At 48.2% G+C, this 69,145-nt stretch overlaps 3 protein-coding genes across 7 annotated transcripts; 2 read left to right on the top strand and 1 right to left on the bottom strand.

The window, feature by feature from the left end:
- The first annotated feature begins 17,837 nt into the window (after positions 1–17,837).
- Positions 17,838–41,136, top strand: IRF6 (interferon regulatory factor 6). Of its 2 annotated transcripts, none has more exons than XM_062210284.1 (9): positions 17,838–17,866; positions 22,598–22,679; positions 23,212–23,388; positions 28,658–28,862; positions 29,884–30,012; positions 32,918–33,076; positions 34,140–34,532; positions 36,636–36,754; positions 37,417–41,136. In XM_062210284.1, exons 3-9 carry the CDS (start codon positions 23,215–23,217, stop codon positions 37,639–37,641), a joined length of 1,404 nt encoding a protein of 467 aa, XP_062066268.1. In that variant the 5' UTR covers positions 17,838–17,866; positions 22,598–22,679; positions 23,212–23,214; the 3' UTR covers positions 37,642–41,136. The 2 variants fall into 2 exon arrangements, with proteins under 2 accessions (XP_062066268.1, XP_062066269.1); XM_062210285.1 differs by lacking the exon at positions 17,838–17,866 and adding an exon at positions 17,994–18,029.
- A 1,297-nt stretch (positions 41,137–42,433) lies between these two features.
- Positions 42,434–47,328, top strand: C14H1orf74 (chromosome 14 C1orf74 homolog). Of its 4 annotated transcripts, none has more exons than XM_062210281.1 (2): positions 42,434–42,714; positions 43,379–47,328. In XM_062210281.1, exon 2 carries the CDS (start codon positions 43,461–43,463, stop codon positions 44,244–44,246), a length of 786 nt encoding a protein of 261 aa, XP_062066265.1. In that variant the 5' UTR covers positions 42,434–42,714; positions 43,379–43,460; the 3' UTR covers positions 44,247–47,328. The 4 variants fall into 4 exon arrangements, with proteins under 4 accessions (XP_062066265.1, XP_062066262.1, XP_062066264.1 ...); XM_062210278.1 differs by having other exon boundaries at positions 42,884–47,328; XM_062210280.1 differs by having other exon boundaries at positions 42,434–42,751.
- Positions 44,848–68,064, bottom strand: TRAF3IP3 (TRAF3 interacting protein 3). Its single transcript, XM_062210283.1, has 16 exons — positions 68,006–68,064; positions 64,128–64,532; positions 62,003–62,150; positions 61,797–61,860; positions 61,526–61,550; positions 60,907–60,936; positions 60,717–60,812; positions 53,045–53,116; positions 51,735–51,875; positions 51,495–51,632; positions 50,200–50,335; positions 49,540–49,602; positions 48,284–48,343; positions 46,389–46,525; positions 45,524–45,637; positions 44,848–44,940 (listed from the first exon to the last, which is right to left on the bottom strand). The coding sequence occupies exons 2-16, from the start codon at positions 64,470–64,472 to the stop codon at positions 44,848–44,850; spliced, it is 1,662 nt and encodes a 553-aa protein (XP_062066267.1). The 5' UTR covers positions 64,473–64,532; positions 68,006–68,064.
- Positions 68,065–69,145: the final 1,081 nt, after the last annotated feature.

The following is a 69,145-nucleotide window of genomic DNA, read 5'->3' as shown; positions in this document are numbered from 1 at the left end:
TTACAACTTGATGGGCTCATGTGGGTAACTTGGAAGTCTTGCTCCCCATAGCTATTAACACCTGTGTTTTCCCTTTTTCTCTGTGGGATCAGAAGCCCTGCATCCATCTGCCCAAGATGATTCAATTCACATGCCAAGCTTGAGATTCCCATCAGATATCCAAGTGGAAAGGTGCAGGAGGTTGTCAGACAGGCACGCACATCTGGAGTTCAAGGGAAAGTTCCAGGATGCTCATGCACATCTGGGAGTGGTCAGCACTTGAATGGGACTGAATGAGACCATGCACAGAGAAGCCCAAGAATGGAGCCCTATGCCCTGCAAATGTGAGAAGCTTGGGAGATGAGGAAGAAACAGGAAGGTGATTAAGAAGGAGTAGCCATTGGAGCAGGAGGGAGGCTGGGGTTATCTCCTATTCACTGACTGATCCTCCTCAGGAAAGGGGTTAACACGGAGAATACTGGATTCAGGTGAATCCTAATTCAGACCTCAGCCTCACTTCATGTGTGCTGCAGAGCGTAGTACGGGACCTGGTGCTTGTTGGCCCAGTGCCATTGATTATGCACCTTTGGGCATACATTGAGTGCCAATGGAATTTATGTGAAAGCAAAGTCCCTGGCCTCAGGGAGCTCACAGTCCAGACAGAGAGAGCAGTCATAGAAGCTGATGATTTTTCCCCAACGTGGGGATACCATAAATTCCTTAATGAAATTATGAGCCATGCGCTGAGAGAGCAGAGAGGAGGGAGTGATTAATCCAGCCTGGGGTGGCCTGACTTATGTGGTGTGATGCACTTTCCCCTGATTCATCTTTTACGTGTAGTCTTGCCCAAGGGAATTGTGGCCCTTCTCTGAGTGTCATTAATCAACCTATGTGATGATTTATGAGATTTTTTTTCTTTTGAAGGAAACAGGGAAAAAAATCTTTAGGATACAGATTGTGATCTTACCTTTAAAAAATTTAAGAGTTGCAGTCTTGGATAAAATGGGGTCTGTAATTCCTTATTAGCCCAGATCAATGTTCTGCCATTTTGGATAGTTATCAAATCACTTCCCACGGTAGCCCTGACATGCCAGCCTTAACTGCCGAGCCACCTGCACCTGATATAGAAGTCGGCAAAGATTTAGGCTTTTTCTTTGGGTGGTGATTTGCCTCTGCTTTAGGAGATAGCTTTTCTCCTTCACATGGTAAAGCCCACGCCCCCCAAACATCAGCTTTTCTTCTGTTTGCTTTAACGGCCATGCATTTTTCATGAACAAGGTTTTCTATCTTTTTTTGTGTGTGCTGCCATATTTTTTCTCCTTGTTTATTCTCCATGCATTCATTCTGGTCAGAATTTAAAAATTTCTAAATAAAACATATACTGAAAAGTGTCCTTCTATGAGTTTATTTTTTTTATTTATTTTTTGACAGGCAGAGTGGACAGTGAGAGAAAGAGACAGAGAGAAAGATCTTCCTTTTCCATTGGTTCACCCTCCAGTGGCCGCTGCGGCCAGTGTGCTGCAGCCAGCGCACCGTGCTGATCCGAAGCCAGGAGCCAGGTGCTTCTCCTGGTCTCCCATGGGGTGCAGGGCCCAAGAACTTGGGCCATCCTCCACTGCACTCCCGGGCCACAGCAGAGAGCTGGCCTGGAAGAGGAGCAACCGGGACAGAATCCGGCACCCCAACCGGGACTAGAACCCGGTGTAACGGCAGCACAGGTGGAGGATTAGCCTATTGAGCCGCGGCACCAGCCTCCATGAGTTTATTATAAATGCTTGCATTGGAGATCACACAAAGGCAGACTGCAAAACTGTATCTCAGTGTGTTGCGCACACTGGAGTGCTACCTTTATTCTGTAAACTTATAGCTCCTCTAGAGTGGTCTGAAGGCATTCCTAGGGATTTTGGAGCCAAATAAATGGATACTTTTGTTCTCCAGTCTAAAAGTGGATGTAACCAAAGTTCCTTTGATGGGTAAAGTTGGATGATAGTGAATATATTTGGGACAGGGCAGGTTTTAGAAAAGAGAAATGAGGGCAATGTGGGTAAGAGTTAAGCATTGTCAACTGGGATCCAGGAAAAAAAATTTTTTTCAATAACACAGGAATATACCCAGGAACCTAAAGACCTTGAAAAATCATTAAAACATACGAAATCCAAAGAATTGTATACTCCTGATTTAAAAGACACTAGCTTTTTCTCTAAGAAAAGATGGTTAAAGTTTATTGGCAATGTGGAGTATGTTAATTTGAAGAGTAATTGTTCTTTTTTAAAGAATTATTTATTTATTTGAAGGTTCAAGTGACAGGGGAAGAGGAAAGAGAGAACGCCAAATTACTTCAACAGCTGGCTGAGCCAGCCATCAGTGGCAGGGGTCCAAGTACTTGGGCCAACCTCTGCTGTTTTCCCAGGTACATTAGCAGGGAGCTGGATTGGAAACAGAGCAGCAGGAACTTGATTCAGTGCTCCAGTATGGGATGCCAGCTTGCAAGCTGTGGCTTAACCCACCACACCACAAGGTCAGCCCTGAAGAATAATCACTCTTAAGAGTTGCCCTGTGGTTTAACCTTTAATTAAAGAGGACTGAGTTTCTTAAAATCAAGAGAAATCCCAATGACACTAAGCTTCTATGGGATTATCCAGAAGCCCATTCTTCCCTGCTCTGGCCAAGTCTGTCAAAGATGCCCACCCTCATCTTGAGCATTCACTGCTGAGCTCTGCGTGTGCTCCAGGGGTGGGAACAGAACTCCTCCTCCACTCTTCCTTCTGCGGCTGCCCCTAGCTCGTCATACTCAGCCTCAGGCCTGCCATGCTAGCGCTAGCACCCAATAGTGCAGCTCTTGGGGTGCATACTCTTCAGTCCACGCCTGCACAGCCATTTCCCCAGGTCTTCCATAGTGTCCAGGTGGTTGGGTTGGTAGGAGGCTTCAGCCTCACCTCATTCCCAGAGCCTATTCTCCCCTCTGATGGGCTCTTGGCTCCAGGTCACCAGTCCAAAGTCTCCTTCTGTTGCCAGGACACCATTCCAGAGGCCTCATTGTAATGCCATCAACATCAGGGCACTCCTAGTTCATCTGACGTGTTCTAGGGGTCTGAATCTCCAAGAGGCTAGTTCAGTAATGCTCAGTCTGTGCTAGGACTGCTGGTGTTTATCGCCCTTTGCCTTGTAAGCTCTAGGAAGTTAAACTGAATGAAATAGCAGAGGAGTTGGCTCTGCTGCTCCCAGGTGACTGCGTGTGTGTGGATTCAAGTCTGCTTGTGCGTAGGTAATTTTCTTAGAGAATCTAGGAAAGGACCAACATAAAGAACATTGGGGCCAGTGCTGTGGCACAGAGAGTAAAACCTCCACCTGTGAAGCTAGCATCCCATATGGGCACCAGTTCGTGTCCCGGCTGTTCCACTTCTGGTTCAGCTCTCTGCTAATGGCCTGGGAAAAGCAGCAGAAGATGGTCCAAGTCCCTGTGCCCCTGATACCCACATGGGAGACCCAGAAGAAGCTCCTGGCTTTGGCCTGGCCCAGCCCAAATCATTGTAGTTATTTGGGGGAGTGAACCAGCATATGGAAGATCTCTCTCTCTCTCTCTGTTTCTCCTTCTCTCTGTAACTCTGCCTTTCAAATAAGTAAAATCTTTAAAAACCGAGAGAATATTAAAGATATATTGTGATTGGCGGGGAAATTTTATAAATTCATGCTTGTATCAGAGTCTACAGTCTAAAATTCTTTATAAAAATGTTATTTTATTTAGTTGAAAGGCACACTGACAGAGAGGGAGAGAGAAAGAGTGAGAGAGAGAGAGATCGGCCAGGGCTGGACCAGGCCAAAGCCAGGAGACTGGAATTCCATCTGGGTCTCCCACAAGTATAGCAGGGGCCCAGGTACTAGAGTACATCTTCCACGGCTTTCCCAGGCTCATTAACAGGGATTTGTATGGGAAACAGAGCAGTTCTGGTTTGAACTGGTGCTCTGATATGGGATGCTGGCAACATAAGTAGTGGTTTAACCCACTATACCACAACACTGGCCCCAGTCTAAGCTTCTTGAGCTTTCTTTTTTTAATTTTTTAATTTTTATTATTTTTTTTTTAACAGGCAGAGTTAGACAGTGAGAGAGAGAGACAGACAGAGAGAAAGGTCTTCCTTTGCCGTTGGTTCACACACCCCCCCCCAAGTGGCCGCTACAGCTGGCGTGTTGCAGCCAGCATGCTGCACTGATCCAAAGCCAGGAGCCAGGTGCTTCCTCCTGGTCTCCCATGTGGGTGCAGGGCCCAAGCACTTGGGCCATCCTCCACTGCACTCCTGGGCCACAGAAGAGAGCTGGACTGGAAGAGGGGCAACCGGGACAGAATCCGGCGCCCCGACCGGGACTAGAACCTGGGGTGCTGACGCTGCAGGTGGAGGATTAGCCTAGTGAGCCACGGCGCTGGCCTCTTGAGCTTTCTGGCCAGTGTGGGGAGAGGTTTCCCACTGCCAACAGTAGCTGCATAGCACATTTCTGCAAGTTTGATTGTCCTGTAACAGGCCAAATGCTGATCCCGTTGTGGGGAAGCTAGGAACCCCTTGAACTTGCCTACTGAGAGTCCTGAGAATCCAGAGAGAGACAGAGATACTTTCTGGCCAATCATGAATTGATTAATTTGGCCCATCCTAATTGTACTGAGCATCTCTACCATGCTAGGCCCTTAGGGAATGAAACACCATGGTTCTTCCCAAGGCAGAGTTTATCACCTCCTTGTGGAAAAGCAGAAGGATGCACTTCAGGAAATAATTAAGACAACAGACTCTGTACAGGGCCGCTGGGCATGACCTTTAGCTCACTTGGTTACTGCGGGTGGCCAGATCCTGGTTACTGCAGGTGGCCAAATAAATACCTCTGTGTTCTCCTGCCTGGTCATTTTGCATAGTCCTAGCCTAACTCTCAGAATCCAGAAAGAGTTTGCTCCCAGTGATCCGGTTATTTAGGCTGAGAAGTGAGACCGCAGCAGTGAGTTTCCCTTGCATTTGGATCCAGAGCTAGTGTTGAAATGGTAGCTTCACATTCAGGCAAGGAAAGCCAAGATACTGTGGCAAAAAAATGGCCTACATTAAAGATCTCTGTGAGTGAGATCCCAGTGGAAAGAAGAGGCCATCAAAGAAGGAGGTATCTTTCTCTGAAGGGAGGAGAGAACTTCCACTTTGATTATGGCCTGGTCTAGATAATGTCAGAGTTTGTGGACTCAAGAGGCTTCCATAGCCTTGGTAGCTCATGACAAGAGCCTTGGGTGATCACTGCCAATTGTTAAATCAACAACAGGAGTCATTGTGCACTTGCTCCCCCTGTAGAACCTCTGTCCTTAAGGTGTTTTACTATGAGAATCAGTGGTAAAACTAGTCTTCAAACAGTACTTTATACTTTGTGTGTCTGTGTGGGTGCAAACTGTTGAAATCTTTACTTAGTATGGAGTTGATCTTCTGTATATAAAGATAATTAAAGATGAATCTTAATGAAGGATGGGATGGGAGAGGGAGTAGGAGGTGGGATGGTTTGGAGGTTGGAGGGCAACTATGAGGGAAAAACCGCTATAATCCAAAAGTGTACTTATGAAAGTTATACTTATTAAATAAAAGCTTTCTATTAAAAAAAAAAAAAAGGTAGCTTCAGGTGTCACCACTCACCAGGTGTGTCAACCTAGGAATGTAGACAGGGACATGTTCTAGGAGAGGGTGAGTACTGTGGTGAAGAGTTGGGTGCATTGTCTTGCTGAAAATTCATCTGAAAAGGTACAGACAAAACCCCAATGAAGTCTTAGTCAGGAGGAGGTTGGAACAGGGACTGGGGCCAAGGTTGGGTTAGGAGTGGTTGGCCCTCTCTTGGGAGACTCAGGGAGATCTTTCTTCAAATGAGCTCCCCAGATTTCTATGGGACTATGAGAAAAATCACTCATAATTATGTTAATTACAACAGAGCACTTCTCTTCTCCGGGAGCTTTTCATCTTCAAAGGGGCTCCAGGGCGGAGCATTAATGGTTGACATGAAAGTCTCTGGTGTTTGAGAACTGAACTGGGGCCAGGGAGGCCCCAGCTATGCTGGCGGGGCCCCTGGTGGTGGTGACCTGCGAAGGAATTCTCTTGCTTCAAGGTGAGGAGCAGGTCAAGGCATGGAGACGTGTCTGGAAACTGGACTTTGCCTTGCAGAAACTGGTGAGGCAAGGGAATAGTGTCGGCCTCAGTCCAGTGCCCTTGAGCCCTGACTCCCTGTATTGGGGGGGTTGCCAGATAAAATCAAAGACCTCATGACATTTGAATTTCAGATAAACAAACTCATAAATACCCAAAACATGGGTGTCCCAGATTTTTATTTGCTAAATCTGGTATCCGTACCCCGACCTGACCCCCACTCCAAACACATAGACATATATACAGACACACACAGACATGCACACACACAGACACACATATAGACACACACACAGACACAGTCAGAGCCCAGCTTCCTACCCGACAGACTCAGACCTGAGAGGTCAGCAAGCTGGGGCGTGTTCCCCCAGGGGCATGAGGAACAAGCATTCTCCTGCCCAGGCCCAGCCTCTTTCCCACCCTCACCTGGGCATGTGAGAAAGTCCTTCCAGCTCTCTGTAGGGGCAGGGACTCAGGGCTGGGCCGCTGGACAGACGGCCCGCCCTGCGCAGCTCCTTTTGCCTTGGCATTTAGGGATGAAACAGCCTCAACAACAGGCTCCCTAATGCGTCCCAACCCTGCCCTCCGTCTCCCCTTCTCCAAACCCTTACCTCCTCCCACCACTCTAGCTTAACGAGAAGCCTGTGGCCACCCACCCCCATCGCGCCGAACTGCTGGAATGGACATTCCTTGTGACAAAAACCAGAGAGCAGTGGTCGCTCTGCTGAGATCTGCTTCCTGCCCAGGCAGTGGAATCCTGGCTGCCAGGACGGGTCTGGGCCTGAACCAGCAATGCTGCTGGTTTCCCTGGCTGGGTGGGGAAGGGAAGACAAGCTGGTACTTGCCACAGCACAGAACAGTATCTGGGAGCTTGCAGTGCCTGCTCTGAGCCAGAGCGAAACTCCTGGGGCCTCCAGACACCGATGCGTTAGAGAAGTTCCCAGGACCCCTAAAACTCAGATTCAGCCCCTGGGCTTGGTCAGGGTCAAGGACAAAGCATGTCACCTTCTTCACAGCCCCCGAGATAGGCAGATGGTCACATACATTCACATCCTGGGATACTACTTCGCGCCTCTGGGCAAGATTAACATTCCAAAGCGTCAATCCTTCGGTTCCCTTTCATGACCTCATGGAAGAGGCATGGAGTCAGACACATCAGGTGGCGTCAGCTCCCTACTCACTATTCACCAGCTGTGGGACCTTGGATAAGACTCTTTTAAAAATTTAATTAAAAAAAAAATCCCCTGGTATACTTGCAAATAAAGCTATGTGCAGCAAATGCTAGTGTCCAGGAGGACCCTGGCTGACGAGCTGGCAGTGCTGTGTAGGTGATTCCTGGGCAGCCACTTTTCCTTCCAAGGGGCAAGATTCTGGGAAGATTCCAGAAAAGTTAATACTGGTAAGTTACTCTTTGAACTGTAGTGAGGAATAAAAACAACAGATTTCCCCCTGTGAACTACAGTTCCCTCCTGTCCTTCCTTAAATCAAAAGTGCATGAATTTATGAATAACGTGTGATACACTCAGCTTATGGGCATCATTGAAATCACTGCCTGCCAGTAATGGAGTATGTAGACACCGAGTCTCTCTATTAAGTGCTTATTGACTGACTGCCTAGAGGAAGGCTGGAAGAGAGAAAGGAAAGGAGGAAGGAAGGACCGATTTTATTTCAATGGGATATTTCGAAGTGGAAACCTTGACTCTTGTTTCAGAAGCCTCTAAAGCTGGTATTAAACCTCCTCAAATGCCCCTCCCCTAGATCTACTGTTTTCCTAGCTCCCTCCATTTTTATTTTTTCAGCCATCATGCTCAGCTTTGCTAACAATGTTTTGTAAATAATGAACTGGAGCAGAGAGAGCTCTGCAGCTTCCTGACTACCCCAAAGGATCTGGCTGGCAAGGCACCTGGCCAGCGTAGGCCTGCTGGGGCCTTCTTTGGATTGGAAAGGCCCCGGAGAAACTGCTATCACTAGCAGCTGAACATTATGCAGGTGTTGCTGTGCTGGGGAGGCACAGGTGGTGTGTGGGCTGCCTCATCTCTGATTTCCTAGGTGTAAACACAATAAGAGAGGAAAAGCTATCCCAGATCAATGGAATCAGAAGTTTCCCAGAGGATTTTTTACCAGTAGAGCCATGCACAGGATGTTAGGAAGATCATCCTGGGAAGGGGATGGCACAAGAGCCTGATAGAGCACTCTTTCTGCTCCTGTTCCATCTCTCTTGCAAATCAACTTGTCTATTTTGGAGTTCAGAGATTTGGACTTGAACCTGAGTGTGGCCACTTCCCATGCAATCTAGAAGATTATGCTCCATGAGCTTCAGTTTCCTCAAGTGTAACATCAGAATGCTGTTAATACCCATACACATGCATTTAGCAAATATGTATTGAATCCCTACCTTGTGTTAGGTCCTTGCAACACAGCAGCAAGCAAGATGTAGCTCCTGTCTTTTTGGCTGGAGCTTCACTATACTCCAGAGCAGAAGTCCCCAAATAGCAGCTCCTGTGAGTGTTTCATATGGCTCATATGATTTCTAAAAAATATCAAATTTGTTGCAAACATGTAAAAAATTTAAGATTTTATACAAATACTTCAAATACAAATTCTGGCAAAAATGAGCTTGTATTTCTACATGGTGACCATCGGGCAGTGCTTGGTGTCTTCTTCCTTTAAAAAGAAGGTGTGCTGTCCAGGTAGTGACAGTCTACACCCTTTTTAGACACTCTTACCTTGCTCAGCCTAAACAATAGTATTCTTTATCATCATCTTTTTAATCCAGCTCTTTGACATGACCTTCAAGGCCTTCTAGATATGTTTCAGGCCTAATTCTTCCTCTCAATTGCGATGCTGCAGCAAATTGCCACAAGGTATCTCTGAACCATTACAAGGCTATTCTCTTCGCCTGAAATGTTTTTGATTCCATTTTCTATCCAGAAAACTTATATTGATCTTTTAAAGGTCATTTTAAGCACTCCCTCCCTCCTTTGTGAAGACTTCTGTGAAGAAATGCTCAGAGAGGCACATGACCGAAGACCTTCAAAGACCAAAGGATCATCAATTGTTCTACACCTCAGAGTTGGTCCCAAGGGTCTTCCAGCTGGTAACAACTTATAAAAAGTCTCAGCTTTCCCAATTAACAAAGACAAGAATATGAACATTAAATGAGATAATGTCTGTTAATGAAGTTCTAGCATGCATGCAAAATGTTTGAATAGAGTTACTGATTTTAATAAACAGTATATATTCTAGTTAATATAATATTGGTGGCAACTTCCTCAAGGATAGTACATCAGCAGGTGCAGAGCCTGTTCAAGGAAGACAAATTTATTATGGTTGAAAAGCAATGAAATGGAAAGAGAAGTGTTTGGAAAAGTAAGCTAGGGCCTTCAAATTGGTCTCCCTGCCTGACCATTTGCTCCCTTTTTAAACAGCCACCAGTATGATCCTGCAAGATGACCTCATGTCCCTCCCCTGCCAAGAAGCCTGCAGTAGTCCCTACTACTCTCAGAGGAAAAGTCTACCTCCCGGCTCCCCCACCTCACCACTCTCCCCTTGTTCACACACCTGTGCCCAGCCACACTGACTTCCCTGTCTGTCCTTAATGGGGCATGCATTCTCCTACCTCGGGGCCTTTTCACTTACCAGGCTCTCTTTCTATAGTGACCTTTGCTCTGATGTCTACATGGCTCCCTCCATCACATTCTTAGGTCTTAATTTCTCATCTCCCTAAACTAAAATTAAAATTAGTCTATCTAAAATTAAATTTAGTCTATCTAAAAATTTACTCTAGGCCCACTCCTTTCTAACCTCTTTAGTTGTTTTTTTGTTCTTTTTTTAATTTTTTTGTTTTTATTTTTTTGACAGGCAGAGTTAGTGAGAGAGAGACAGAGAGAAAGGTCTTCCTTCCATTGGTTCACCCCCCAAATGGTTGTCACTCCTGGCGCGCTGCACTGATCAGGAGCCAGGAGCCAGGTGCTTCCTCCTGGTCTCCCATGCGGGTACAGGGCCCAAGCACTTGGGCCATCCTCCACTGCCTTCCTGGGCCACAGCAGAGAGCTGGACTGGAAGAGGAGCAACTAAGACAGAACCGGTGCCCCAACCGGAACTAGAACCTGGGGTGCCTGCGCCGCAGGCGGAGGATTAGCCTCGTGAGCCGCAGCGCCGGCTTCTTGTTCTTCTTAGAACTTAACCATCAGTGAACATACTTTATTATCTTGTTCATTCTCTCTCCCCCTGGAGCATAAGCACGGTGGAAGCAGAAGCTCCTGTCACAGAACCTGGTACACAGGAGATACACAATCCATGTTTGTTGGATGAGTGGGTAAGTTTCTGGATTCAATAAACGTTAGGAAACTGTGAAATATGTCTTAAGCAGGAGGATGATGGGATCAGAGCTTGCAGAGGCTATGGGATGGAGTGGGGTTGGGCTGGGAGCTGGGAGGAAGGGGGTAGTCACTCAGCAGAAGGGCACCTAAGTGAAAGTTTAAACAAAGGGTTGGGGTAGGAAAAGACAAAAGGAGGCAGTAAGTTTCAAAAGGGCAGGGATTGTGTCCCTTGAATAGCAGGCGCCTAATACATATTTGCTGAATGATAAATGAAAGGATGATGCTCAAGTCTCCTGTGGGATGGAATCAGGGCATTGGTCTGAATCTCTCAGAAAGCCCTAATCCCTGGAGGGTCTTGCTCCTGAGGTTGTCCCAGCCAGGAGTTCCACGAGATCAACGCTGACCTCCTGTGTTTGTGTGCACATTTCCCCTTCCATCCTCACCTGGGATCACTCTCCAGGGCCTCTAGCTACCATTTAGGCCTCAGCTTAGCTCAGACTAAGCAGGGATTCGAGCTGTAGGAACTGCGGTGTGGTTGCGGCCGTACGTGTCCAGGGGCAGCACCAGCTCTCCTGACCTTTAAAAGAGTTGTGCAGTGCAGAGAAATGAGTGTGCAGGGGAGCCTTCCTGGCCAGTCCAGAGCCACTCAAAGGAGTGGAAATCACTGTCTTTGTCTCTCAGAACCACAAGATTATTGGACAGCAGGCCAGTCCAGGTCGAGGCTGGGCATGAGACCACATTCAGAGAAAGTCCCCACAGTGGAGAGGGTGGGGCGCTGCTTGGCCAAGGTACCTCTCATTCTACCCTCCCTTCTCTGTCCCTCAGTGAGGCACAGCTTCTCAAGGGAGGAGTCCACACTTGGCCTGGCTCCCAATCCAATCAACAGCAATGAGATGCTTCTCATCCTCTCTGCGTGCTGGCACAATTCTGAGCTGCCCAGGTGTTTATTAAGGGAACACTGGTACCTGTGCCAGATCCTTGCCTAGAGATGGGACTGGCGGGGAGCGGATGCAGCAGCAGAGAAAAATCATATTGGCTGAGACCTGTTACTGCCTTACTTATCCTCTTGTCAGTCCTGGCAAACAGGCAGTATTCTCTTTTGCAAGGTGAGGAAACTGAGGCTCATACAGTTAGGAAATGAGAGGGGGGACATTTGCGGCAAGCTTTGCCTCATTCCCAAGCACAGTTTGTTTTTCTAAGGATCCCAGTGCTGCCTCTAGAATTTAATCATGGAGCTAGGCATTGTCAGAACTAGAGGGCAATGGTGGAATTTGTTCAGCTCCTTGCAAGCGCCCTTTCTCCTTTCTTAAAAAAAAAAAAAAAAAGGCAATGACAATAATATTTTTGTTAAATACTCTGTATATCTTCTTTAAAAGATTAAATGATACCGACAGCTTTATAACCAAAATATCAGTCCTGTCCACTCTCTATTTGTGTTGAGTAATATTTTGTCTCCTAATATTTCTGCTGAAATCTTTCACCCATTCTTATCTGCCTTCTCATGCTTTGTGTCCTCTCTTAACTTTGAGGATGAATATATATATTTTTTATTTCTTTGTTGTCATTATTCTGGGGTAGTCTGGGAGGGAGAGGAGATAAACACACCTGGCCAGTCAATCATATCGAACAGAAGTCCAGCTTCTTTATTTTGTTTTTTAAACGATATATTTATTTACTTATTTGAAAGAGAGGAAGAGAGAAGAGGAAGAGGAGGAGAGCGTGAAAGAGAGGGACAGAAATAGAGAAAGAGAGATCTCCCATCTGCTGGTACATTCCCCAGATGGCCACAACAGCCGGATCAGGACCAGGCTGAAGCCCAGAGCCAGGAACTCCATCTAGGTCTCCTGTATGGGTGTTAGATATCCAAGCATTTCCCAGGTACATTAGCAGTAACCTGGATCAGGAGAGGAGCAGCTGGTACTTGAACTGCCACTCTGATGTGGGATGCTGGCATTGCAAGTGGCAACTTAACCTGCTACACCATATGCTGGACCCAGCTTTTTTTTTTTTTTTTTTAATTATTTGAGAAGCAGAAAGACATAGAAATGGAGATGAAGATAGGGATGGAGAGGGATGTCATCTATCCACTAGTTTACCCTCCAAATGTCCACAACAGCTAAAGTGAGGAGCCCAGAATTCCATCCAAGTCTCCCACATAGTGGACAGGGACCCAACTACTTGAATAATTACCTGCTGCCTCCAGTGGTCTGCATTAGCAGGAAACTGGAATAGGAAGTGGAGCTGGGACTCCAAGGCAGGCACCTCCATATGGGATGCAGGCATCCCTCGTGTTTTAAACTGCTACACTAAATGCCTGTCCCAGAAGTCTCCCTTCTTGCCACACTGCCTCTCACCTTAAAGAGTCTGTATCCAGAAATAGCTCATTTTTCAAAGTCAACAAATGTCCAGTTCTCAGAGAGCTCCTGGCCTGCAGGATTCCCCTCTAGCTTCCCTCAAGGACTGGACTGAGGCCTGGAGGGAATGATAGACACAGAGGAAGAAGTGGAGATAACAAGTGATGGTTGCTCCCTTCCATCCACAGGGCATCCCACCAATTCCAGAGAGCACTCACAGCAGCTCTCTCATTTCCAGGCAGCTTGTAATCACAGGCAGGTTGTTTGGTGTGGACCATGAAGTCAAAAGCAGGCCGCTGCTGTGTGCCAGTAGAGCAGCATATTTGAAATCAGAGCCATGACCCCTCTGATGCATAGTTTCTGTAGTTTCTTATTGGGCTCTTTTGTGTGCAGAGCCAATGGGAGTTTTCCAGACCAGGAGGAGAGGAGAGGGGTAGGGGTAGACTCAGATTTGCGCTGAAGGGGAGGAAGAATGGAGGAGGCCCCAGGGGAGCTCACTTCCAAGTGATTTACTGCCTTGTTTTTCTCCTCTTCCTTTCAGAAAGGTTCAAGTTTGGAATAAAGAAAGGTGCTTCTCTGAGAACACTGACCAGTGCTCAGCTTGGTCCAAGGATTAAAAGAAGGTCAGAATTGAATAACTTTGAACACTTCAGTGAGGGAATTTTAGAGTCCCAGGTGAGAGTCTGTTCCACTGCTTGTGTTGGGAAGTGAGATTAATTTATGTTTTTTCTTTTTTTTTTCTGTTGCTGGCCTCTGCAGCTCCCTGCCATCTCTGTGATTCTAGGATTTGGAGCGTATTCCAGGAGGCAAACCGCTGAGGTTAAGGACAGAGGGACAGACAGTAAGAAAGCAACAGGCAATATGCATTACAGTTTAAGATGTGGTCTAGGCAATGTGTTAGGCTTATTTATCGCCCTGGTATCTGGAAATCCTTGGATACAGGCAGAGATAATCGAGGGCCAAGAGAGGTTTCAGAGTAAATCTGATAGACTTCAGAAGACTGTTTGGGGTCTGAGTTCCATTGAGAGAGCAGAGAATTGAACTGTTTAGCTTGATATCCTACTTGCCTCCAGCAACTGCACCAAAGCATATTCCACTCTCAGAGATCATTTGCCATACTGGCTCCAGTAAGACCAAGTTCCCACTGTACCAAGCCTGAGGAAGAATACCCAGGTTCTGGCCGGCGCCGTGGCTCAATAGGCTAATCCTCCACCTGCGGCGCCGCCACCCCCGGTTCTAGTCCTGGTTGGGGCGCCAGATTCTGTCCTGGTTGCTCCTCTTCCAGTCCAGCTCTCTGCAGCCTGGGAGTGCAGTGGAGGATGGCCCAAATGCTTGGGCCCTGCACCCGCATGGGAGACCAGGAGAAGCACCTGGCTCCTGGCTTTGGATCAGCATGGTGCACCGGCCGCAGCGCACCGGCCGCAGCGGCCACTGGGGGGTAAACCAACGGAAAAAGGAAGACCTTTCTCTCTGTCTCTCTCTCACTGTCCACTCTGCCTGTCAAAAAAAAAAAAAAAAAAAAAAAAGAATTCCCAGGTTCCATGCCTCCTGCTCTGCCAAGAAGAGAATGGGTTTTGAAACTCATGGCTTTATTATCACACATCTGATATTGTAGAGATTAAAATCTGGGTAGTCACAGAGACCCCTCCCACAAAATAAGAGCTCACTGGCAGCAGACAAGGGGAATTCCCTAGTTCTCATGGCTGTGAATCAGGGCCCCTGTGCTGAATGCACATCCTACTGCCTGAAACTCAGACTCACAAGTGAGTCAGCAGTGCCCCACCTGAGTGGCAGAGGAGGCAAAAACATGGGGGCATCGCAGGCCCAGGCCACACTGGGGCTGTTGGAATCTAGCAGGCGCTCTTTGGAGAATATAGAAGAACTGCTTCTTTCAGTGTCCTTGGGGGACCCACAGGATGTTCGTATCCCCAGATCCAGGTGCGGTGTGTCTCCAGCAAAGCGTCAGGATGGCTTATCACCAGGTCATCACTTGAGGAAGTTTCTGTGATTGCCACTTTAATTCCTCCTGCTTTACTCCCCTTCCTTTGATTGTTCAGTTGAGTGACATGAGAGTTGGGAGTTTTGTTTACTATAACATCAATCACATCTAGATCCTTGAGTGATTTTTTATTTTTATGTTTAGTCAACAACCAGTGGCATCACCAATCAGAATAGACACTGGTCAGGGTGCTAAGCAGGGTTCAAGTGGAAAAGGGCCCTGGTCTTGGTTTTGTGGGTAATTTGCTATGTGACCTTGAGTAAATCACTTGGCTTCTTTGGACCTCATTTTTCTCATCTATAAAAAGTAGAGATGCCTCCAGGATTAGGCAATTGAAGCAAGTGAGTGAGCCTGACAGGGTGGAGTTATCCTGCCTGTCATGTGTAGACTCTCTCTAAATAGGCAGCCAGGTGAAACAGGTGCTGTGCATGGTGTCCAGAGCACTAGATTCTTCAAGAGAAGATGTGAATCTGTATGTTTATGTGAGGTCTCCTGGCATTTAAAACACCATGTGAGTCAACCATCTCTAAGTCAATTTTACCCATGAACTAAAGGATCTAGAACAGTGGTGAGGAACATCCAGCCCACAGGTCATGTAAGGCCCACAGAATCCCTTGGTCTGGCTCTGCCAAGGCAACCAGAGGCGGGATTTGAAATTCAGTAAATCTGCAGCAGGCTAATTTTTAGGTTGATAATTTGTGAATGATGTTATAAATATCCAAATGCCTCTTGGCAGGAAAAGGGTTCCCCACCCCTGATCTAGAAGGACCCTCCTAGCTTGACTTTCTGATTTAAAATATGTGTTTTCTAAAGAAGATTCTAAGAATTACGTTAGTCATGGGAATCTCAGCTCAAGCAAAAGTGAATGCCTGTGTGTGGGCTCATACTTGCATGTCATTGGGCTTCTGGTTCCCTTCTGGTGACACTCTCCTGGTGGTCTTCCCCCCACCCCTCACACCCACCCACAGCAGACGCTTTGCTTGGTCTCAAGAGCCCAGCCATGGGCCAGATGGAAGGTGCTGCTTGCCCAGTGAGCTCATCAGTAGTAGCAAGTTGGCTGGACTATGGCCTTCCCCTGAGTGAAGGGAAGAGTGGCCACAGGGCAGTGATTGAGACAGAGGCTGGGTGAGTCAGGCCTTGGGGCTTGCTGCCTTTCCAGGCCTTTGCTGGATACATCCCAAAGCTGACTTGGGACTAGGAATGGAGTCTGCATTATCACCACTCTGGGGCTCTAACCCACACACAGGAATCTACAAGATATCACAGACGAGGTGGCTTCAGTAACAAAAAGAAATATTGGTCTGGAAATTAAGTCCAAAACCAGGGGCTGGCGTTGTGGCACAGTGGGTAAAGGCACTGCCTGTGATCTAGCATCCCATATTTGCACCGGTTTGAGTTCCAGCTGCTCTACTTCCAATCCAACTCCCTGCTTACAGCCTGATAAAGTAGTGGAAGATGGCCCAAGAGCTTGGGCCCTTGAACTCACATGGGAGACCTGGAAGAAGCTCCTGGCTCCTGGCTCAGCCTGAGCTGTTGCAGCCATCTGGGGAGTGAGCCATCGGATGGAAGATCGATCTCTCTCTCTCTCTCTCTCTCTCTCTCTCTCTCTCTGTAACTCTGACTTTCAAATAAATAAATTTTAAAAAGTCCAAAACCAAGGTGCTGTTGGGTCTGAGGGCTGTTGGGGAAGTGGGGTGGAGGATCTACTCCAGGCCTCTCCTTGGTATACAGATGGCTGTCTTCTCCCTTGGTCTCTGCGTCAAATCTGCTCTACAAGTGTCTGTCTCTGAGCCCACATCTATTCCTTTTGTAAGGACACTGGTCTTGTTGGGTTGCAGCCCACTCTAATGAGCTCATTTTAACCTCATTACCTCCGCAAAGACCCTACCATTGGAAAATATCACATTCCAAGGTAGTGAGGGTCAGGACTTCAACATATGAGTTTGGGGTGGGGGCACAATTCTGCCCATTGCACCTTTCTTCAGCTTCTCACTCATCTCTCTGAACAATGACATCAAGTGCCTGCTTGTGCCCCACATCACCTGACAGTGCAGTGCTGGAAGGTGGGATCTGTCTGGTTTATCTCCTGCTCCCTGTAGGTATGTCCTCTGTGTGTGGAGGTGGGGAGTGAAGGGTGGGGGGAGGGAAAAGGGGACTTAACTTCCCAGGTGATTACAAGGGAAACCTTCTTCCTGTGCAAGGTACTGTCTGTAACATGGTGCTTTTTATCCTTACACCACCAATAACTGCAAGTAGCTACATAGGATGCCAAGTGTCAGATCCTGTACATGTTGGTCACCGACTGAATTCCCACCATACTACCGTGAGACAGGTACTATCCTAAGCCTCATTCTACAGCTAAGAGAGCCCAGAGAGTTGAAGAAACTCTCCCAAGCCTGCAGTGACTGATGGAGTTGGGGTTTGAGCCCCCTTCGGTGGCTCCAGAGGCCAGTCTATGACCGTGATTAGAAACAGCAGGAGTTATGGTGCTGGCTGAACAGGTGGGGAAACTGAGACGCTAGGAGACTCACCTACCGTCACACAGGGAAGGGGCAGACGGAAAGCAGAATTCCAGCCCTGGAACCACATGGACTTCCCCAGACGGGACCCCGTGTCCCGAATCCCTTCCCCATCGCTAACTCCACGCATGCAGGCCCACGGCCTGGCAGGGCCGACTCAGACTCTGGAACCCCCTGTCGTTCTTAGCTGTCCCCGGACCATGGGGTAGTTACGGGACGTGAAGGAGGAGAGGCCCTCCCTAGCCTTGGAGTTGACCTCCCAGCCGCTTTTCTTTCCCAGGACCACCAGCCCCGAGGCACAAGGGCTAGGCCCGAGCCTGGGACTTTTCTTAGCCCTGGTTAGAAGCGGGGGAGTAGGGTGGGAAGAGGCCAGGCGGGGCCGGGCCGCCCAGGCACGCAAAGTATCTTATTTCTCCCAGGCGGCCAATCCAGGACGTCGGAGGGCGTGGCTACACCTGGGAGGCGTGGCCTGCCGGCGGAGTGGGCAGAGGCGTCTCGGGGCGAGGCACTGACGTCAGCTCCGCGCACCTGGGCCGGGCAGGTAAGGGCTGGTGCGGGACGGAGAGAGGAACCCGAAGTCCCTACCCGCGCTGAGCGGGGCGCCGCTCCGCCGAGCCGTCGAGGAGCGCGGAGGCCGGCGTCTGCTGCTCGCTGCTGACTTGGTTCAGAGGGACGTCCGCCTCTGGTAGCCGGATTGAGCCAAGGTGGGGACGCCGACACGCGGAGACTACTCTGAGGGAGAGGAGACAGGCCCGCCGGTGGGGAGGGGTCCGTTCTAGCCTCGATGGGGATGGGAGAGTCCGTTTGGGGACATCCACTTCGTTGCGGATACCCACCGGGACTGGGCGCCTGCCGCCCTCCTCCAGGTAGCTTTGGGGCTGTCCCGGTTCTGCAGCGCGGGCCCCGCCCGACCCCACACTTGGGCCCACTCCCTTTCCCTTCCGCCCCGAAACGGACTTTGCTGCTCTTGGCCCCCTGCCCACCCCACCGTCCTTTGAAGCGCAGGACCCCCTCCCTCTCCCCTCGGTCTTACCAACCGGTTGGCCCGCTGGCCTCTGTGGCAGGGGCCGCTTCTTGGGCCCGGCCGCCCTTGGCCCCGGTGGGTGCTTTGGGAACTTGGGAGAGTTGAGGGCGACCTCGAGATCTGGCCGGTTTGTTTCCCTCCCTGAGTTTGTTTAGCCCAGTCAGGCCCCTGCCCTGGGCCTGGGAGACACCCATGGATTTCCCAGTAGCCAAGCTAGGTGCTGGGGAGGGTGGCGCCAGGCGTGGCTGCTCCGGGGGTGAGGCCCTTCTTTGCCGAAGGGGCTGGATGGTGGGTGTGGAGAAGTGGGGAAAGAGGCCTGGGGTGCTGCTCTTTCCAGACAGTCTGCGTTTCCGGAAAGGGGTCGCCCTGCCCCTCCGCAGCTCTCTGGGTGGGTATCAATTGTGGCAGCCAGGGAACGGAGAGGTAGAATAGGGGTTGGTGAACGCTGGGCTGACCAGGGCAGGAGTTTAGGCTTAGATGTATGTGTGAGACCCCACTGCAACACCTAACTCCCAGCAAGTCCGCCCCTGCAGCCCCCAACTTCTACTGGAGGGGAAGCAGTGGGAATTTAGGGCAAGAGGCCCAGAATTTACCCCTAGGTGGGGCCGACCCGAATGGAAGGAAGACTGGGAAACTTAGAGCTTGGGCTGGGGTTCCTCTCCAGGAAGAAGGGAAGAAATGGGACCTCCCATAAGACCTGTCCAGAGGCAGGAAATGGCAGGCAGGTCCTCCTCTGAGCAGAGCCACTGACAGCCAGCTGATCTTTGGCTCTGCAGTAGCAGTGCCTGGAAACTGGTCTGGGCAGAGGCTGTAGAGGGGGCTGTTCACAGAGGCCCTGTGCCCTGGATGAGGGTGTCAGAGAGGACAGTTAGTGCCCTGGGGAGGCTGAAAGCACCCTCGCTCCACACTCCCTGAGGGGGAAGACAGTGAGTTACTATCTTTGTATTTTGGGTGGTAAATAACTGTTCCAGGCACAGCTCTTGAATTCTGCTGTGATGGAAGCCAGAGATACCAGGGCTGAGCCCCTTCTCTTGCAGGCCTTGGGATTTGAGTGGCAAGAGTGTTTAGGAAGAGCCCTGGTGCAGGTGCAGGTGCAGGTGAGAGCAGGTGTCAGGCAATCTTCTCCCTAGTTACTTTCTTGGCCCTCCATGGGGTTTTGGTTGGTGCTTTTGGCTGTGCTCTCTCAATGTGGAGAAGACAGGAGGCGTGGTGCAGTGGCCAGCTTTGGCGCAGCACCCACTGGGGATGCAGGGTCCTAGCCTCAGATAAACCGCTTGGGCTCTCCATGCCTCAGTCCTGCTGTAAGATGGATATGATGGTGTCACTTATAGAATTATAAGGGTGAAACCAGACACATTATGTAAAAGTGTGCAGATGTGGAGGGTTCTGGTTACCCTCCTTCCTGAGAAATGTCTTAGTTACTTTCCTGCGGTTGAAAAAAATACTACTTGGAGTTAAAAAAAAAAAAAAACTTTTTTAATGGAAACAGATCATTGTATGAAGATGTGAATGATGTATACAGGTATATGGGAGAGTATAAAAGCATCTGTAAGTCCATCATCATGCAACCCTGTCATGAATCTTGTTGCACTGCTGCCTGTCTTCCCCTTTTTTCAGTTCTGTGTGTGTGTCCATGGATGCCAGCATGTGTATGTTCCCAAATGGAGAGGCAAGGATGTTTCAAAAAGTTCCTGGAGAAATAGGATTAAACGATAAGTTTATTTTGGTACAAAATTTTTGAAATCCTTGCATCATCTTTTCATAAGAGGCATTTTTCCAATGAACTTTTTTTTTTTTTTGACAGAGTTAGACAGTGAGAGAGAGAGAGAGAGAGAGAGAGAGAGAAAGGTCTTCCTTCCGTTAGTTCACCCCCCAAATGGCCGCTATGGCCGGAGCTACACCGATCAGAAGCCAGGAGCCAGGTACTTCCTCCTGGTCTCCCATGTGGGTGCACAGGCCTAAGCACTTGGGCCATCCTCCACTGCCCTCCCGGGCCACAGCAGAGAGCTGGACTGGAAGAGGAGCGACTGGGACTAGAACCTGGTACCCATATGGGATGCCAGCACCATAGGCAGAGGATTAACCAATTGAGCCATGGTGCTGGCCCCTCCAATGAACTTTTAAAAGAGCCCTTGTATTGCTACAAGGTATATACTACCTTCCCTCCTTACCTTCATATTGTAAACATTTCCCCAAATCCCATAAGAATTGGCCTGGTTCTCGCGATTAATGGCTGCTCGGTAGTGCAGCCTGTGGCTGTGATGTAATGAACTATTCCTCTGTCAGTCATTTTGGCTGTTTTCAATTTTTCCCTCTCTGCCTGTTTTAGAGTCTAAGTGGGTGGCAGGTGGGGGAGATCTTGGCTGACTTTCAAAGATGGTGGGGATTGGCAGGGAAGGAGAGAGGGTGTGAGGGCAGGAGGCTGGGCCCCGCCCGTGGGCCAAGGCGGGCTTGCTCATGTGTAGTCCCATCTGGGAGAACACTGAGAACTGGGGCTCTAGATCCTAACCACTGATCTCTATGGGTGGCTGCTTCTCCTTCCCCATCACAGGGTGCAGCTCCTTTTCGTGGCCTGGTTACCTTCATTTTTTTCTTGATGGGCTATAGATTAACTACAATAAGCCTTTTTTTCAAGTCCATGATCAGTCAAGAGTTGGATTTCATGTGTCGAACAGACCCAGGCACAGGTCTTACCAGCAGTGCAATAGAAATTCTCCAAAGCCCTTACTAGCTGGCCAGTTGGCTGCTCATTCCCCTCTCCTCCTTTTCCTCCCCACCCCCTTCTAGTAAGGCCTGGACTGGGAAGAAGAAGGCAGCATGTGTCCTTGGGAGACTATGCATTCCCTTTTCCTTACAAGTTATACACACACACACACACACTCACTCACACCACTCACACTCCACAGTGTGATGGCATCACCTGCTGTCCCACAGAACACCTTACAGTAGCCCGAGAACAGAAACATTTGAACACTGCATGCCAATCTCACCTGCCCATTGTGAGCTGTGCTGGGGGGTGGGGGTTGGGGGAAGGTTTCAGTTGCAGGACTTGGTAACTGGGTCAGCAGGCACAGGTGAGAGCAGGTCCTACCTTGCTCTTAAAGTGCCAGAGGCAGACTTGGGTTTGGGCTTCTCCCATTTGTTGGGAGTCTGGCTGGGGAGAGAAATGCTGTTAGCTATTCTACTCCCCAGCCCCAACTCCTCCAAGTGGGAGCGTTCAGCTCACTCAAGTGTTTTGTTTGTTTGGTTGGTTTTTATAAAGATTATTTATTTATTTAAAAGTTAGGATGACAGAGAGAGAGAGAGAGAGAGATCTTGCATCTGCTGGTTCACTCCCCAGAAGACCACACGGTATGGGCTGAACAAGGCTGAAGACAGAGCTTCATGTGTGTCTCCCATGTGCATGCAGGGGCCCGACCTGAGCCATCTTCCACTGCTTTCTCAGGCCATTAACAGGGAGCTGGATTGGAAGTGGGGCAGCCAGAAACAGTCTGGCACCCATTTGGGATGCCAGTGTTTCAGGCAGCGGCTTTACCTGCTAAGCCATAGCGCCGGTCCCAACTCAAGTGGTTTTAATTCAGAACTGTGATCCAGGTGAAGAGGCGACTTACTGAGCTTCAGGGTGAGGGGGAGCCTGGGCAGTCCCTATGTGGATTTCCTCAGGAAGCAGTGAGAACATTGAGCTTTTGTATTTTGTAAGGAACATAGCACTCGACACACAGTAGCTGGTAAACAAATATTTGTTGAATGAATGTTATTGGTCCGGGCCTCTGTTTCTCATTTTAAATAAAAGCAAAAAACAAAACCAAAAAAACACCCAAAACAACCCAAGCACCACCGAACAATTCTTTGGTTACTGGTTTTTCCACCAGGTACCGCGTCTGGGCAGGGTTTTGTTTTCCGCTGTGAGTGAGGGCCACTGCCCAGTGTTATCGACTATGCCCATGTATTTGCATGAGAATCAATTGCAGACTTTACCCAGCCTGGGACCCATTGCCTCCCTGCAGCCTCTGGGGAGATAAACAGACCCGGGTGAGGAACCTGTCCTGCCGGGGCAGGGCTTGGCTTATGGTTGTAGTACTCAGCGCTAGGTTCTGTGGGAGTTAATTATTTTGGGGCTCTGAGCTTGGCCAGACGCAGTGCTCGGGACGCAGTCTCAGAACCTATCTTCCCAGTGTTCCCAAGGCTCCTTCCTGGTGCTGGATTGTGGCATAGGTAACCGGTAGGGATCCCGTTTTCTTGATACAGAGTCTCCTGGTGGCACAGAACAAGGAAAGAGGACTTGAAGCCTGGCTCTTCAGATCTCCGCGGACACAGCCAGCTCACCTGTGTAAGTGAAGCTATTGGAACCCGGGGCCCACCTGTCACTTCTCTCTGTCCGACGTGGTGTCCTTTCTCACTGCAACATTCCCTTTCACCGTTAGTTGTCATGTTTATAAAGAACATGCTTAAGCTTCTTCCCCATGTGCTGGTGGTTCCCCTGAGATGAGATCGAAAGGCAATTTTCCCTTCTCCTCCAAAACCCTAGTACTTCAGCAGGGCCTGTGTTCCAGCCGGGATGACATCACCTTTTAATTTTCCTGCTTCAGGATTTAAATACAAGAAATGTGATCTACTTCCATGATAAGTCTGATTTGGCTAGAGCATGAAGTATAAATGGCTTTGGAATAAGAATCAAAAGAACCTTTTAACCTCCTTTCTTTTCTTTCCCACCTGGCACAGTTTATTCCCCTATTTAGTTTCTTTGCCGTAATCTAGTGAAACAGTAGCTCTATCGTATGGGAATGGTAGCTGGGAGAAGTTCCCAGTGGCTGGCCTAATTCTCTTATTCTCCCTCCCTCTCACTCCCTGCCTCCCCCCAGATCATGGCCCTCCACCCCCGCAGAGTTCGGCTGAAGCCCTGGCTGGTGGCCCAGGTGGATAGTGGCCTGTACCCTGGGCTCATCTGGCTACACAGGGACTCCAAACGCTTCCAGATTCCCTGGAAACATGCCACACGGCATAGCCCCCAACAAGAGGAGGAAAATACCATTTTTAAGGTAAAGGACTTCTTCCGTCATCTGACTTGCATTTCTTTCCTGTTCTCTTAGACCTTAATGGGTTTGTTTATTTGCTTTTTCAATTTTGGCAGAAGGAGTATACTAGATTCAAAACTCTGATGGAACAGAAAGAATGTTTGTGATAGAGGTGCCCAAACTTAGCAGGCATAGTCATCACTTTTGTTATATCCGTAGGATATGTTACATATTCTTTCCTGTTGGTTAAAGCTACACAATTCATGTCCCAAATGATCCCAAGTGGGGTTGGTTAAACTCCTGCAAGTGCTTGTAGTGATGTGGTTGATCGGAAAGCCCAAGGGTCAGCAGCTGACTGCTCCTCTTCATTCGCTCAGGGTTCTTGCTATGAAGATACATGTGTGGGTCTGGAGAGGGCTGTGCAGACCCAGACAGATCAGGGGGTGTTAGCAGGCTCTTCATCTCGCTTACTGGATGGGGATAGAGGACTCTCAGTAAGCTTTTCTTCTGGTGTTAAAATAGTTTGCCTCTGTCTATAACCTTTGCTTAAAAATTAAAGGTGGCTTAATTATAAGTTTTTATTCTGCAAGTATGTTTTCCTAAATTAAAAAAAAAAAACTCTGACATGATAGTCATTTTATTTAGCTGAAAACCAGGTTTAATAATGTAGCATTTTAAGCATTTTATAAAATTTAAGTGGAACCAAGGCTTCCCTTAAGGCAGAAGTAGGGGGGAAGGGGTTTGTGTGGCTTTGCCTCCATTCTGGACCAGCTTCTGGGTGGGTCATGTCCATTTCATGAATAGCCTCTGTCCCTGTACCCCTAAGACGTGCAGAAGTGGGTTGGTTTGTTCTTGTCCTCTGACTTGTTCTGGAAGTCAGAAGTGAGATCCAATCCCCCCTTCAGGCCGCCCAAGGTCGATGCCCCAGGTTCTTGCTGAGATTGGATAAGTAAAGGGAAGAGGAGGTGGGCTCAGGGCTGAAAGCAAAGCCACCCTAGAGGTGTTTAGGGTCTCCACCCTAGAGGAGAGGTTAGGAGTAGAGAGGAGAAGCAGAAAGAAAATTGGCCCAAGGGTACTCCAAAAGAAAATAAACAAGTATTTTTAATTTAGATTTAAATAATGTAAAAGTGATTAGGAAAAAATGTATCAACCAGCAGCAGTTGTTGGAGTTGGCACTGAGAAAGCGATAGGCCCAAGGGATAGGACTGCCATTGTGGACTTGGTCTGAAGTTGGATTTGCTGTTGGAGCCTGTGGCAGTGGCTGTCTGTGGGGATGAGGCTGGTTCCTGATGGTGACGTGCTTGGGGATGGAGGAAAGGGTGGCTGCAGGAAGGCTGCTTTGCCTTGCGTCTGTGCATCTGTTTGCCGGAGGCTGACGGAGGGCTCAAAGTCAGTAGGAAGGGAGAGTGCTCTCACCCGGCTCCCAAGCTTTGAGGGCCAAAATGGGTGCCTGGATCCATTGCCTCATTTCATTCTCACGACAGTCCTGTAAGGGAGGATTGTTGTAGGAGCAGAAACTGAATCTCAGAAGGGCTGACTAATTGCCCAGATCACACTGTCGGCGAACATTAGAGCTAGGATTTGAACCCATGCGTTCTTACACCGCCCCCATCCATACCAGCCCTTCTGAGCAGGGACTGAAAAATTCAGTCTCACATCCAAGTACCGTCTCCTGCATGTGTGGTCTTGGGTAAGTCATGGAACTTCACTGGGCTCTAGCTTTCTTCCTAGTAGAATGGGGATACAGCTAGCCTTGACTGCCTCACAGGATTATTATTTTTTAAAGATTTATTTATTTATTTGAAAGACAGAGTTACAGAGAGGCAGAGGCAGAGAGAGAGATCTTCCATCTGCTGGTTCACTCCCTAGATGGCCGCAATGGCCGGAGCTGCGCCAATTTGAAGCCAGGAGCCATGCTTGTCTTCCAGGTCTCCCATGCGGGTGCAGGGGCCCAAGGACTTGGGCCATCTTCTGCTTTTCCAGGCCACAGCAGAGAGCTGGATGGAAGTGGAGCATCTGGGACTGCAACTGGTACTCATGTGGGATGCCAGCACTGCAGGCACCAGCCCCCTCTCAGGATTTTTGTGAGAGTTGAGTCAAAGCAGGGGAAGGAATCTATAAAACACTGCAAAAATGCCGAGATTGGCTCTGTTTCAGGAAGAGAAATAAGAGCCTGCAACAGTGACCTGAACCTCCCCTGGCACACTTGGAATAGGTTTGAACAGGCAATGTTTATACATCGCAGTGATTGCCACGTGGTACCTTGTGGGCCTGCTCTTCCTGATTCTAAAGTCCACTAGCAAAGGGAAGGGCTGTCAGTGTCTCGTGCATAGGCCCTGGCGATGCTATGCGGAGAGCAGGAGGGGCTACAGCTGTGCTTCTGAGTTTGGCTGCTCTCCATGGGGGGCAGGGCTTCAGGGAGCCACAGAAGTTTGCAGACCCACCAAAGTCTGCACAGAGAGTTGACTGGGAGGGGCCGGTGAGAGAGCATGGGAACAGAGGATCAAACAAACGGGAGGGACAAGGTGAGAGGCCACAGCCAGGCACCACCAGGTGACTGGAGATGTGCCTCCCAGACACCAGGAGCCAGTGAGATTGAAGTCCCCTACAGGGATTGGCTGGAATGGACAGGATTAGGTCCCCCAGTGCCTGCTAAGTGCTGTAAGCTGCAAGAACTTGTCAGCCTTCATCCTTCTAAACCACTCCACAAGTGGAACCCAAGTCTGGGACAAGGAGGAGGAGGATTTAGAGTGTCTCCTGGAAGAAATCCTCTCTGGGTTGTGAGGCTTGGTTGGGGGTGACTGAGGGAGACCAGAGATCTCAAAGGACGAGGCAGAAAACTCAGTTTCAGCTTGAGGAGGAATCTCTGGTCTGAATCAGAAGCAAGTGCTGTGCTCGGGAAGCCTGAAGAAGTTGGTCCCCCTTTCCTCTGCACCAGGACATGTCACGCTCCTGAGAAAGCTTGGAGACCAGAGCATGTGTTAGTCCTGGCAGAGCAGTGGCGTCCTGTGGGCGGGAGCCTCAGTGCCTTCTGGACCTGGCAGTGGGGCTGGGTTTCTCCTCCCGGCTTTGGTCTGTGGTGTGAGCAGCCCGGGTTTTCTTTCTTCTCTCTGGGAGAGCTCCTTATTCCCCTCATACGGGGACAGTGCTGTGAGTTCTACATTTGAAAGCCAAAGTGGAGGAGTCCAAGTGGCTTTTCAGCCCCTGCCACCAGCTGCTCCCATGAGGTCGCAGTTTGAGCAAACAGGGGAAGGAAGGAGGTGTGGTTTATCAGGACGCAGCGTTCCCAGCCTGTGGGGGAAGCTCACCCCCCAGTGTGCTCCCTGTGCTCCTAAGGACCACTTGAGTTCTGTAGTTCTGCATTGATGGATCAGATTGGAGGAGCCAGCAAGGCCAACTCTTCATGCTGTCTGCGATCCCTTTGTGGCAGTCATGTAAGCAGCTCTTGTTAAAAAATGGGTAACCCTCTTTCCCCCAGTTACCTGAAATCCAGTATGCAGAGTTACCATGTATGTTGTTGTGTGTACTTTACCCAGACTTGACTTTCTTGTATTATTATTATTTAAAGATTTATTTACCCATTTGAAAGGCAAATCTTACAGAGAGAGGAGGCACACACACACACATCCTCCATCCACTGGCTCACTCTCCAGATGGCCACAAGGACTGGAACTGGCTAAGTGCTGGAGCTGAGTCGGTCCAAACCCAGGAGCCAGGAGTTTCCTCTGGGTCTCCCACGTAGGTGCAGTGATCCAAGGACTTGGGTCATGTTCGGCTGCTTTCCCAGGCAAATTAGCAGGGAGATGGATCAGAAATAGAGCAGCAGGGATTCGAACCGGTGCTCATATGGGATGCTATAGCGGGCAGAGGCTTAACCTTCTATGCTGCTGCACCACAGTGCCGTCCCCTGGACTTCACGTCTGACTTTCTTTATTTTTTAAAGGTTTATTTATTTGAAAGTCAGAGTTACACAGAGAGAGAGGACGAGACTGAGAGAGAGAGAGAGAGAGATCTTCCATCCACTGGTTCATTCCCCAAATGGCCTCAACAGACAGGTTTGGGCCAGGCTGAAGCCAGGAGTCAGGAACTTCTTCTGGGTCTCCCACATGGGTGCAGGGGTCCAAGCACTTGGGCCATTTTCCACTGCTTGCTTGCTTGCTTTTTTTTTTTTTTTTTAAAGATTTATTTTATTAGGCCAGCGCCGTGGCTCAATAGGCTAATCCTCCGCCTGGCGGCGCTGGCACACCAGGTTCTAGTCCCAGTCGGGGTGCCGGATTCTGTCCTGGTTGCCCCTCTTCCAGGCCAGCTCTCTGCTATGGCCCGGGAGTGCAGTGGAGGATGGCCCAAGTGCTTGGGCCCTGCACCCCGTGGGAGACCAGGAGAAGCACCTGGCTCCTGCCTTTGGATCAGCGCGGTGCGCCGGCCACAGCGTGCCAGCCGCGCCAACCATTGGAGGGTGAACCAATGGCAAAAAGGAAGACCTTTCTCTCTGTCTCTCTCTCACTGTCCACTCTGCCTGTCAAAAAAAAAAAATTTTTTTTTTTATTATTTGAAAGGCAGAGTTAGAGAGAGAGGCAGAAACAGAGAAAGAGGTCTTCCATTTGCTGGCTCACTTCCCAGATGGCCTCAACAGACAGGATTGGGCCAGGCCAAAGCCAGGAGCTAGGAGCTTCTTCTAGTTCTCCCACCTAGGTGCATGGGCGCAAGGACTTGGGCCATCTTCTGCTGCTTTCCCAGGTGCATTAGCAGGGAGCTGGATTGGACGTGAAGCATCTGGACTTGAACCAGCACCCATATGGGATACCAGCACTGCAGGCCAGGGCTTTAACTCATTGCGCCACAGCACTGGCCCCTCTCCACTGCTTTCCCAGGCTCATTAGCAGGGAGCTGGATTGGAAGTGGAGCAACCAGGGCTCAAACTGGTGCCCACTTGGGATACCAGTGTTGCAGGTGGTGGCTTTACCTGCTACGCCACAGTAACTGTTCCCCCCACCCCCACCCTGACTTGACTTTCAACCCTTCATTGGAACATTGTCATCTTGACAGGTGCTAGTACAAGAGCTTGAGATAAGGCTACTCCTTTCAAAAGACCATGTTTGCAGATGGCTTAATTTAGGCCCTGCCTTGCCTGATCAAAGGGTAGTGTTTCCTTCTTTGGTCTGCGTTCATTGGGGCTGGGTGTTGGGGCAGTCATGCCCGGGGTATTTGTGTGTCTGTATGAGAAAAGGTGAGCACATGCTTTGCAGTAGTTTTGGGTAATATTAGGCACTCGCTATGGTTTCTTGTCCTGCAGGCTTGGGCTGTAGAAACAGGGAAGTACCAGGAAGGAGTGGATGACCCTGACCCCGCTAAATGGAAGGCCCAGCTCCGCTGTGCTCTCAACAAGAGCAGGGAATTCAACTTGATGTACGATGGCACCAAGGAGGTGCCCATGAACCCAGTGAAGATATATCAAGTGTGTGACATCCCCCAGCCCCAGGGCTCAATCATTAACCCAGGTGAGGCCCCAGGTGCATGGGAGACCATGGGAATTATGTCAGATTCTGGCTGGGCTCTATCAGGAGATAGTCAGCTTGGGAAGAGCCTAGTATACAAAACTGAAGACTGGTAAAGCAAGAAAACCTATCCCTAGAAAGGATCCAGAGAACAAAAGCTGTAAACTCAGCAAAGTCTTCTCGCTCACTTAGGCATATGTCATTAACCTGTTTGCTTAAAGCATGAGAAAGTGGAGGGGCTATAGAGTTCTGTAAAAATAGCCTCTCCTGGGACGTGAGAGGCCAAGTCATTTTGAAGGAGGAAGGACTAAAACTTGGAAGCCTTATGTTCTAAACCTGGCTCTTATCACTTGACTACTTGTAGGACTTGAATCAAGTCATTTGACCTCTTGAGTTCAGTTTCTGCAACTCTAAGAGCTCATCTTCCCTGTATTCTTCAAAAGATATTGTAAGAATTAATTGACATGACATGTAGGAGTTATTAGGTTCTCTATAAATGTTGGGCTAGTGATCATTTGATTGTCAGGTACTTTGCCAAAAGAGTATCATCTGATCCTCTTGTTGACTTAAAACTTAACAAGTCCTAAGAGCCAGATAGTTTAAAATTGTACTCCAGGGAGGTCCTGCTGTGAGCAGGGGTCTGTTCTTCATATTAGGTTTACAAGGGTGAAAGGGTGGTATTCGTGAGTCTTTAAGGGGTTGCCAGTATGGAGGAAAGTAATGTTGAGGTATGCTAATGTGTAAGGGAGTTTTGGAAGGGAATAAAGTTTGCATATCCTGAGTAGAAGCTTGTATTAGCCAGCCTAACCCTCTGCAACACAACACCAGTCCCGGGAAGGGTTCTTTAGGAAAAGTTAGAACCAGATCCTAACATACTCTTGGTTCCCACTCTTTTCAGCTAGGGCATTGAGGGCACATGCTAAGCTCAAGGACCCAGTGTGCTAGCAGGCCCTAGCTTGGAGCAGCTGCCAGGACAACAGCACACCCTAAACTGCTCACCTGTTGGCTTGTGTGTCTTGGGTAGGATCTACAGGATCTGCTCCCTGGGATGAGAAAGATAATGATGTGGATGAAGATGATGAGGAAGATGAGCTTGATCAGTCACAGCACCATGTTCCCATCCAGGACACCTTCCCATTCCTGAACATTAATGGTGAGTAGGGTAGTGGTTGATACAGAGGGATGAGGAAGGTGTGGGACCTTTAACCTTGGAACTAACCTCGACCCTTTTGCCACCATTGCCCAGGGAGCAGTGATGGCACCTTCTGGCCAGGCTGTGTGTCTGTTAGCAAGCAGGAGTCAGGGCCAGGGAACTCTGCCAGCTTAGTTATCTCAGTGCAGTGGAAGTGGGTTCTTGGCATAGGGAACATTCTAATCCAAATAAACAATCTAAAGTCATTCTCAATCCCACATACAAATACATCAGCAGTTATAAATTTTGCTAGTTTCCTTCTAGCCAAGTGCAGACATCATTTTATGAGTTGTAGGCCAAGTCTTCCAAATTCAGTGTCATTTTCTTAACAGAGACCATTCTGCTTAGGCTATATTATGGGAAACTGGTCTCTCCAGCTACCAAATCAAGGCTCTGATAGGATTTATCTGCAAGAGACTTTCTTTTATGAACTTTTGAATTCAGCTTCCTAGGAAAAATGAGAGATTGGGAGGCTATTGGCCTATGCAATAGGTACTGAATTTCCTTTGTGCATTCTAAGGATGTTCCAACATGAGCTGAATTGCTCTGCTGAAAGCATCTTTACTTCATCTGTCTACCAAGATGCTTCTAGTCAAAGGACTGCCATGCAATTGAGTGGCTTTCACTTCCTGGTGCCATCTGGCTGGGTGTCAAACTTGCTATGTAATAACTTATGCCACCTAAAGAAACATAGTATATAGGGGTGGTTTCTTTAGCAATTGGGAATACAGTGCTCTATGTGATGCTCCTATCTTTGAGAATCATAAAGACCCTTTTGAAAGTAATTTATTCCAAAGGCAGAGAGCAAGAGAGTGAAAGAGAGCGAGCGAGCACTTCCATCCACTGGTTCACTCTCTAAATGACCGAAATAGCTGGAGCTTAGGCAGGCTGAAGCCAGGAGCCAGGAACTCCTTGTAGGTCTCCCACATGCATGGCAAGAACCCAAGTACTTGAGACATCACCCACTGCTTCCCAGGTGCATTAGCAGGGAGCTGGATTAGAAGCAGAGTGACTAGGACTTGAACTGGCAACCTGATATGGGATGGATACATCCCAAGCAGTGGCCTAACCCTCTGCACCACAATACCAGCCTCAGGAAAACCTTTATTGTATGTCCACTGGCCCTCCTTCACTTATCTTGCCATTTATATCTGTGCAAGCAAGTGATAGGAAAAAAATAATCTTATAGAAATCTGCCAGATGCTATTACCACATGCCACTCTTGAAATCTCAGGAGTTGAACATCTGGAAATGTAGAATCCTTTCTCAAATCTTTGGCTGACTCATCTCACTTTTAAAAGGATGGAACCTATTTCCAGAATCCTGATTTCCTATTTCTGTTCTCATTTTCTTAAAGCTAATATTGTATATCTTTATGTTTTGGGCTGCCTTGGATCCTCTTTGGAATATTATAGGAAACAAAAAGGAAAATGGATGCCTATGAGGGTACTTCAAAAAGCTGGTTTTCCATAAACTCTTTGAAGTACCCTCATAGATTAAAACAAACTTGTAAGGGGGCTGGTGCTGTGATGCAGCGGGTTAACACCCTGGCCTGAAGCGCCGGCATCCCATATGGGAGCCGGTTCGAGACTTGGCTGCTCCGCTTCCAATCCAGCTCTCTGCTATGGCCTGAGAAAGCAGTAGAAGATGGCCCAAGTCCTTGGGCCCCTACACCCGCGTGGGAGACCTGGAAGAAGCTCCTGGCCCCTGATCGGTGTAGCTCTGGCTGTTGCGGCCAACTGGGGAGTGAACCATTGGATAGAAGACCTCTCTCTCTCTCTCTCTCTCTCCCTCCCTCCCTCCCTCCCTCCCCTTCTCCCTCCCTCCCTCCCCCTTCTTCCCTCCTTCTCTCTCTCTCCTCTCCTCTCTTTATCTCTCTCTCTCTCTTCCTCTCCATATAACTTTGACTTTCAAATAAATAAATAAATCTTTAAAAAAAAATAAAACAGACTTGTAAGGACAGGGCCAAAGAATTAATCTCTGTGATTTCAGAGCTGTTGGGGCAGAGGATGATGAATTGTTGAAGAATAAATGCCTACGAGACGAGGCTAGAAGGAGACATCTCTAGATTTTGGAGCAAGCCAACTTTTAATAGGATGATTGTTTCCTTCTTGAGAAGACAGATCTTCCTAGGTTCTTTTTCCTTCTAGGAATATATAAAACTACTTAAAATTTTATTTGATTTTACTTTTTCATTGATTTGAAAAGTAGAGAGACAGAATGAGAAAGATCAATGCTCTCAACAGCTGGGACAGGGCCAAGCTGAAACCAAGACTGGAACTCAATTTGGGTCTCCCAGTATGATTGCCTTCTAGGCTGTGCACTACAGGAAGCTGGATCAGGAGCAGAGCCAGAACTTGAAATCGTGCACTCCAGTCTGGGATGTAGGCATCCCAAGTGATGCCTTGACTGCTGCAACAAATACCAACTCCACTTGTTTGTTTTTAATGGGATTTCTGAACACTAATGCTTAGTTGAAGCGAACTAATTCAGTTGAGTTCCTTTTGTGGAAGACAACCAGCTTTTATTTAATTTCTGGGGCCAAATTTTGCAACAAGGAATCTCTCCCTCATGCCAATTTAAATTTAACCCTTAGAGAAAACTCATTTGTCTATTTGTTAATTTCCAGTAAATAAAGTTTTGAAACTATGAGTTTATGAGTAAAATAATATGATCAGGAAACAAGAATAGGAACCTATTCCTTACTTTGTTGCTTCTGGGAATCGCTGCTATGCTGGTGAGATCATAGTGGGTCATGGTCCAGTGTTTTACTTTGGTCTACTGACCTTGCTAATTCTTAGAGGCTCAGGTCAGATGTGTGCATGTGTGTTGCCTCTGCCTGTTCACCCACATCCTTCTATTCTAGGTTCTCCCATGGCACCAGCCAGTGTGGGCAACTGTAGTGTAGGCAATTGCAGCCCTGAAACAGTATGGCCCAAAACAGAACCTCTGGAGATGGAAGTACCCCAGGCACCTATCCAGCCATTTTACAGCTCTCCAGAGCTATGGATCAGCTCTCTCCCAAGTAAGTGAGCCAGTCCTGATCTTTCTTGCTAATACTCTTTTCTCCGCCTCCTCCTCCTCCTCCTCCTTTTGTTTTTTTTCTTTGTTGTTGTCCTGTCTTTGCTTCCATTTCTTTGCCATGTATAGAATCACTTTCTGTTTCCCGGGTACCAGTGAGTCACCCAAGGAAGAAATAAAGCACTCACAGCCCATACCTATTAGCCATGGGCATCTCTGATTACAGCGCCTGGTTACTCACCTTTTGGTGGGTGCTGGCCTGGGTTTGTCAGTCAGGCCAGGGTACTTAGTGATTGGGCCAGTTGTGAGATAGAAGGTTAATAACCATGGATTTGCTTGAGGAGATTCTTTGATTTGGGGGGCATTTAGGACCCAGAGAAAAAAATTCGTTCTGAATTTGATAGAGAATTTGACTCAATGCCAGAGCCCTGGTCTCCCTTTGCTCCTAGTCTCTCTAGTGCTCCTCTCTAGCTGTGGTAGAGTATGAGAACTAAAATTATATTCAGGAAGTTAAATAGCTTTGACAAGATCTAGTGGATTCAATGGAGACTTTCTGAGTGGAAATTTCCATGGCTGTGAACTGTATCCTTGTATGGTATATTGTTAGAACAGATCCCCAGTGTGCGCTCACATGTGTAACTTGAGAACCATGGCTTGCTATTTCTTTTTGTTCCTGGTTTCTTTAAATGGTGAGCCAAAAATGCGACAAAGTCAAATTCCTTAGTTTTTAGCTCCTTCTGATGCCTGTTGATATGAAGACTTCATCAGTAGGAAGTGGGGATACCAGGTCCCAGCACTTTTCTTGGTGAAGTTTTAGCCCTTAGGGTGTGGTGACTGAACAGAGATAGCATGAATAGGACCTTAAGCTATTTGCTTCAAAGAAGGCTCTTGAGTGAGCGTTCCAGGGATATGTTGATGTCTCCCTTTATTACTGGAAGGATAACTATGGCAGTGGTCTTCCTGGACTTTGGTTGAGAGGTGGCTTCCTCTTGATGGACTTGCATGAGCCTTTGGAGGGACAGGCAGAGCAGTGGAACAAGATTCTCATTGTCATCTCTCATTTGCAGTGACTGACCTGGACATCAAATTTCAGTATCGGGGGAAGGAGTATGGGCAGACTATGACCGTGAGCAACCCGCAGGGCTGCCGGCTCTTCTATGGGGACCTGGGCCCCATGCCTGACCAGGAGGAGCTCTTTGGTCCTGTCAGTCTGGAGCAGGTCAAATTCCCAGGTCCGGAGCATATCACCAATGAGAAGCAGAAGCTGTTCACAAGCAAACTGCTGGACGTCATGGACAGAGGACTGATCCTGGAGGTCAGCGGTCATGCCATTTATGCCATCAGGCTGTGCCAGTGCAAGGTGTACTGGTCTGGGCCGTGTGCCCCATCACTTGTTGCCCCCAATCTGATCGAGAGACAAAAGAAGGTCAAGCTGTTTTGCCTGGAAACATTCCTTAGTGGTGAGTTCTTTTTCAGAACGTTGATGATGGAAGTTGCTCCCTAGAAGTGGTTCTTCCTCCATTTTCCCTTTTTCCTCTCTCCTTTTCTGGCACAGGAAAGATCTTAACCAACACATTTCTTCTGGTTGAGGTCAAGGGAGGAGAGAGCCTTTCTTCTTCTTTTTTTTTTTCTTTTCTTTTTTTAAAGATTTTATTTATTTATTTATTTGTGAGGTAGAATTACAGACATAGGGAGATACAGAGAGAAAGGTCTTCCACCTGCTGGTTCAGTCCCCAAATGGCCACAACAGCTGGGGCTGGGCGGATCCAAAGCCAGGAGCTTCTCCTGGGCCTCCCATGCAAGTGCAGGGGCCCAAGTACCTGGGCCATCTTCTGCTGCTTTCCTAGGCCACAACAGAAAGCTGGATTGGAAGAGGAGCAGCTGGGACACACACTGGCACCCATTTGTGATGCCAGTGCTACAGGTGAAGGCTTAGCCACAGTGCCGGCCCCAAGAGCCTTGCTTTTGAAAACGGAAGTGAAGAAGGAGGTTCCACTCCCATGCTATCTACATGGAAGCTAATTTTTTTATGTTGGTTGTGGCTCCAGAAGAGGGAGGCAGCCTTTTCACTAGTCCACAGATGTTACTAGCTTACCTTTAAGTTTGAAAAGTGACCTTCTTCATCATACTCAGCAAAATATACATGTTTGGGAAATATCCAAGTGGTGAATTCAAACACACAGTTTTAGGGAACAGCATTGAGATGTGAACTTTGCAATAGAGTTTAAACCCAAAGCCCAGTGGGTCCTAGTTGCTCTGATTCTGATCCAGCTCCCTGCTAATGCTCTTGGGAAAACAGCAGAAGACCCAAGTGTTTGGGCTCTTGCCATCCATGTGGGAGACTCAGATGAAGGTCCTAGCCCCTGGCTTTAGCCTGGCACAGCCCTGGCTGTTGTGGCCATTTGGGGAGTGAACCAGCAGATGGAAGATCTCTCTCTTGCTCTCATTCTCTCTCTTTCTCTGTCTCTTTCTATCGCTGTGTATTTCTTTCCTTCTCTCTAACTCTGCTTTTCAAATAAAAATAAATAAATCTTAAAAATAAAACAAAAAACAACCCAAGCCTAGATTGGTGATTTCCATTGGAATGCTCTGAATGATGGAAGTGTTCTATGTGTGTACTGTCCATATGATAGCCACTAGTCACACCGTATGTGGTTGGTAATATGTAAATGTGACTAATGTGACCAAGGAACTACTTAATTTTAATTAGTTTAAAATTTTAAAAAAGGGTCTGGTGCCACGGCTCACTAGGTTAACCCTCCGCCTGTGGCACCGGCACCCTGGGTTCTAGTCCTGGTCGGAGCTCCAGATTTTGTCCCAGTTGCCCCTCTTCCAGTCCAGCTCTCTGCTGTGGCCCGGGAAGGCAGTAGAAGATGGCCCAAGTGCTTGGGCCCTGCACCTGCACGGGAGACCAGAAAGGAAGCACCTGGCTCCTGGCTTTGGATCGGCGCAGTGCGCCGGCCGTAGCAGCCATTTGGGGGGTAAACCAATGGAAGGGAGACCTTCCTCTGTGTCTCTCTCTCTCTTACTGTCTAACTCTGCCTGTCAAAAATAAATTTTAAAAAAAATTTTTTTTAATGAAGTCAATAGCTGTATGTGGTTAGTGGCTGCTTTACTGGGCAACATAAAAGATAATATTTACTTGGGCTGGTGTTGTGGTGCAGTGGGTAAAGTGGCTGCTTGGGATGCCAGCATCCCATATCGAAGTGCTAATTTGAGTCTCAGCTGTTCTGTTTCCTATCCAGCTTCCTGAAAATTCACATAGCAAGGTGGCAGATAATGGTTAAGTATTTGGGTCCATGTAGGAGACCTAGATAGGGTTTTTCAGCCTGACCCTGCCCTGGCAATTGCAGCCATTTTGGGGCCTGAACCAGTGGATGAAAGATCTCTCTGTCTCTGTCTCTCTCACTCTCACACACACACACACACACTCTCTCTCTCTCTCTCTCTCTCTCTCTGTACCTTTGGCTTTCAAATAAATAAATGAATCTTTTTCTAAAAGATGATATTTACCAAGTGCATAGGGAATGACTTTGCCAACTTTATTCTTCTACTTTCTGCAGAACTCATTGCCCACCAGAAAGGACAGATAGAAAAGCAGCCACCATTTGAGATCTATTTATGCTTCGGGGAAGAATGGCCAGATGGGAAACCCCTGGACAGGAAACTCATCTTGGTTCAGGTGAGTAGATAAGGATGTGTTCCTGTCTGCCAGTGAGTTAGCCCCCAGGTCTAGGTTGAACCTTGATGGAGCTTCCATCTGTCTATGAAGGTTTATTCCATCAGATGGGTTAGCAGATTTAGGCTACAGCAGGACCAAACTGGAGAATGCAAGATCCTAAAAGTGGATGACAGATTGGATAGAAACTTATCTTTCATTCTCTTACTGACATTATAGTCTTGCTGACCCTTAGCAGCTTTTGTATGAAAACCTTTTAAATTATTTCTAATTTCATATTTTATATGACCCTTAGCAGCTTTTACATGAAAACCTTTTAAATTATTTCTAAGAATGTAATCTCATTCTAGGAGTGGCAGCAGGGCCACTTGGGGTTGGTCTCCAGAGTTACACAATGAGGCAGGCACTAAGTGACATTTGGTTAAAAGTACACTAAGTAAACAGTCATTTATTTAGGCATGTGGTGTGCATCTGGATTCTTCCATTTGAACCAACTTCTAGAGTGAACCTAGGCATGATGGTCTAAAGAGATAAAGGTACATTCTGTATCCAGACATGAGAGTTGAGGGCTTCCCCAGGGCCTCATCTTTCAGTTTTGGGTCCTTCCTCCTGTTCAAAAAGATCTTGTCCTCAGAGGATACCTGTGTGCTCTGTATCCTGAACAGGTAATCCCGGTGGTGGCGCGGATGATCTATGAGATGTTTTCTGGTGACTTCACACGATCCTTTGACAGTGGCAGTGTCCGCCTGCAGATCTCAACTCCAGACATCAAAGACAACATCGTTGCTCAGCTGAAACAACTGTACCGCATCCTGCAAACCCAGGAAAGCTGGCAGCCCATGCAGCCTGCCCCCAGCATGCAGCTGCCCCCAGCCCTGCCGGCCCAGTAACCATGAGTGCCAGCTTCTCCTTCTCTTTTTTATGATATTGTATATAGGGCTTTTTTTTATTATTATTATTCAGACTTAACCAGCTTTTCAATCTCTTTTCCCTAACAGTGATAGAAGTCTTGGATTCTCCAAATATTCTTAGCTTTCAAAGTTGATTTAATTTATGGAAAAATCATCCTTCAGGCTTTGCTTTTCTTTTGTAAGCCTCCCAGTAGTAGTTTGAGGCAGTAGAAAAAGATTTGACTATGGAATTTAGATACCAGGATTCTAGCTGCAGCTTTGTCTTCAATGTGCCTTGAACAAGTCATGTAACCTCTGGGCTTCAGGTTCATCAGTTATGAAGAAAAAAGATTGGAATAATGCCTGAAACTGCATTGAGCTTTAGAACTCCAATTCAAGTTCTTCATTCTACTTGTGCAAGACAAAACTCCATGGAACCAGAACCCTTCTTCATTGTTCTTGTACCACATTTTCCCCCTTGCTTTCATTTAAGTTCCCTCGAGCACTGATTTGTCCGGAGTTGAGCTCTGTTTGACCTGTTCTGCTGGTGTAGTTGAGCTGGCTCCCTCATTGGGGAAGTGAGAGGGAGGACTGGCCGGTTGCTTAGGAACCGAGCTTGATATCTAAATAGACATGGGTGCCAAAGTCTGAAAGTCACCTGGCCTGCAGAGTAACAGCTTATAAACTGAGCTTCCACAGGGAAGCTGTCATACCGAAAGCTGAGGGATTCTGTGACAGAGTGGGTAGGTAGACGTTTGCCTTGTCACCACTCAGTCACCACTGTGTGTGTGTGTGTGTGTGTAGATGATAGTATTAGACTCATGATAGCCCTCAGAGGAAGAACCTTCTTTTTTTTTTTTTTCCTTTTTTTTATTTTTGACAGGCAGAGTGGACAGTGAGAGAGAGAGACAGAGAGAAAGGTCTTCCTTTGCCATTGGTTCACCCTCCAGTGGCCACCTTGGCTGGCGCGCTGCAGCCGGCGCACCGCGCTGATCCGAAGGCAGGAGCCAGGTGCTTATCCTAGTCTCCCATGGGGTGCAGGGCCCAAGCACTTGGGCCATCCTCCACTGCACTCCCGGGCCCCAGCAGAGAGCTGGCCTGGAAGAGGAGCAATCGGGACAGAATCTGGCGCCCTGACTGGGACTAGAACCCGGTGTGCCAGCGCCGCAAGGCGGAGGGTTAGCCTGTTGAGCCACGGCGCCAGCCCAGAAGAACCTTTTTCTTATTTTCTTCTCTGAGGAAAAGCTGGGAGTGAGCCGGGCATTTGGACAGTTCCTCCTTGCTTGGAGACCTTTGGGGTCTTCCTGTCATTTGGATGTTCTGTCCTTGGGAAAAATGGGGTTTGGGGTGTGTGAAAGCCGAAGTGAGGAAGGTCTGGGCAGTGCTTTTCTAGAAAAGGCTCAGCTAGCACAAACCCTCTCGTCCCCCTGGCTAGTGGAGGTCTCCTGGGTGTGAACAGTGAAGGGTAGGAGTGGTGCAGAACACTGCAGCCATCTCTCTCACAAGCTGGTCTGTCTGAGGAACTTCCACTCAGTCCCCTGATCCTTTTGCTTCTCCTTTTCTTTAAAGATGCAATTGTATAAAATTTAAACTCCAAGACTTAGATGGAAAACAAGATGCTGATCTCCAGTTGCAGACCCCAATCCTCCCTCCTCTCTGTCTTTAAAGATCCTGTCTGCTGGTTCACTACCAAAACGCCCTCAAGAGCTGAGTCTGAGCTGGGCTGGGTGGCAGGAACCCACAACCTCCCAGGGTCTGCATTGGTGGGAAGCTGGGATCAGGAGCCATAGCCAGTTACCAAAGCGAGGTACTCAATATGGGATGCGGACTTTTCTTTTCTTTTTTTTTTTCTTTAAGATTTATTTATTTATTTGAAAGCAAGAGTTACAGATAGGCAGAGAGAAAGAGAAGTCTTCTTGGTTCACTCCCCATCAAACCAGCACCCATATGGGATGTTGGCACTGCAGGTGGCAGCTTTACCTGCTACGCTACAGCGTCGGCCCCAAGGGATGTGGACATATTAACTGCTATGCTAAACATCTGCTTCCCCCAGTCCTGACACCAGTTTGTGCCAGTCCAAAATAAGGAAGCCTATGTCTATCCTGCTACCCTTAAACCAACTTTTTCTTTCCTTTTTTTTTTTTTTTAATAATTGAAAGGGTAGCTTTATTTAAAATACTAAAAGCTCAGCTCAATTGAAGGTGGCAGTGGAACTCAGTTATTTATTTAAAATTCATAAGCCTTGGCTTTAGGGCCTCTAGGAGACCTAGTGGAATATTCTGTCATCAAAAGCATAACCAAGCAGCTGGCACCGTGGCGTAGTTGGTAAAGCTGCCACCTGCGGTCCTGGCTGCTCCACTTCTAATCCAGCTCTCTGCTATGGCCTGGGAAAGCAGCAGAAGGTGGCCCAAGTCCTTGGGCCCCTGCACCCACATGGGAGACTGGGAAACTTTTGGCTTTGGATCAGCCCAGTTCTGGCCATTGTGGCCATTTGGGGAGTGAACCAGTAAATGGAAGCTCGCACGCTCTCTCTCTCTCTCTATGCCTCTGTAACCCTGCCTTTCAAATAAATAAAAGTCTTTTTTAAAAAAAATAGGCATAACCAAAAAACAATCTGAGCAAAGGTTCAGTGCCCCGCTTCAAGGAGAAGTTGAGCTTTTAGGGGTGAAGAATCACACAAGGCATAGAAGCTTTATATTTTTGGAGTCATTTTGTTGAGTGAGTGAAGTGAGGGATCTGGCTGCCCCATCTATACCTGGGAGCTCAAATCCAAGTGTAGGTAAATTGTGAGGACAACTGTTGAATCTGGCTGGTCCCTTGCCCTTTGTGACGTACTAACAGGCTCTCCATTTGGATGGGCACCTCAGTAGTGTGAGCTGGTGAGGGGTGTTACATGGTGTTCTGAGGGCCAAGGACTGAGCTGTTAGGATGCAACCGTAAAGAAAGGTTTCTGAAGCATTAGAGGAGCGGATGAGCAGCTGTATGTGGTCTTAACTCACAGCCCAGTTTCTTCCTTGTTTTGAATCCTTTTCAGAATGCTGCAAGAGTGCATGTGGGGATTTCCTCTGATCAACGTTAGCTCCCTTTCTCTCGGTTCTGATGGGTGCCAGGTGTCCTTTCTTTCCTGGGGACTCAGCCTACTGTGTCCTTGGTGGCTGCCACTGCTTCCTGTGGTACCTTCTCTGTGGCCTTCACCTCAAGACTATGGAGTTAGACTGTGCCACTGGCTCTTGCTTTTCCCCTCTGTGCATCCCACCACACTATTTAAAAGGTAAAAAAGAACCACTGTAGATAAGTTGGAAGGGTAAGTTTGTGTCTGGGCTGGTCCCTTCCCCATATAACTGCATCCCCAGTTACATTTCCTTGACGCCCCTTCACCACCATGTCCTGCTTGACTGCCAATTGTTGAAGGTAAAGATTGTCTTGGACCTTGCTGTCAGTCTTTGGAAGAGTATCTGGTATGCAGTGTATTCTCAAATATTGTTACTGGAATAAATGAATGAACTAAGTAAGTCATATATTTTGAACATTTATTGTAAACTACCACAGGAAAATAAGACAGATGTGGGGAGGGCGAAAGTGGTTAAGTTCAGGGGATTAATTGAGTCAGCTGAACTAGTTGAGTCAATTTCTAGTCTGCTTCTGACTCCAAGCTAAGAACCAGAGTTAGATTGGTAGCCCTTATAAACTAGTTCTGCCATCTGGGCTCCATCTTTACTCCACATTTTTTTTTTTTAAGACTTATTTATTTATTTGAGAAGCAGAGTTACAGAGAGTGAGATACAGAAAGAGAGGTCTTCCATCTGCTGGTTCACTCTCCAAATGGCTGCAATGGCCAGATCTGGGCCTATCTGAAGCCATGAGTTTCTCCGGGGTGGGTACAGGGGCCCAAAGCACTTGGGTCGTCCTTTGCTGCTTTCCCGTGCCATTGGCAGAGAGCTGGATCAGAAGTGGAGCAACCAGAACACCAGCCGGCGTGTATGTGGGATGCAGGCCAGCAGGCAGAGGCTTAACCTACTATGCCACAGCGCCCACACCTACTCCACATCATCTTTCAGTCTGAAGGTATCAGCCGGTAGGGCTAGGGGCGAAACCTTCAGTGTAGGAACCCAGCGTTCATTCGTCTCTATGCTGCTTCCATGCCCCAGTAGAAATACACTTGGGCCATTTCCTCAGACACTGACGCTTCTCTTTGTAGTCTGAGTCCAATCTCAGCGTTATAAAGGCATTAACCCCTAAGTGACACAACACTGTAATAGATTGAAAAGTCTCTGCATCTCCCCCTCTCATTTTTCACTTGAATCAGCAAACTGGACTCCTAGAACTTGAACCCCAGAAGGTGGGTTTTTCCCCCTAATTTGCACATCGCTGTACTTTCCAGCACCTAGAAGCAGGCCTTGAACGTGTCTGTTCACGGTGACTACTCAGGCCTATGCACCCTGCGAAGAAATTTTTTCTTGCAGCTCAGCCTATCAAATTCAGGATTTATGGAGGGGGAAAAAAAAAAACTTTGCAGCAGCCTATACAGGTGATGTCGCTTGAGATAATGTTTTGTCTGGAAAGAAAAGCGCATTTTCCCAAAGCAGAGGATGTTTATTAACTGCCGTGGGCTTGTGCATCTAGCTTCTGGGCCAAATGGGCCACCAGACTTCATAAGCCACAGGGAGAGAATGCCGGGAAGCAATGTCAGGTACACAGTCTCATCCACTTCCGCCCCTATGTAGACGGGCGGGGTCAGCTTCTGTCGCGCCGGAAGGGGCGGGCCGCGGGCAGCCCGTGGTTTCCGCACGTCGCGAGGCGGTCTTTGTGGCCGGTGGTTCTAGCGCGAGGCTGCGAGCGGACTGGATGAAGTCACGGGAGAACGGAGGGGGCGGGGCCCGAATGGGTGCGCATGCGCAGTGGGCTAGCTCCGCCGGTTTAGAGCGGTGTGGGACGCAAACGTCCTCTGTGCGCCTGCGAGATTTGTAGTTTTGCGGCCCGGACACCGGAGGAGTACCTGCCATCCCGGAAGCAGGCAAGAAACCGGAAGGAGTTCTTGGAGGCGCGGACCTGCAGCGGAAGTGGAAGAACAGAGTACGTGAGGGAGAGCTGTTTTGTAAATTGCTGTGAGGTGTGTGGGATTGGAGGAAGCCCATCTCCCGAGGGTCCTTGCATATCTGCTAGAAGGGGAGGAGAGGCCCGGAAAAGCTAAAATGTCGCCCTCCTGCAGTTCTAGCGGATCTCGTTTGTTTTTACATCGCAGGATGACATGGCTGTTAGTCCACATTTTAGTGTATGTCCGATGGAGCACACTGCTGTGATGACGGCGGTTCTGCTTGGTAGGAAGAGAAGGGGGAGTTGGCGGTGGAGAGAATATATTTGGAACCTGGAGTTACGTCCCAGAAGGGCAGCCTCTGTGAAGTGGTCTGCATCTCACCAAAGACTGCCCTGCCTCCTCTGTGCCCTGAGCTCCTTAAGCTGTGCATCCGAGAACACAACTTGCAACAGGCAGAATTTATCCTAGAAGCCAGACAGCTGCACATTTTGCCTTGGGCCAGAAAGACACAGATTCGGGACTAAGGGAGACTACATCAACCAGAGCGGTCAGGTGGCGTTGGCGGCCCCGTCTTGTCTGGGCAGAGGCAGGGGGAGGGACAATACAACCTTTGGAAAATGCCCCGAGTGGCGAGACGTTGGTAGGCTCTCCGGTGTGTCACCAGCTGGTGTTAACAAGTCCACAACGCCACTTTGTTTCTAGGCCCTCCTTCCCCACGTGCCTGCAGCCAAGAGACGCCACCCAGGCACGGGAACCGCGCTAGCTCAGGAGGCTGTGCGTGCTGATGGCAACGCGGAGCCCCCAGCTGCTTGTGGCAGCTGCTCAGCGGACGCTGGGCACGGCAAAGAAAAGGGGTCTCTCCCGATCCGTCTGCCTTCACCTGGCCGGAGAAGTGCTGGCTGTGGCCCGGGGGCTGAAGCCAGCTCTGCTCTATGATTACAGCCGTGCAGAGGCGGCAGCGCTCCGGCGTTACCTGGGGGAGCTGCAGGCGCTGGGCTTCCTGACCCTGGGACTTCACATTCTGGAGATCGGAGAAGACAGCCTGATTGTCAGTCCTGCGCATGCGTGTCAGCACTTGGAGCAGGTGTTGGCTGGGACCGTACCCTTTGTGGATGTGTCCAGCTCCCAGCCTCATCCTTCCATCTGCTCCCCGGACCGGCTTCAGGACTTGAAAGCCATCATGGCTGAGATCCTCACCCATTTGCAGGGGCTGCCCCTGTCCCTGGAAGTCTCCCACAGCAGGCTCCCGGCCTCAGACTGGAATCTCTGCACTGTATTTGGCGTCCTTCTAGGCTATCCTGTTCCCTATACCTTTCGCCTGAACCAGGCAGATGACAACTGCTTAGGCCTGACCCCGCTTCGGGTGTTCACTGCCCGCATCTCATGGCTGTTAGATCAACCTCCAGTGCTACTCTACTCCTTTAGTGTACCAGAGAACTTGTTCCAAGCTGTGAGGGACGTTCTGAACACCTGGGAGAAGGACCTCAGAACCCAGTTCAGGACTCAGAATGACTTTGCTGACCTCAGCGTCTCCTCTGAAATAATCACATTGCCAGCTGTGGCCCTCTGACTTTATCCTCTCAAATAGAAGGTACTCAGTAAATACTCACCTGTAGGTTGGAGATGGCAGATAAAAGTTAAAAGTCATCTCAAGTACGAATTCCAAGGGTTTTGAGAACACTAGAGAAAAACATGTAATGGATTGGCCACGTTTGCCATTTCTACACTAGGAAGTCCTCTTAGTGGATATGACTTCATTTTCCACTGGGTAAGCGCTGGAAGGAAGGGGATGATACAAAGGATAGTGGACGACAAGCAGTATGCCCTTGTATGGTAGTGTTGTCAACAGACCTGTTCTATGTGGGTAGTGTATTCCAGGAAGGAAAAAAGATTGAGATTGTATGCATGTTTATATAGCTGCAGTTAACTTACGGAGCAAGTAGTCCAGGTGCTTAAGTGTCATACTTCTGATGTGACATGCCATTCAGGAATAAACCCATAGTTCCAAGGGTCAGTTTGATTTGGTTCAGTTTATTTACATCACATTAAAAAAAAAATAACAAAGTCTGAAATTCCAATTCAGTTGGAGGAAAAACTCAAGCGTTAAAATACCCAAACCTGAGTCTTTCATTGAGTTGTGATTTTCACCAAAGGCAGCTGTCACAAGTTACTCAGATCATCAGATTGTCTTTATTGGCCAAGAACACCGCCAGTGCTATAGCAATCATCACCATCAGCATCTGGAGCCATCGGCCGCATTGTCTCTATGCAGAGGGAGGGGGAGACAGGAGAAAGCAGCCGTGAGTGAGTTGGAGAAGACAGAGGCCAAAATAATCTTCCTTCTTTCCGTTCCAGCCCCATAGAATGCCTTGGGTTGGTAGCAAAGAAACATTTTTTACTTCACTGTCTCACCTCCCTGGGGTTCAATCCACTTTCCCAGTGGTGCCTCACCCAGGAAATTATATGTAGTACATATCAGATACTTAAATGTTGATATGAATAATCAAGGATAGAAATTATGCAGCCAAACTAGATTGTTTGTGTTCATATGCCTCAGTACTGTACTCCTCCTGTCCTTGCCACGGTTCTCACAATAGACTGAAAGGTCCTTTCATACTTCAGGAGGTGGACAAAGTAAGTCTTTTGTCTCTGGCCTCAAGAGTTGCAGGAAAATGGGGCCTAGATGCATGAGCCAGTGTTTTCTTTCCATGTTTGCGTGAACCAAGTGGAGTGAGACAGGCTGACCAGATGTTGGCACAGGCTGATCAATTTCATCAGCAAGTTGTGACTAAAGCAGGAATTGTCCCACCACCAGCCAGGGCTGTACAGGAGGAGAGACCGTCTTACTCTCGGAGGTGGCTGCTGGCTCAAGTTCAGCTCTTCTCTGCAGTGCTGCAGCTTGTGCAGGCAGGAGAGGTACTCGTCACTGAGGTCGTCTAACTCTGAGCGGAGTTCTCTGCACTGGGGAGAAAATATCACCAAGGTCATCACCATTCCTTGTGTCTAGGACAGTACTCAGCCAGGGGAGGCTTCTCAGAGTGAGTTAACCCTTTATTCATTTGGAATTTTTATCACATCCTGTCTTCCCAGCCGTTCTCAGAGATTTCAGTTTGTCTTCCAGTTGTCTCACCTAGTTTGGAGTGTGTGCATTGAAGTGACTGATTATAATGCATATTATAATATTAAATTTTATACATGTATGTGGTCTTATGTGCAAGTGTTTTATAGTTGGGGAACATCAAAGTGTGAGGTTCTTTTAGCATCAAAGGCCTAGAAATGATCTTTGTAGAAATCTCTTTCCCAGGAGCTAGTTGCACATGGATGCTTCTGGTGTTATGTGTGTGTATGTGTGCGTGTTTGTGTATGTTCAAAGGAACAGTTTTGCTACTTAAAAAATGCTATATAAAGCATTAAGATACTGGGTGTGGGGCAGTTTGAGAAATTTATATGCTTATGAAATGTGTTTGGGTGTAGGTTGACTTTGTAGAAGTAATTAGTTAATCAAACTTCAAATAGGCATTGCTATAAATAAGGAAGGGAAAAGAGTGACAAGACAATGCAGAAGCAGAGACATTTTATGCTTGCACAGGCACACGAATATCTGCAGGCACACAGTCACACATTAAACTGTGAAATCCCTGCTTGCTGGCTGCCACACCGCACTTTTCCCTGCCTCTCTGTGGGTGAGTCCCTACCTGAGGTCATGTCTCACCTCCTTTTCCTTGGCTTGGAGCTGCAAAGTCTTCTTTTGCAGCTGGTCTCTGAGATCCCAGTCCTTCTCCTTCCCTGCACCCTCAGGCTCCACCTCGTTGTGGGCAGGCTTTGGACTCCACACAGGCAATGCCTGATCTAAAAAAGCAGCCAGATTCTCCGTGATAGGCTCACACCTGTGAGGAAGGCCCTGCTGTGGAGTTAGAACCCCTGGTAGGGGAGGGGCAGAAAACCACATGGGACTTGTCCTGGGCTAGACTGAACGTAATGGGATTTATTTTTATTTTTATTTTTTTTGACTCAAAGAACTCTCACTGGGTCCCTGCTCAGCCTGATAGAGCTGTACTTTGAGCTGCTTGAGGTTGGCTTCTTTTCTTTTCTCTCCAGTCTTGTCTGATGCCAGATACCCTTAGTGAATGCTTATTCACTGAATTTCTTGGGTTGCACATCGCAGCCTTTCTAGTTTGTGATGTAGGTTTGCTGGATGCCTCCGTGTTAGCCCTTCTGCCTTCCAAAGTTGTGAAAATGGCAGTCGTATCCTAGAATTTATCTTACCGTGGTGCAAGATGGGTTTTCAGCCACCTTGCAGTGAGTCTTGGCAAAAGAACACTGGATTAAGGGTCAGAAGTTCTGGATTTAGTCTTAGCTGTGTCCATAATCTGACCATACACCTTTATTTTCTTTCTTTCTTTTTAAAATATTTATTGGTAGAGATCTTCAATGCATATTTTGTGTTTTATAAACCTTACATTCTCTTAATGATCTTTTATTTTATTTGAAGTTTTCTGGCCTCCAAGTGAACTTAACATCTATGCATGTAATTCTACATTGACATTTTTTAGATTTTAAAACTAAATATGAGGAACCATGCATATTATATACCTCACTTAATAGTACAAAGAATTATTTGCACATTCATAAAAAAGTCACAAAAAGGCTGAAATCAAGTTAAATAACCTATGTGTTCTAAATTTTCCACATTCCATTTCTGTATAAAGAAATACTTGTTCAGTGTTTTATATTGCTTGTTGTCTTCTAAGATTGTCAGAAATGCTTTAGTATATTATTTCAAAATTACATCTTAATCCACTTCAAGAGATAATCTTGTCAACATTAAACATTATGCTATATGCAGTATTGTCCCAAAAGCTTAAATAAGAATCAAACTTTTAAGTTTTTAGACTGAATATTTTAACCTTAAAATTATATAACTATATATTCACATACGGTATGCTGCATATTAAATCATTTCAGGTATTTTCTTATCTATACCATGTGAGCTGACTGACTTCTGCCCTTATCTGCTGCATTATACCCAGTGGTGGTGAGGAGAAAACCAAGGGCCATGTGTAGTGGTTGAGTGGGGAGCTGTTGCCCTCTCTGTATACGAGGTGCATTTTCAGGCAGCTGTGACAGCAGACTTCGCAGGGTTACAGGAAGGCTTGCTGCATGTTCTGGGGTGGAGAGTTGAGTGTGATTCAGAGTCCATCCAACCGTTTGGGGAGTGAGTCAGTGGATGGACACCCCTCTCTCTGTCTCTCAAACAAATAAATAAATCTTTGAAAAAATAAAAGAAAGTCAAGTGTGTAAAAATTACATGAAACCCTGAGTTCAAAACCAATTTATTGAAATGTTCAACACAAGACATGTTTTCAGAGAGAGTAGAAATGCTTTTTTTTTCATGTTTTGTGTACTTCTCCGTGGTTATATACAACCACCTGCACTGGTTAAAGCATCCTCAGAACCAGTGATCAGAGCTTAAGAGTCCTACATCCCTTGCTTCATAGACTCCCAGAACTGGTTGGGGCTCCGAGAGGTCACGTGGTCCACGCCCCTGCCTCTAGGCAGGCAGGGAAGGAGCAATATCTTAGGATTTGTGGTGGTAAATTTGCTGACCTTTCATTGTTAAGGGTTTGTCCTGTTCCTGAAGCTGTGAAGATGGACTCTGAAGCAGACCTGTTAGAAAACACAAGGAACTTGGCTGTTCTAGTGTGTTTACTGCAAAGTCTCTTTCCAGACCTTTGCTTAGATAGAGCTGTAATTATCAAAGATGTGCTCCCCTGCTATGGATTGAATTTTGTCCCCCAGAATCTATATGCCGAAGTCCTAAATCCCCCAGTGCCCCAGAATGTGAACTAATTTGGACAAAGAGCCTTAGTAGGGTTAATCAAGTTAGAAAGAGGTTATCAAGGCAGGCCCTTAGCCGGGAGGACTGGTATCCTGATAGCAAAGGGAAATGCGGATCCAGGTATGCTTAGGGGGAAGACAGCCATCAACAAAGCCGAGGAAAGAGGCCTGGGCTAGGCCCTTGCCGCAAAGCCCTCAGAAAGAACTAACCCACTAGCACTCTGATTCTGGACTTCTAGCCTCCCGAACTGTGGGAGGTACTTTGTACAAATATTCCATCCCTGTGCCCCTTCTACCTGGACTGTTCTGCAGAGCTTACTTAGAATGTAAACTTCACGAAGGAAGACACTGTCAGTTTGTTCCTTACTGTATCCTCAGTATGTTTGTGGTGATTGCCACTTAGGAGAGGCACAATAAATCTGTATTGTAAGTAGAGGCGTGGCTGGGAAGTGACTTCCTACCCTGTCTACTGTCCCCCCCTCCCCTTTTTTTTTTTCTTTTGGAGTACTGCTATTTTAATGAAGCTTTTCTGTCTGGGTACCAGAGGTCAAGGTGATGGGCAGACATTGAGTCAGGTTCTCTGGCTTTTCTTCTGACCATTCTGAAAAGTGGTTTTTCCTCTCTGGGCCCAATATTTAGGGTGAAGTAGTATGAGGCATGTGTGGTGTGGTGTGGTGTGAGCTTATTTTTCTGAAACCATAACTCATAGCAAAGGTCTGTGTGACATATTTATGTACATAATGAGTTAGAATATGTAAAAAAAAAAAAAAAGCCCAGTACTTCTTAAAATCTGCTATTCTGATAGAATGCAAGTAGTTGTCCTTGGCATGGAAGATGGAAAGTAGGAAATGAAGAGAACAGAGGCTGTGTGTAACTTGTGAAGAGCTGTGCCAGTGACGTCTTGTCAAGCAGAGGGTCTGCCAAGGCACAGAGGTAGAGGATATGCCAAAGACCACTCCCCTACTCCCTTCTCTGGATGCTAATAGGCCACCCGTGCTCCTGTCAGAATTGGGAGGGAAACTTACTCTGCAACTGCTGGACTCTGGTCATCAGGGCAAGTTTCTCCTCCTCTGACTTCCTTAGTTGATCTGAAAATGAAATAATGCAAACCAAAACAGAAGAACCTGACTTATGGAGCTCAACACGTGAGGATGGAAATTAGTCATGGCACTGTCTTGTCTGCGGCTTTGGCTATATGTCAAGTGGAAGTCACTCCATCTCCTACTTGTGCTGGTTCTGAAGAGGTAGACCAGTTTCCAAGCACATCAGATTTTGTCTGCATCAACTCTGTTGGGTTGTGTTTATACACTAGCTGGTCTTTCCTCTCAGCTGGCACAGAGGCTGTGGGTGGGAGACCTTCACTGTGCCTTGGGTTTTAACTGACCTTTCCCTTTCACATTAGGAATGTGGCTTTGACACATATGACTAACGTGGGAGCAGCTGTGGGCTGACCTAGAGGGATGGGCTGGAAAAGAGAGCTCATAGAACAAGATCTGCCAGTGCAGCAAAATTAATGTTCAGTCTTGGATGATTGAAACAGCCCTGCCTTGCCCTGAAGGTGAAATGGAATCCTGAAGCCAAGAGAGCAAAGGAAAGGCTAAAGCCTTCTCTCCAACCCAGCTTCCTTCCTCTGAGCTTGCTCAGCCATGATTCCCGTGCTGCCCACGCCTCCGAGGACAAAGTACCCTGCAGGTCCTGGGTGTCCAAGCTGCACTGGTCTCTGTCCCCCTGCAGGTGTTCAATCTTGGCCTGCAGTTCCTGGTGCTCATTCTCCAGAAGTCGCAGGGCCTGGTTCATTTGTGAGTCCCTGCTGTCTGCTCCCTGCAAGGAGGAGGGGCCAGCACAGAAGCAGGTCAGTGCTGGGTGGAGGTTGGGGCAGGTCCCGCGGAAGAGTATGGAAAATCAGAGAACAGAGGACTGTTAGGGAAATGGAAAAATAGGAGGGTTTTATTTTTTCTTTTGAATCTTCCCTTTGCTCTGCTCTATTCACTTTTGTAACAACAGATTAGACTGTTTATATTCACAAAGGACTCTTCCTGACACCTTAGTTAATCCCTAAATTAAAGAATACTAAGTCATCACTTTTCTAGATGTTTTCACTTTCTCTTCATTTCTTATTCTAACACTATAATTTTTTTTTTTACTCAGCCATTTTTCACAAAGAATTAAAACAAACTTTTGCTTAATGAGAGATGCCCTTTAGGCGATGATGGGAAGAGAACAATAGAGGCTGAGATGTGGATGTGATGGGAGTGACCAGCTAGGTTCACTCCTTTGGGGAGACAAAGCTCAGCTCTTATCATGTGGGCTATTCTGATCCCTGCTTAGGTAAATATACTATAAAGATCAGCTTTGTGGGCGAATCCTCAAAATTCACAACCAAGCAAGTAAATTCTATACAAATCATAGCTAATATTTATTGGGTGCTTATATGAGCCAGGCATCATGCCAAATGCTCCACGTGCATTAGCTCATTTAATCCCCACCACATTCCTGGGATATGGGTGTTGTTATTGCTAAGCTCATTTTAAAGGTAGGGAACTCAGGGTTAGGAGAGCAGTTAATTTTTCCAAGATAACATTAGAAATGATGGATCCCCTGAGAATGTCAAGGGCCTCCTGTTCAAGTTAGTGCCTAAAACTGAATTTGTAGCATTTGGTCTGTGTCAATAGTAGACAATTCTGGCCTCAATGCTTTCTGGGATGGTGTTTAGAGAGTGAGTTGGGGACATTAGTTGGCTGGTGAATGTTTCAGCCCAGGCATTTGCATATGGATGGTATCATTCCTGTGAACACTTTGCATGAACAGTGCAGGCCTTCTTGCAAAACTCAAAATTGGATCTCAGTGCTTAAGCAATGAGGCAGGGTCAAAGTAGGCAGTGTGTGAGGAACTGAAAGCCAGATGCTCCCAGCTGCTTTGGGGCCCCCAGTTTCTGTCACCATCAACTTTCCTTCCCACCCCACCCCACCCCACCTGGCACCTGCAGTTTGGACTGAAGCACATGGAGTTGGCTCTCTAGCTCTCTGTGCTGGGCCCCTAGGGTCCTCCAGTCTTCCTTCAGGGCCTCGTATTGGCTCCTCCACTCTTCACACTTCTGCTCTGCCAGGGCCAGGGACCGCTGAGGGACATCAGAGGAAAGAGCTCCAGGGAGTTCTGCTGGCTGCCTCGCTCCCCAGAGCCATCCCTGCTCCCCAGACCCGAGGGCTGTGCGACATCCCACCTGCGTGCTCTGCAGCTGCCGCTCCGCACTCATTTTCTCCTCCAGCACTTTCTGCAGGGACTCCTTGGCCTTCTGTTCATAGCTGTTCTTCTGGTCTTCCATCTCCAGTAGCACCTTCTTCATTCCCCAAGGGGAATATTTCTGCAGATTTGAAGCAGTTCAACAGAAACACATTGATCAAGAAGGAGACACACGAGCAGCTCTGCAAATTCACATGGCGTCATGGCATCGTGCCCTCCCCGAGCCTTTCATCTTCATGCTCTGCAATTTTGGGCAAGGCAGGCAGCTGTTACTATCAGTTCTGGATCACCCACTGGGTGAACCATCATCTGGATAATGAAAATTTTGGGGTCAATGTGACATCATTTCCATATAGCTTTGGAATCGGCTGAAAATTTGTATTTAAATGTGAGTGCATCTTATGTTTCGGGAATTTTCATTAAAAGCCAGATCTAGAAGTTACTGGTTGATGCCATATGGGGAATGTCCTAGTTATTGGACTTAACCAGTGGTGGTCACTGGGAAGCCTTATTATCTATCCCTCATTGAAAATGAATGACTGGCATTTGAGATTGTATGTATGTCTCTTATGAGCTTGGTTGGCATTATTTAGTTCACAAGAGCCTGAGAAAACAGATCATATTGGAAAAATAAATCTTGTGGGCCAGGAAGCACATAGACCACATAAACGATTCTCCCGTGAGACCCCCACTATGCAGCCGAGACTGCAATATCTCTGTAACCCCAAATGGGAGGAGTCTGCCTATTCCACTCTGTTCTCTCATTTGACATCTTCCCAGCTGTCAGGAAGCCACCACTTCTCAAGTGTGAAAGCCAACTTCTTCCTGTCTTTTGTAATCCAAGATTAGGCCAATCAAGAGATTACTGAAGCTGGATAACAATGTCACAGAAAAACCAAGAGTCACAATCTTTCACTTCCTTCTGGAGGTTGCTACTAAAAAAAGTTGCCCATAGAGTGAAAATCATTTTGCAAGACTTCATTGTACGATATCCTACTCATCTTTTCAAAGACTGGGACCTGAGATGGTCTAGCTGTGTAGTGTGAATCTTTATCAAGGGTCTTTCCCCAGTTTCAGGTATTCTCAGATTCCCTTGGAGATGACGAGTGTATAGTGCTGGGGGAGGAGAATGGGATGGAAATAGAACAAATCGGGGACCAAAGTGAAATGGTCAAACCAGATCTGGGTGAGTAGGAGCAGGTGTGTTAATGTCGATCTGCTGGCATTTCTAGGAAGTAGGATTGAGCATCCAACTTCTCATTTAGTTTTCAGTTCCTCCAGATTGCTTACCTGGGTACAGGTGTAGAGCTGGTTTTCTAAGGATCTCAATTTGCCCTTCAATTTGTCTTCATTCAGCTGTCCCTGGAGCAAATGGGATGAGTTACTGAGGTTGGGCTAAAATACAGTCTGCAGAGATTAATTCTGTAGTCCTAGCCAACTGCCCAGCATACAGGTGGTGCTCAAATGGTGTGGAACTAAACTCTCTGAGGTGTAGGGAGGAGCGAAGATAATAAAGAATGTTCGGGAAGAAGCTCTTTCTTTTCTCTGGTCTAGGACAAGGAAGAGTCAGACTAGCCCCCAATTTCTCCCTTTCCCTTGATGTTCTCTATCAAATGACTCAGGGCACCATAGCAGGGGTCCATTGGAAGGGAAGCTTCTAAGCTGTCGTTTTTTTGTCTCGGTATCTCCCTCCCATGTGCACTCCTCACCTCCTCTCCATCCTGCACACAGACCCTTACCTTGAAAGCAAGGGTTGGGGACAACTGGCCTGCAGGCCATATAAGGCCCACAAAGTCATTTGGTCTGGCTATGCCAGGCAGGACTAGAAAGTCAATAAATCTATAGCAGGCTAATTTTTAGTTGATAAGTTTGTATGGCCCACAAATTATTTTTTTTTCCACAGATGATGTTTTAAACCCCCAGATAGCTCTTGTTGGAGCAGAGGTACTCTCCCCCTGCTCTGAACAACAGGCTAGGAGGGTGAAGGCAGCCTCTCCTCTCAGGGTCATGTGCATTCCCTCATTACCTCCTGAAATGGGTGGAATTGTGTCCCCCCACAGATTTATATGTTGAAGATCTGACTCTCCCCAGAACCTCAGAACGTGACCCCATTTAGAGATAGTATCTTTTAAGAGGTAATTAAGTTCATCTGACATCATCAGAATGCACCCCAATCCAATAAGACTGCTATTTCTATAAAGAGAGGAGATCCAGACACTAGGATTACCAAGGGAGGGCCCGTGAAGACCCAGGGAAGATGGCCATCAGCAAGCCAAGGAGAGACCCCAGGGGAAGCCAACCCTGTCGACACCTTGATCCCAGACTTGTAGTCTCCAGAACTGCAAAACAATAAATCTCTTGTTGGAGCCACCGTCTGTGGTCCTTTGTGACAGCAGCCTGAGAACACAGTGGTCCCTTAGTATCCGTGGGGGATTGGTGCCAGGACCACTCCTGACCCCATCCCTGAAGCTGTGGATGCTGAAGTCCCTTATATAAAATGACATAGTATTTGCAATAACCCACACAATACCCTCATCTGCTTTAAGTCATCTGTAGGTTACTTATGTTACCTAACACAATGTAAAAGCTATATAAATCACTGTTAGCTAATAATGACAAGAAAAGATTTCTGGAATTTTTTTTCCAAACAGTTTTGATCCAAGTTTAGTTGAATCTGAGGATATGGAACCTTTAGATATGGAGGGCGACTATACTAACACCCTCCCCTCTACATATACATACATTCCCTTCCACACACACACATACACCCCTCTCTACATACATATACCACTCTACACACATACACACTGCCTCTACACACACACACCCCTCTCAAAATGAGAAATTATTTAAGAAAGCAAAAAATGAAGGGATAAAGATTGAAGCAGGGTGAGTGCAGGGGGCTCCCCGGGAAGTCACATTCTGTTTACTCTTAGGTCAGGTCAGTCTGACGGAGTTGGGACATTCCTGGAAGGATGCTAATCCCAAGGATGAGAGTTCAGAGGCTGGCAGGAAGGGCCATTCTCTATTTCTCCATTTTCCATATTTCAGCTGAGTGTCTAACAACTTCCCTGGTGCTATGCTGTTCTCTCCTCCTGTAGACTTGTCTCTTTGTCCCAGGAAGGGCTTCTAGCCTTGAGTTTTATTCAAGGTGTGTAGATGGGGGTGTGGTCAATGCCAGTGGTGAAAGCAAATTTCCCAGAGAAAGGGCCATGGATTCCTTTAGCAGCAAACATTTTTTTTCCTATCCTTTTTTTTTTTTTTTTTTTTCCAACCAGGCCCTGTGGGACACTTGTGGGGTCTAGACATTCCACTTTTCTTCCTTTTCTGGCCTTAGACACTGAGGCCCCTCTGGGTCAGATGGCCTGGACGTTTCCTACCAGACCCTCATAACATTTCCGGTCTGTAACGGTCTCCTCTGAGGAGGGGACTCTGTTTTGAGGTCTGTCTCCCTCCCTGAGTTTCAGGAGGCCTGGGGGAGGCAGGAAGTGGTATCACAGCTCCTCCTGTTTTGATCTTGTTTGGCTGATTCTTTTAACCATGGGAGCCAGGGGGCGCCCCCACCCTTTCTGCTTCCTGTGTTACTCAGCTGGGCCTTGCAAAAGCAAAAAGCTTTGCCAGAAATAATTTTTTAAAGTGCCTCCTGCTATTAATGTTTTTCCTAATGTCTCGTGTAAGGGAGAACTGAAAGTCAGGGATTTGGCATCTACAGTAACCACAGGGCTTTGGGACAGATAAAAGAGATGGACAAAGACTCGCACTGTTCGTGTCTTAGAGGAACTGGTAAAACGGCTGCATTCCCCTGAGTGACTGTTCATTGTCAATCCACAGGCCCTGAAGTCAGCTAGCTCCACACCCACCTCCCGGGTTCAGATCTGACTCCACGCATTTTCCTTTGCTTAGACACTCACTATGCAGAATGCAATCAGACCCACTGAGTTTAAGGTTTATCTTGTTACAGTTTGGGAAAAAACCAGGCCCAACACAATATTAAAATTTCCTCAGTCTCCTACCCTTTTGGGCAGCTCCTCTGTCCCTGTTTCATAGTATGGCTTTCATCCAGGATTTTGCCTGTTCTGTTTTTGTATTTTAGCCTAACCTCAAATTACTTTTCCACTCATGTTGTAATATGAGGCAATTCATGATCGCCCCTTCAGTGGGGGATGAAGGGCCACCCAAGTCTGAGGCTTGGACAAAATCTCATGTCCACAGCTCTGCCTTCCCAGACTCCCCAAGGCAGGCAGGAGGGTTGCAGCCAAGTTGTTGCAAATGGGGCATGCGTTTTCCTGGTCAGGGCCCCACTTCTCCCCACACTGAAGCCCAGTGTTACAGTTTGTGGGAAGCAGCACTCCTCACAGGCCTGCGGCTGACCTCCTAAGGCAGTCGGTCACACCCTGCATGCCCAGAGCTCAGAGGGCTCAGTAACCCTGGGGAAAAAGGGAGAAGGCAGAAGCTGTACACACCTGGTGCCGGTCTGAGGGCGTCGGCTCCTGTTCTGCTTGGTTTTCCCCTGCCTCTGACCTGTTCCCCAGCAACACCACCGCCTCACCGCAGAAGCACCGGCCCCCAGCTCATCTCTGTTCCGGCTCTAGCCAATCCTCTGCTGTGCTGTCATCTCGAGATCTCAATTCCACTGCGCGGATCTTAAAACCCAAGGGTGCCCTGCTCCAATTTCCGTATTGCCCCATAGTGGGGACTCGCTTTCTCCAGTGCCTGGGCTGTCTCTGCTCACGACTGGACCCCGTTCAGGAGTCCAGCGGTGCCCCAGGTCCCACTGCGTCCCAAAGGCCCAGCGGTGGAGGCCTCAGAGGGTGCTGAGCCTCGGGTTCTAACAGAGTTTGCTGTGAGCTTTTCTGCGTGTGAAGCTGGAGATTGAAATCAAGGAGGCCAAGTGGAAAAAGCGAAGTCTGAACTGGGCTGAACGTCAGAGTCCTCGCTCTGGCCACGTTCTTCTAATTATTTTCCCCAAATACCACAGACAGGGCTGGCCTTTCTTTGAAGCTCAGGCTTTTACGGGAGGGACAGAGAGTTGAATTGTCCTGTTGGGGGAAGCAAGAGCTCTCAACTGAAAAGTCTGAGTATTTTAAAAACAGGAAGCTGGGAGGGGGGTAGATGGAGAGGAGGAAGAAGAGAAGGGTGAGGATTGGGAGGGGCAGAAGAAGGGAGGGAGAAAACCCCAGCCGGTGGAACTTCTCCTGGGCTGGAGCATGGGGTGAAACTGCCCCTCCAGAAACATCTCTTAATATGCCTGCCCCATTGCCTCTGAGCCTGCTGTGATTCACGCTCGGGTGGACCTGCAGTATACAAGAATCTCTGTCGCCCTCATGTAACGCCAGGGTTCTCCTTATAGGAGAACATTTTAGGATGGAGATCTGATCATCACTTTCAATTCTACTGAATTTCTATATATTATAACAAATATAACAAATATTTTATATTTGTTAAGTATTGATTTTCTTTCTTTTTTTTTTTTTTTTTTTAACAGGCAGAGTGGATAGTGAGAGAGAGACAGAGAGAAAGGTCTTCCTTTGCCGTTGGTTCACCCTCCAATGGCCGCCGTGGCTGGCGCTCTGCGGCCGGCGCACCGCACTGATCCGATGGCAGGAGCCAGGTGCTTCTCCTGGTCTCCCATGGGGTGCAGGGCCCAAGGACTGGGGCCATCCTCCACTGCACTCCCTGGCCACAGCAGAGAGCTGGCCTGGAAGAGGGGCAACCGGGACAGAATCCGGCGCCCCGACCGGGACTAGAACCTGGTGTGCCGGCGCCGCAAGGCGGAGAATTAGCCTGTTGAGCCACGGCGCCGGCCATGATTTTATTTTCTTAGTACACTATCTTTTCTCTGTGTGTGTGTGTCTTTCTGGCTGGACTGTGAGCCCCCTAGATGGGGGGGCCTTGAACCCAGAATAAGACATAGTTCCATGCTTGTTGCTTGTAGCAGTGTTTCTCAGACCGGGAGTGGCATGCATTCTCACCAAATTCTGATATTGTTTTTCTTTAAAAGGAGGCCCCTACATCATTTAAGTTTGAGACAGCCTGCTCAACAGAAAAAGTTCAAGTCTCATAATTCCACAGAGCAACTGTTCCCTTCATTTCAGCCACGCTCTGCAAAACCTAATGCTTTGCTGCACCTGGGCCTGTAATCATTCCAGTTCCTTTACTGAGGCTTCTCCTTTCTGCTCTCCCATTTTTTTTTCCTCTATCATCACTCCCACTTGTGTGCTAGTGAACATCTACTTCTGTGCCTGTGAACTCATCCTGCAACACCCAGCTAAAGTGATCTCTTTCCTGTGGACCCTCCCCTGTTCCACCTGGGACAGAGTAATTCTCTTTTTGCTGTGTTACTTTGGATACTTCACTGTTTTAGCCTTATGATACTGTCTGAGGGTTGTATATTGCATCTTTCTCTTTTTTAAGTTTTAAAGTTTATTTTTGGTTTTGTTAAGTATTGATTTTATTTCCTTAGTACAGTATCTTTTCTCTCTGTGTGTGTGTCTTTCTGGCTGGACTGTGAGCCCCTTAAGAGCGAGAACTCTACTTCTTTTTGTTTCTGTGCCACGATCCTCAGCACAGAATTGGAGCTTACCAGATGTCAGTCGAATAAACGAGTGAGATGATCTCAATTTAGTTTAGCACCGGAAAGCACCTGGCGTACACAGCTGTCTTCCCCATCCTCCCACTCTGCAAATGAAAATGACTTCTAATCAAGAGCCCTGAGTATACACTCCCAAATCCAAGTTCAATGGCTGGCATGAGGAGGGGCAGCTGTGCTTAGAATATCTTTGTTACATCACTGCAAACTTCTTGTTTTGTTTTGCATCCTCTTGTTCTATTTTTCTTGGTAAGCCTGATCCATCTTCACAGTAGGGAGAGATGATCAGGGAGGCCTGGGAGAGGGTGTGCTCTGTCTCACGGCACCTGATACTCCATGCTTCAGTGGTTTCAAACTGCTTGTAACTTCTTAAACATAGAGCTTCTACTGTGAGGTCTGAGGACCCCTGGGAATCCCAAAGCCCCTTCCAGGGGATCTGCAAGGTCCCCCCTTTCTGAATTTTCTGCACAAACTTTAGTCAAAAGAATGTATTACCACAGAATGAGTTTAGAAGCAAACATACTAGACTTTGACTTTCATTCAGCCAGACAATAAGGTTTGCAAAAGTAGAAAGTAGCGCCACTCCTTTCACTATTTTATTTTGGTTTTGAAAATATGGTTATTTTTCATAAAAATATATAATTTAGGTTAGTTTGAAATGGTTTATGATTGTTATTTTAAAATGAATAGATATTTCTACATTTCTGCTTTAATTTCTAACATGGTAATTTTTTTTTTTTTTTTTACTGTTGTTAAAGTTTATTTTTTTGAAAGGCAGTTACGAAGAGAGGAAGAGACAGACAGAGAGAGATATCAGTATTCTACCCACTGATTCATTCGCCAAATGGCCGCAATAGCCAGGGCTGGGCCAGGCTGAAGCCAGGAACCAGGGGCTTCATCCACGTCTCCCATTTGGAAGGCAGGGGCCCAAGCACTGGGGCCATTTTCTGCTGCTTTCTGAGGCGCATTTGCAGGGAGCTGGATCAGAAGTGGAGCCGCCAGGATTCAAACTAGCGCCATATGGGATGGCAGAATTGCATCCTGCTGAACCACAGTGCCTGCCCCCTAACATGGTAAATTCTACTGTGACAAATCTGAAAAGTCCTTTGGGGTTTTAAATATTTTTTAAAAGTATTTAAAGTAGTTATGAGATTAAAAAAAAAAAAAACTTGGAGAGGGGCAGGTGTTGTGATGCGGTGGATTAAGCTTCTGTTGTAATGTGCACCATTACATATTGGAGTATTTATTTGAGTTCCGGCTGCTCTGTTTCCCATCCCGTTCTCTACTAATGTTACTGGGAAGGCAGCAGATGATGGCCCAAGTGCTTAGGTCCCTGCCATCCAAGTGGGAGACGAGGATGGAGTTCCTGGCACCTGGCGCTTACCTGGTGCAGCCCTGGCCATTTGGGGCATGAACCAGCAGATGGAAAATCTTTGTCTGTCTCACACTCTCTAGTTGGAGAACCATTGCATTATACATTGTCCTGCCTCTAGATATTTGCCTGAAACCTAGGTCCTGTCTAGAATGTTGTTTCTACTTTCACATTTGCTTAGCTAATGCCTATGTAGCCATAAATCCCCCAGAGTCATGCACTGCTTCTTGTAGTCTACTATATCCCAAAAACATTTCTTCTATTTCTCTTACCTTTGACCATGTAAGCATCTGTCTCCCTTAGCAAACCACACGTTCTCTAAAAGCAGGGACTCTGTTTAAATAATCACATTATTTCCACTGCTAGCCTGTTGCTCAGGACAGGGAATATGCTCTGTGAATATTCATAGAATGAAAGGACTAAAATCAGAGTCCTGAATTTTAGTTCCAATTCTTCCACTGACGATGTGGTGTGGGGCAGGTCATGTGAGCTAAGACACAGCTCCATCATGGCACAATGAGAAGATTTCGACGTGATCATTTCTAAACTCCCATCTCAATCCAGCATTCATGTCTGTTTTCTGAGTACTGGGTGTGGGCTAACTGCAATGAATTTTGGTGTGAATCCCAAAGAAAAACAATTGACATTTACAACTTTCAGTAATATAAACTATGCTGGAATTTTCCTTCCTTCCTTCCTTCCTTCCTTCCTTCCTTCCTTCCAATAAATTGAAAAAATGGGATTATTCTTTCCATCTTTGGTTCTGGGTCTTCCCTGGGTGTATAATGGTGGGACTCTTGGATGATGACCCTTCTACTTCCTGTGGCCTGTTTGACCTCTAAGTCTGAGCACCACCACCCCATAGTGCCTGCCTCTTCCCAGGTCTCTCTTCAGCAGTGAGAAAAATCCCTTCTGTTGCTGGGATGGTGTGGGAAGAAAGATGAGATGGGCACACCTAGATGCCCATGAGCTTTGTTGAAACAAAGACTTTATTCTCTTACCTTCCATGAGCTGTCAGAGGCCCGAATCAGCGTGTTCAGTAGGTCTTGGAGAATCATCATTTTCTGTTTTAGGACCAGCTCCCTCTGTAGGGCTTCCTGCGCAGGAGAGGGCAGAAAGACAAAGATAAGAATTTTACCCCGGAGGAGGAGCGGGCAGGTGGTGGAGGAGCGGTAAGGAGAGGCCACTTACTTTGAGGTACTCGGAAAGCTGGATGATTTCCTACAGAGAAAGAAAAAGGTATTCAGATGACTCTTGGTTCCCTGAAACCCTGGGGTGTGGAACCACAGCTGGGTTGGCTTGGGTAGAGCAAACCTCTTCTGCCTTGGGGCTGTAGGCTCTGGAGTCCCCAGGCCATCCAGTAAGAACTGCCCCCTTCATCTTTTTTTTTTTTTTAAGATGTATTCACTTATTTGAAAGTCAGTGTTACACAGAGAGAGGAGAGGCAGAGAGAGAGAGAGAGAGAGAGAGAGGTCTTCCATCTGCTGGCCCACTCCCCAATTGCCCGCAACAGCCAGAGCTGCACAGATTTGAAGCCAGGAGCTTCCTCTGGGACTTGCACATGGGTGCAGGGGCCCAAGGACTTGGGTCATCTTCCACAGCTCTCCCAGGCCACAACAGAGAGCCAGATCAGAAGTGGAGCAGCTGGGACTTGAACTGGCACCCATATGGGATGCTGGCACCGCAGGCAGTGGCTTTACCCACTATGCCACAGCACAGGCCCGTCCCCCTACATCTTGGACTGAGTTTATCGTGGAATTCCAGAATTTTGTATCTTAGAGAAACCCCTTCAAAGTGGCACTTTTCTTACCTTATCCAGAACTGCCACTCCATAACTGGGAAGAGAAGAAGAAAAGTCAGTGGACATTACGCAAGTCAGGAGGCAGCAGGTGGATTCTTTCTGGGATCCCTTCTGAACAGCCCATGGGGTGGGCAAGGGCTTCTTTCTTCCTGATTAAAGTGGCTTGGAAAGTCACTGTGCTCCCTCTACATGCTGGGTAGAGGTGTTCAAGCGGGAGCTTAGGAGACAGGGATGGATGGGCTGTGAAGGTGCTAGGGGCAGGACTGTGAGAGGGACTCACTTGGTTTGCTGACTGGCATCATTCTTCAGTGTCGGCTGTGGTTCTTCTGCCTTGGTCTGAGTGCCTGCGAGAAGGAGGATAAGGTGACTCAGATGCCATGGGGAGGGTGTGAGGGAGAGGAGGAGGGACAGGGACTCTCCACAGCCAGTGAGCTGGAACTGTGGATTCCCTGTGGATCCGGTCAGGCCAAGGAGCACTGCCCTTACCACGGTGATGTTTGGGCAGCTTCCTGATGGAAGGATCCTGTGGTGGGAGGCCCCCTGCCAGGGGGGAGGGCTGGTCAGCTAGACCCCTCTGGATGTCTGCAGGAGGGTGCTGCTGGCCTGGAAGGCTCTTAGAGCTGGTCTCTGCCACCTGGAAAGCAAGTAGGAGATGCTGAAAACCACTCCCCAGAACCTCAAGGAAGTAGGTTCTCCAGATGATTGGAGAGCGCTGAACCAGAGATCACATCTGCCGTGGCCCGAGTGCTTGTGTGGAGCCCTGGGGAACGGTCAGGTCAAAGTGGAGCCCTCATGATGGTTCCAGCACCCTTTCATGAGCAGAGACACGAGACAGTGTGCCTCCCTGTCTGCTCTCTGCCCGGTGAGGGTGCGATGACAAGAAGGCCATCACTTCCCCAGGAAGAATGTCCTCCTCACACACTGACTCTGCCAGAGCTGCTAGCCTGGACTTCCAGCCTCCCAGACTTGGGAGAAATAAGGTTCTCTTGTAAAAGCCTCCCAGCCCCTGGTGACTGGGGCCAGCAGTGCAAATGCCCAGGACAGCAGTTCAGCTCCAGTAACCCACTCGAGCCTTCCAGGCCACAAGGCTTCCGCTGTGTCTGCTTGCCAGGTCCTGCCTGGCAGCTGGATTTGCCTCTAACAATTCACTCCAGAATCCTTGCCTATACTGTTTGGTCCCAGCCAATTACACACCCAGGGTGGCAAGGTGGAAAAAGAATTGAGTGGAGGTGGGTGAGGGGCTCTGGGTTTTAGATCCTGCTTTTGTAGGTGTCAGTCTCCTGCCTGTGCAGTGGGGAGTTTGGGACAGAGGATCCCCGGGGTCCTTGCTTTATTCTAGAGCTAGCTTCCTTCCTCTCAGCTGGAGAATCTCTGAGATTTTGTGCAAAGAGAAGGTAAAGTAGGAAGCTGAGGAGAGGGGGTGGTGGTCGTGGCCACACGTTGGTTTGACCTTTCTATCTTCTTGCTAACTCAGGAAATCTGTGTTGGTGACATCCCCTTGGTACCTAATCCCGCGGACAGAGATTCAGTCTCAGTAAAACCTCACATGACTGGTAGGTGGACGTGGAATTCTGGAGTTCTTAATGAATTGTAGGTGGACGTGGAACTCTGGAGTTCTTAATGAATTGTAGTTGCTCTACTTTTCTTTCTGGATTTTTTTTCCTCCAACAAAACGCATGCAGAAGTCGCCCTGCCTTAGGAAGTATAGAGTTGGTTTCCTTTTGCCGTTGAGCCGCAGGATCTTTTCTCTGAACAGCCCTCCCATTATGCAGAGCAGGGCCGCCAGTGAAGAAGCCCCGATGGAGCCGCTACTCGGAGTACGGCACAGGGCCAGGTTTTCCAGGGAATACAGCAGACCCATCCGTGCTGTCAGTGTGCTCACAACATTGGTGGGAAGACACAGATGGCTTGCTGGCTGAGGTCAGGTCATCTCCACATACCCTGGCGTTTGCCAACACTGCTGCTTCCCAGGCCAGACCAACGAGCTCTCTAAGCGTTACACAATCTTAGAAGATTTATAACCCCACAACCCACAGAGAGCAAGAGTGGCCTGGAGAGGCCAGGGAAGGCTTCTTGGACCAGATTGAGGCCTTAACTAAGTGAATTTGGTAGAACTGGAATGGCCAAGGGAAAGCGAGGGTGAGCAGATGCAACAGACTTGCAGAAGAATAGAGAACCAGGTGTGTGTGTCTGTGTCCACATGTGTGTTGGGAGAGAGAACATAAAGAGGGTTGGCCTGTCCTTGGCATATAAGGATTCAGTAAATATTGCATGAATGATGGGTGGGTGAATGCTGTAAAATAGCTTTAGCAGAATCGATAGATTGCCTAAATTTGAACTGACACTAGGTATTGCAATGGGATTGTTCATAATTTTTTTTTGTCCCAGAAGGTAAGTGCAAAAAAAAAAAAAAAACAAAACAAAACAAAAAAAAAAACTAAACAAATAAAGGAAAACACTAGAACAAAAATCCCTGTGTGATTAAATAGCTGGCGAGTGGAGACTTTCCTATGTGACCAAAGAATAAGAGATTTAATAGAACCATTTTTTCGTGACCTTGAGCCCACCCTCCCTCCACCTTGGGAGCAGTGCGTCCCTGGACATGGCCCACCTGCTGTCCAGGGGAGGAGATCCTGTTGTCACAAGACAAGGACCTGTTGAGGGTAGCAGCCTGGCGTGTCCTCCTGGAGGGACCTTGCTCCTTGGCCCCGGGAGGCCGTGCCTGGCCTCTCTCTTCCACCTCCAGCTTCCTCCTCTGGAAGAACTGCCGTTGTCGAGCTCGCTGGAGCTGCTCTCTCTGCTGGGTCCTCATTGCCTTTCCCACCTGGCGGCAAGTGGTCATGTTGGGGCGACAGCGGCGGCTCTCACGGGTCTCCTGCCGGCGCTCATACTTGGCCTCGTAGCTCTCAGCCCACCGGGCCAAGCCGGGGGAGGGCCTGGGGTCTGGCCTGATCATGATGACCTCCCGAGCACCTGTTGCTCTTGGCTTCCACTTCCTTGCATAACCGCCTGGACCCTGCCAAATGCCAAGAGGGAGGTGTCAAAAGACAGGAAGAAAGATGACCATCTCCCTGGTCTAGTGGGCAGAAATAGCACAGCGTCCCATCCACATGTGTCGAGCACTGAGGACGTGAGAGTATCCAGCTTAGAGCCTGCACTCCTGGGCTTAGTCTCTGGCAAACTAATAAAATCTAAGAAAAGTGAATTCCTGATTTTCTCTAACCTGCGTCAACCCTCTGTGAAGTGCTTGGGTCTCTCTGGATACCACTGCTTCCTCTAAGGCATGAGAAATAATGGACAAAATTAGAATGATATCATTCTCCAGCACGTGTGTTCATTTTGCAGACTGCCAGGGAAACAGCTGAGTTGACCCTGTTCCCCTTAATCTCCCAAACCTAGAAGGGGAGTCAGCATTTTTACTGCTCTCTTGGCCTACTTTGTTACTAAAATAGTCAAGTGACACTTGAGACCTGGAGGGAAAACCGATCCTCCTCAGGAAGTGACGAGGCCTGGGACCAGCACCCACTGCTGTCTTCTCGGCCCTTAGCAGCCAGCTTGTGCTCCTGGTCTGGTGGGTCCTCCGTCGTCCTGGCATGGGTCCATTGGCACCCATTTCACTCTCAGGGCTGGGTTCTGGTTCGCAGGTGCAAATCAGATCAAATCAGTATTGGTCAAGCCCCAGCCACACGTCCAGTCCAGGACGAAACCCACTTCAGTGCGTCTGGCTCACTCCCTTGGGAAGCCGAGGGTTGCATATTTCTAGAATCACCTCCCAGTGAGGGTTAACTCTGCTTCCAAGTCTGCTTTCCTTAGTCCAGACGTGGAGTGTGCCATCCAAACCAGCACACACATGAATCACACCTCAAAGAGTCTGTCCTGTAAACAAACAGAATCAGGAACCCAAAGTCCCCCGGGAACCAGGTTTGGTGTAGAGGCTGTACTTGACACCTTGCATGTGGTCTTCCCTGCCATTTCCAATGCACCTGAACCCAATCCCTTCTTCTTTCCTGGTCTCTCTTGTTCTTTCCTGCTCTCCGCACCTACCTGCTGTGAATTTGCTTATTCTCCTAGGATGCTCTGGTAGCTTTGCTGAGTGGGGTTGCACTTGAGCTGGATCCTGAGTTTTGGAAATCCTGCGCCGAGCCTCTGACCACTGGGGTCAGACCTGGGACTGATGAAGGAAGAGGGACTCCCCCTCACAGCTGCTGAATCCTTTCTCCAGCTCATGACCTCATTACCACCCCACCCCCACCCCGGGAACTTCAGTTCCTGGGTAGGTCAGAGAGGTGGTATCTTAGCTCCACCAATCAGCCGGCATTAGCCAGCTCTGGCCATGTGGGTTTGCTTACAGGCCAAGCAGACTGCACAGGTAGCAGTCTCCCTGCCCTTTTATTGGGATTCTGCTGCCTATCCTTGCTTAGTCTAGAATTCTTTGAAGGATTCTTGCTCTTTCTGATTCACCATTCATTTCTTTGGGTCACAGGCAGGGCAGTCTGACTCTCTGAAAGGGGTCTTACTGTGGGCAAGCCTGGAGAGTCCTTGATGCCTTACTCCTAAGGGCTGGAGCAGTGCACTCTGGCCTCAGGCAGCACTGACCCCATGGAGCCATATGAAGACATCAGTCCTCTGTGTACCATTTCTGAATGACTTTATCCTTTCCTCAGACTTTTCATTCTTAGTCCCTGGGGCGGGGAGTGGTGGTGGTGGTGGGGAGGCATTGTCCCTGGACCACCTGCTGCTTTCCTCATCTAAGAGCAGAAAAGGGCCTCAAGTCCCAGCCATGTAAACTTATAAATGACTGGATGGAGGAGACTCGGGGGTCTGTGCATGGGAACTCTGGGTCCAGAACCCACACATGTAGGCTTGTTCTGCCCTAGAAAGTGGAGGAGAGCCCTGGCCTGGAGTCAGACTGTGGACTTATGTCCTGACCATGTTACCATTACCTGTGTGTGGTTCTGGGTCAGCTGTCCAATCTTTCTGCGTCCAAGTCTCCTTGTTTATAAAATGGGGCTTGTAGGGTTCTGAGATTAAATGACAAAGTGCACAGTAGGCCCCTGGCACTTGGCACACAATAAATGTTACCTTTTTTTTTATTAATACACATTCAATATTGTTAGGACTATGCTTGTCATGCTGTGTTGGATACTGGAGACCAAGGCCCCCGGCTAAACGAGCACTCCCAGGACTGATAATGACAGATCCCATCCTCTGATTCCCCCAACCTTCTCTGTCTTTGAAGGAGTACATTGTTTACCAGGTTGAGGAGGCGCTGGCCCCAGGCTGAAATCATTTTCACTGCTATGGTTCATCTGACCTCTGGGTTTGGGCAACAAGGAGAAAAGACTTCTCTGTGGTCCCGACACAACAGCTATCTCAATTAGGCCAAGCAGAAAGGACAGGAAGAGAGGGAGGGGAAGAGTGGCTGCCCGACAGCAGACCATGGAGTGTGGGATGTGAGGTTGCCTTCCTGTTTGCCCCTAGTTACACAGGCTTTGTAGGGAGGCAGAGCCCTGGCTGCAGAGAATCCTGCTATCCTCCTGCTGTGGAGGGGGCTGTGGGTAGCAGCCAGAGATGAGATCTCTCTGGGCTCTCCACCTAGGCCATCTACATCGGTCCGCTGGAGCACTGAGAGAATGCAGCTCTGTTCCATGCATCGTCACGGGTGGATGTTGGGACTTATGGCCCAAGAGCAGAGTTGCAGTAGAGGTGGCTGCTTAGGAAGGGGGGCATTCCCAGGTCCCAGGCTTATACACCCAGTAGGATTTGGTGTGGCACAGCTGAGTGGAACCATACCAAGCTTTCTTGGCGGGGTGGTTTGACACACTGAGTTGCTTAAAAATAAGAAGCCCTGTGGGATGGCTCATTGACACAAATAGGCAATAGAAGAAAAAAGTTCAAAGAGTGGTCAGGGGGCATCTCTGGGGTACCCCTTGGCAACACAATAGGGCTCAGTTGGAGCTTGGGGGAAGAGGTAGTGTTGGCTGGGGGAGGCCTTCCTCTCTCCCTAACACAGGAAAGGACCAGGGCACTGTCCCTCACCCAACAGTAGCCTTGTCACTGCCTTGACGAGTTGCTGCTGTGACAACTTGGCTGTGTGTGCAAAGCGATGGTGAATGACTTCCTGTATGGGCCTGGCCTTCCTGGTCCAGAGCTCTCAGTGCCAGCTGGAAAGGCTGCTGTGTGTTTCCCACCTTGAAAGGTCATCTAATTCATGCCCCCATCAGTGAGTAGCCCGAGAACTCCCAGGCATTTGACTCATCCAATTAAGAGGATGGAGCACACGGGTGATGGGAGTTGTATCTCTGTTCTGTGGCTGGTGCCTCAGGAAACCAGCTCAGGACACTTTCTTGGTTACTCAAACCCCCAACACCCTTGACCTACATCACCCACTCCTGGGCCTCCCTCTTCATCCAGGGAGGCTGGGGTGACAGAGCATCTTCTGCACCACCCCAGCGTCCATGGTCCCAAAGCATCCTCCTCCTCAGTTACCTCCGAGTTCCAGGCTCCAACCCAAGCGCTCAGGAAAGCGTTCCAGCTTCTGGGGACATCTTGGCTGTGGCCTCAGATGGAGCAGAATAGCAGCTGGGTAAAGGGCAGGCTCTCAGTCCACGGCTCTGCGCCCCATTAGCATTTCCCTTCTTGCTACTCTCTTTCTCTTTACACAGCAGCCTTGATGAAACAGGAAACAGACAAACCCACAATGCTCACAAACCCCAGTTCCTCTCTCTTGCTTTCTGGCGCGCTCTGAGTGGGCCCCTGAACCCTGGGGCCTCCGGGGCTGAGCTTGGGAGCTCCTCCCATCAGTGGGCACCCCAGGCACCCTTTGTCTTGCTATTGGATTGGTCTGAACTTTTCTTGACAGTTTCAAGGCAAGATCCATTTCCAGGGTTAGACAAGGATGGGCCTGTGGTTGGATTCAAATCATGCAGTTCCTGTGAGGGCAAAAAAAAATCCGTTTTTGGTAGTGCGACCTAGAAGAGCTGTTCTCAGTGTGGGCGCTCCTGGGCATCGGGTAGTTCTCCACAAGTCCCGGAGCTCTGGGGAGTTTCAGGAGAAAATGGGGTCTGGTTCAGAACTCTAGGCTGAGGTCAGCCCTGGCTTCAGTCATTTCCGAAGCAGCAAGGAGGAGGTGAGAAGGTGGGTGGCTGGGAGATGAAGCGAGGAACAGCAGGCAGAATTTTGTAGAAAATATTTTTTTTGGTCTCAGTCACTTGGACTAGGAAATTTGGGGAAAAACTAAAGGGAACTAATCTGCGTGCATTATAAAGAAACCCTCATTGGCTGTCTAGTCGGGAAATTACCAAGAAATTCGGGATAAAATAGTGGAGAGGGACCTGGACTGGGACAGTGGCCTGAGCAGCTCTGTAACCCTGTGTAGTTCACCTGATTGGAATGATCTGCTCAGGATGGTGGCTGCAGGAATCCTGTGGCTCCTGTGAGTTCCAGGGGGTGACACAAGTGAGGTGGGCGAGGAGATGCGGAATAGCTGCGACTAGATGATTTTTATTAACACGCGGGGAGTGCGTCACAGTCTTCTTTGCTGCTGTGGCTGCCTCTGTTTTCTGAGCAGAAAAAGGACAAGGAATAGGCTGGGCAAGGCACTCCAGCTGAAGACAAAGGATGTTCCCT

This window comes from Lepus europaeus, chromosome 14, assembly GCF_033115175.1.
Source record: "Lepus europaeus isolate LE1 chromosome 14, mLepTim1.pri, whole genome shotgun sequence".
Classification (NCBI taxonomy): Eukaryota; Metazoa; Chordata; class Mammalia; order Lagomorpha; family Leporidae; genus Lepus; species Lepus europaeus.
The sequence above is the reverse complement of the archived record's forward strand: the minus strand, read 5'-3'. Positions and strand labels throughout refer to the sequence as shown.

Excerpts from the sequence above, each read along its gene's own strand:
- IRF6 (XM_062210284.1), top strand. The coding sequence starts at position 23,215 with ATGGCCCTCCACCCCCGCAGAGTTCGGCTGAAGCCCTGGCTGGTGGCC. Across the intron at positions 28,863-29,883 it reads GGGCTCAATCATTAACCCAG|GATCTACAGGATCTGCTCCC; the intron begins GTGAGGCCCCAG and ends TGTCTTGGGTAG. Across the intron at positions 34,533-36,635 it reads CCTGGAAACATTCCTTAGTG|AACTCATTGCCCACCAGAAA; the intron begins GTGAGTTCTTTT and ends TACTTTCTGCAG.
- TRAF3IP3 (XM_062210283.1), bottom strand. The coding sequence starts at position 64,472 with ATGATCAGGCCAGACCCCAGGCCCTCCCCCGGCTTGGCCCGGTGGGCT. Across the intron at positions 49,603-50,199 it reads GGACACCCAGGACCTGCAGG|ATCAACTAAGGAAGTCAGAG; the intron begins GTACTTTGTCCT and ends TTTCATTTTCAG. Across the intron at positions 46,526-48,283 it reads CAAACCCTTAACAATGAAAG|ATCAGGCATTGCCTGTGTGG; the intron begins GTCAGCAAATTT and ends CTGCTTTTTTAG.
- C14H1orf74 (XM_062210281.1), top strand. The coding sequence starts at position 43,461 with ATGGCAACGCGGAGCCCCCAGCTGCTTGTGGCAGCTGCTCAGCGGACG.